Source organism: Ptychodera flava, chromosome 17 (assembly GCF_041260155.1).
Source record: "Ptychodera flava strain L36383 chromosome 17, AS_Pfla_20210202, whole genome shotgun sequence".
NCBI classification, from domain to species: domain Eukaryota; kingdom Metazoa; phylum Hemichordata; class Enteropneusta; family Ptychoderidae; genus Ptychodera; species Ptychodera flava.
Genome location: NC_091944.1, coordinates 18,230,878 through 18,290,624, shown reverse-complemented (window position 1 = coordinate 18,290,624; position 59,747 = coordinate 18,230,878). Strand labels below are relative to the sequence as shown.

Here is a 59,747-nt window from a genome sequence, read left to right as displayed (position 1 = left end):
GCGAGTAGAAAAGAAACAAATGCACAAAAAGAGCAGTTTGATCGTCATAGAAAACAAGAGAGATATTTTGAAATTGGTGATATTGTAAGAGTGAAAAACCCTAGAGCTGAGTCAAAACTTGATAAGTGGTTATTAGGCTCTGTAATTGAAGTCAAAGGACCTAGAAATTACATGGTCAAAATTGGGTCCACGACTAAAATGGTTCATGCAGATCATATGGTGAAAACCTATGAGGAAAGTGAACCAGAGTTCAAACAAACGAGTGTACCAATGGCTAGTGAATCAAAGGTGTACGTAAGGGATTTCAGTCCACAGTCAGTAAAAGAAATGCCTAGAGCAAATCCGACTGAAATACCAAATGTAGTAAAACCTAAAGAAAATACTGCAGTTATAGTTAATGGTACCAGTAAATCTGACAAAGTAACACCAAGTCAGGAGACGTCAGTAAAACCAAGTGTAATTACTGAACCAGTTAGAAGATCAAATAGAGTTAGAAAACCAGTAGTGAAATTAGATCTGTAGATTTTGCAATGTAGTTTATTTGTAGAAATCAGGCATGTAACACTTTTCTTTTAAAAGGGGAAGCAGTGTAATATATGCTAATATATTCATGTAGTGACGTATTATTGTAGTGCGCATGTGCAGAATAAAGTATGACTCTCCTCATGCTTGAGACTAGTGAACAACGGCCTCCGTGTCTCTCTATACAATACATAGTACATATACTACAGGTACTGTACATATTGCCGGAAGATATGCGATAGAATTTTGCGTTTCACGTCGTTCAATCATTCAGATGGAAATGCCGCCCTTCTCCAAACTTTGAAAAAAACAGGGTGAAAGACTTTGGAATGCTACACTACAGTTTTCGAGAACTCATGGACCGTGGTTTTATTCAACAATCGAGAGGGCTAGGGTGAGTCGAACTTTTTCCTATGTCCATGTAGCACTTGTGCAAAAATATGCGAATCCACAGGCCTTTGGCGAATCAATAAATGCGTTTTTCACCAAGCTGAAAGGTTGAAAGATGCGTCTGTCACTTTGGGACCAGCTAGATAAATGCAGTCAAACCAGGCTGGGCACAAAAATTTGCCATAATATGACTTTGTTCTGGAAATTACGAAGACAACCGGCCGTGCGGTGGAACTTTGCAACAAAGTTTCAATATCTGAACTGGCATACTTGAATGACACTGACAGACACAGGAAACGATGGCCAATAAAAACGCATTCTCGTAGCATTTTGATAATAATGTATCAATCACAATGACACAGAAATTATGCCTCCTCCTGACAGAAGGGCCATGGCCTATTTGTAGCCCTGCTACACTATGTCTTAGTGCTGAAAAGGCCATGTTGTTGTCAGGTTGTCATGGCGACTTTTAAAATTTGCATACAACTCTGAGGGTTGAACGGGTTGTTAATGGGTCACAAAACTTTTGAGTCCCACTGTCGTCCATTATACCTGTTTCCTTGGGTATTAAAGGTGTGCAAGTATACACATCAAAAGACTAGAAAATTCACTTCATAGGCAGAATCTTGAAAAATAGCCTTTTTTTGTCTGGTTAACGAAAAAAATACCCCTGATCTAAAATATGCATGGGCTACAATCCACTGTCACGGGCTACCAACTTCAGAAAATGGTAGCCCAAGTGGACTACCAGGGAAAAAAGTTAATTTCGAGCCCTGGGCAGTATTAAACATGAAACATTTAACTTGTAATATTTCCCCCTTGTCTTGGCCTGCTTGGTTTAAAAAAATGTTTAAAGGTATACAGGCACCATGTTCAAATTTAGCCGTTGCTACCATGGAAAGGGGAGATCTAGCTAATCATAAAGTTTATGGCCAGGCCAGGTCACACAAAAAATAATGCATCACTACATGGTCATAATTTTACTTTAGTTAAACAATCAGAAATAATTTGTCTTCATTATTCTTCCTGGAATGAGGCAAAGAAATCAAAATAAATTATTATAACATGAATATAAATACGTTGTTCATTATAATATATAAAATAAATAAGCACCAGTGAATTATGTTTTAAATAAAAAAACTGTGCGCTACTGTAACTGCCTGTGATAAATAATGGTACACTGGGTGATAAGGGAAATTGGGTTCATAAAATTAATTGAGATACTAGTAGAATTAATTTTAAGCACATAAAATTAATTTGAAGGCATAAACATAATTCGATGCATAATGAGTTAGTACTGTACTATATAACACTTAGCCTATTTGGGATGACTGCATTAAACAAAATAAAAAATACTTCAAAAATTATTTCTGGTCTATATAAAATTAATTCTAACACACTAAAATTAACGGAAAATATAATTTTGACCAGAATGGCCCCAATATACATTATGTTTACTATTCATCCTAGAATGAAGGCAAAGAAATTACAATTATTATTATAGAACAATTTCTTAGTTGTTACTTAGAAATCCATTAAATAAATAAAAAACAGTGAATTATGTTTTAGCATAGATCCTCTCGAGGGTCTATGGTTTTAAAAAAAAACTGTGGTTCCTAAATGGTTACCAAGGCAACATAAACAAAATGAACATGGAGTTCATGCTGTGATAAATACACTAGGAGAGCATTTGCGTAGTAACTGGGATTACTTTTAATGGAATTTGAAAAAACTTTGAAATTCTAAAATGCAAAAAGGTTACTATGAAAACACAGGGCAGTAAAATGGATATCATTTTTGTCTTCTAACCCAAAATAACCCTTTGGTATAATATTTCTGTTGATTACTGGATTTTTACACTGGATATTTGGTCTTTCTAACCCAAAATATCACTTTGATATACACATTCTGTTGATTACTGGATTTTAGGTGAAATCTTTGAAGAAACTGGTAATTTTTACTCCTGAATGGTTGCCATGGAAACATCTCACATTAAAATGAGTGTGATATTTTTTGGTGTGCAAACCAGAAAAACCCTTATGATCAATATTTACATCAATCGATCGTTCCTTAATAGGATTAGGGAAAAAGTAACATTTTCAATCCCAAAATAGTTACCATGGCAACTCGAAACATTAAAATAATTCTGGTTTTTGTGTTCTCTGACCCGAACTCCCCCACTAGATAATTTTCATATAAAATCAAAGTAACTTTTCATGGGATATTAGAAAAACTGAAATTTTCAACCCCTAAAATGGTTACCATGGAAACATGGGGCAGTGAAATCGATATCATATTTGGTCTTTTTGACCCAAAATACCCTTATGGTGAAAATTTCACGGAAATTGAACCTATTATTATTCGCGTTATTATTTCTATATAATACTTATATTAATTATTATTACAAGTTTAGGGGCTATAAGTATTATATAGAAATCTAATAACAGTTCATTGAAGCTGTGTGGGAATTCTGAAAAAGAGGTGTTGTATATTTTAATTTTGTCAATAGGGGTGACTTCCAATTGTTTTACGTGCAGCGCAGAATTATGCATCATACTGTACGGAGAGAGGGGGATATCATTAAGCCAAGGGGTAATTAAAAGCTTGTCGGAAAAGTGACACCAAGCAGTTTACGCGATACCAGCAGGCCTAGACTTTTAACTTTTGTGCGAACTTTACGGATACACGTTCAATCGGTTCAATTTAATTTTGTTTTTAGTTTTCTTCCATCAAAAGTCACGACTATGAAAAAGATTTCCAATATAAATTAAAAATCTCTCTCTCTCTCTCTCTCTCTCTCCTCTCTCTCTCTCTCTCTCTGCAGTGAAATTGCTATGCTGCGACCACCGAACGAATATTTTCCATACAGTAGGGGTAATATTAAAAGTTCATTTTATAAATCTAACTTAATTGCTTAAGTTAGGTCTCAGAACCCCCCACCCCCAACCCCAACTCTAATAACTGACCTAAAATTGAAAAACATCTCAGACACGTATCCTGTACTAATTCTTTCATAAACGTACCAATGTACAATGGATTCATTCTGATGTATAATTTAAAACTTATTCAGACTTACTTCGTAAGCATCATATTGGCATTGCAGAATAAACATTTTTTCTGCATTTCGCATGTTTCGCCCTGGCAGTGTAGTCTGGCAGAAACCCTGCGATTCGCGTTCTTCTCTGTCGGAACACGCGCGCGCCCTTCAGAGACGCGACGCGAATCCCAGAGCATGCGCAATTGAGAGTGCGTGGCGTGACAGTAGAACGTCTCCGATCTCGCGCTATCGTGTCGTTGTGAGATTTAAAAAGGATGGAATGTTGACAGAAACTGGAATTACTGCAGAGAATACTTTTCAGGATATCACATGTGAGTGTCTAAGGTACCAAGTAGGACGTTTAGGAAATCCTTTCAGAAGTTCACGCCGCCTGTGGCCATTTTGTGGAGTATAAGCTTACGTAACTCAGCAGCGTATACAGTATTTCTACTGACAGTACTGTACATATTGCCGGAACATATGCGATAGAATTTTGCGTTTCACGTCGTTCAATCATTCAGATGGAAATGCCGCCCTTCTCTAAACTTTGAAAAAAACAGGGTGACAGACTTTGGAATGCTAACTCTGTATAACAATGACGTAATTTAATGAGAAGATATTTGTATTCGAGCACGGCTACACTACAGTTTTTGATTCGAGAACTCTCATCATGGACCGTGGTTGTATTCAACAATCGAGAGGGCTAGGGTGAGTCGAACTTTTTCCTATGTCCATGTAGCACTTGTGCAAAAATATGCGAATCCACAGGCCTTTGGCGAATCAATAAATGCGTTTTTCACCAAGCTGAAAGGTTGAAAGATGCGTCCGTCACTTTGGGACGAGCTAGATAAATGCAGTCAAACCCAGCTGGGCACAGAAATTTGCCATAATATGACTTTGTTCTGGAAATTACGAAGACAACCGGCCGTGCGGTGGAACTTTGCAACAAAGTTTCAATATCTGAACTGGCATACTTGAATGACAGACACAGGAAACGATGGCCAATAAAAACGCATTCTCGTCGCATTTTGATAATAATGTATCAATCACAATGACACAGAAATTATGCCTCCTCCCGACAGAAGGGCCATGGCCTATTTTTAGCCCTGCTACACTGTCTTAGTGCTGAAAAGGCCATGTTGTTGTCAGGTCGTCATGGCGACTTTTAAAATTGATACAACTCTGAGGGTTAAACGGGTTGATAATAGGAAAAAAACTTTTGAGTCCCACTGTCGTCCATTATACCTGTTTCCTTGGGTATTAAAGGTGTGCAAGTATACACATCAAAAGACTAGAAAATTCACTTCATAGGCAGAATCTTGTAAAATAGCCTTTTCTTCTCTGGTTAACGAAAAAAAATAATCATTAATTAATTATTAATATTATAAATTAAATTAATTAATTTGAGATACTAGTAGAATTAATTTTAGCACATAAATTAATTTGAAGGCATAAACATAATTCGATGCATAATGAGTTAGTACTGTACTATATAACACTTATTTGGGATGACTGCATGAAACAAAATTAAAAATACTTCAAAAATTATTTCTGGTCTATATAAAATTAATTCTAACACACTTAAATTAACGGAAAACATAATTTTGACCAGAATGGCCCCAATATACATTATGTTTACTATTCATCCAAGAATGAAGGCAAAGAAATTACAATTATTTTTATTATAGAACAAATTTCTAAGTTGTTACTTAGACATCCATAAAATAAATAAAAAACAGTGAATTATGTTTTTAGCATAGACCCTCTCGAGGGTCTATGGTTTTCAATAAAAAACTGTGGTTACCAAAATTTTTTACCAAGGCAACATAAAACAAAAAATAACATGGAGTTCATGCTGTAATAAATACTCTTAAGAGAGCATTTGCATAGTAACTGGGATTACTTTTAATGGAAGTTGGAAAAAAATTGAAATTTTAAAATGCAAATAGGTTACTATGGAAACAGGGCAGTAAAAATGGATATCATATTTTGTCTTTCTAACCCAAAATAACCCTTTGGTATAATATTTCTGTTGATTACTGGATTATTACACTGGATATTTGTTCTTTCTAACCCAAAATATCCCTTTGATATATCACGTTCTATTGATTACTGGATTTTAGGTGAAATCTTTAAAAACTGGTAATTTTTACTCCTGAATGGTTGCCATGGAAACATCTCACATTACAATGAGTGTGATATTTTTGGTGTGCTAACCAGACAAACCCTTATGATCAAATTTTTACATCAATCAATCGTTCTTTAATAGGAATTAAGGAAAAAGTAACATTTTCAATCCCAAAATAGTTACCATGGCAACTCGAAACATTAAAATAAGTCTGTTTTTGTGTTCTCTGACCCGAACTCCCCCACTAGATAATTTTCATATCAATCAAAGTAACTTTTCATGGGATATTAGAAAAACTGAAATTTTCAACCCCTAAAATGGTTACCATGGAAACATGGGGCAGTGAAATCGATATCATATTTGGTCTTTTCGACCCAAAATACCCTTATGGTGAAAATTTCACGGAAATTGAACCTATTATTATTCGCGTTATTATTTCTATATAATACTTATATTAATTATTATTATTATTATTACAAGTTTAGGGGCTATAAGTATTATATAGAAATCTAAAAACAGTTCATTGAAGCTGTGGGACTTCTGAAAAAAAAAAGTGTTGTTACTCCTGAATGGTTGCCATGGAAATATCTCACATTAAAATGAGTGATTTTTTTGGTGTGCTAACCAGAAAACCCCTTATTATCAATTTTTTACATCAATTAATAATTCTTTAATAGGAATTAGGGAAAAAGTAACATTTTCAATCCCAAAATAGTTACTACGGCAACTCGAAACATTAAAATAAGTCTGGCATTTGTGTTCTCTGACCCGAACTTCCCCACTAGATAATTTTCATATCAATCATGGGATATTAGATAAACTGAAATTTTCAACACCTAAAATGGTTACCATGGAAACATGGGGCAGTAAAATCGATATCATATTTGGTCTTTTAGACCCAAAATACCCTTATGGTGAAATTTTCACGGAAATTGAACCTATAATTATTCGTGTTATTATTTCTATATAATACTTTATTAATTATTATTATTATTATTAGACAAATGTCGGTTGATAATTCGAATGAAAAACAAGAAGATATTAATAAGCAGATATAAACAGAAAATGCTCACGTGTTTCATTATATGTTGCAGTTGTGTGTAAATTTAAACTTTTGCCACATGTTTGCAACTTAATTGAAACTGTTACGATCAACATCATGAACAATATTCACAACAGATTAATTCTTAAGGTCATAACTTACATAATTAACTGAAATAAAAAATATGACATTTCTTTTACTACTGTCATTGTATCACCACTTTATATAGCAAGTGTAATTTCCTTTGGTCAAGTCCGTCAAGCTATATATTCCAAACTGTATAAGCTTATTAGCTATGCAAATTATAAATTAGCTGACATGAAAATGCAAAATGACTTTCAATATTGTTTTAAACCTGGTATCATCAATATACATAGCGTAATTCGCCAACTTTGATCAAGTAAATCAAGGTATATATCCCTAATTAGGAACATTCATTAAATATGCAAATTGGGAAACGGCTGGAGTAAAAATGCTAAATGACTTTGAATAATGTTGTATGGAATTTTCTTCAATGTACATAGCAAGTTTCATAAACTTTGGTCAAGTCAATTCAGATATATATCCCTAAAAATTATGAGTTGGCTGAAGTAAGGTGCTTGATGACTTTTAATAATGTTAAATCATAGTATCTTCAAAACACATACAAAGTGTCGTTAATTTGATCAAGTCAATTCAGATATATCACTAATTAAAAAGGGTTTATAAATATGCAAATTAGCAATTATCTTTCATGTCACTCCTTTATACCTTTTACAGCATATATCCTGGTGTGATCAACATTTGTACAAAATCTCAACAAATTATGTGTAGTCGTGCTCAATGTATATCCGTTTTTCTAAAATCTTTAATTATGCAAATGAGCAAAAAGTATTCAAGCCACACCCACCAAAAACTAACCAGTTCTTGCCATTTGCAAACTGAACCTACCAAATTGATTCTGATCTGATAAGCCATTTCTGAGATATCGGGCCAACAGACAAACAGACAGACATACAGGCAGACAGACACACCGGCGGACAAACAAACAGACAGACAGACATCGCTGCAACATTAGCTCACGTGTGTGAACACTTGAGCTAAAATGGGAGATGTGATACTATTATGGAAATATTATTTGAAGAAAATTATGGTCTGTCTAATTCACCCCATAGCAACCGACCATACTCGAAGTACTTTGTGGCATTGTACGAATTATGGTCACTCTGATCGGCTGGTCGATGATCTTAAAGTGCTACTTAGATGTCTTTTGAGTGGCTAGGGTATGATATCAGGGGAACCATAATAAATGTAGCGACACATTTCGCCCACTGTATTGTTCAGCCCTTTTATGTTTTCTCGAGTGAACTCAAAATCCTTAGAACCGTTATTGTAAAATTCCCGAAACCAGACATGAATGGTGAAGTGTTCCGATATCCAGTCGTATTTCTCAAGGAATAACTTCCGCCATGCTGTATAGGGTGGCCGAACCATGCTATCAGGTTCTATGTGTAACAGATCCAAGTGTTTTACCGCCACCTTGTGCTGACCGTGAACAGACGTACAGGCCCAGCATTTACTGTTATACGATTTGTAGCTTTCGTAGTATAGTTTGAGAAATTTCGACGAATTGTTCGCCAGTATGATACCATTATTCAAGATGGTCCCGGCGGGTCGACCAACAACGTAGTCATAGTAACGGAGTGGTTCCAATGGCGCTAAAACGAAAATATCAGTGTCGAAATAAATCCCGCCATGCTCTATCAAAACTTGTAGTCTCGCCACATCGGCTGCGTGTTCCGGCCATTTTTGGTTTAGCTTTCTGCCGAAGACAACCGTAGGTGGCCTCCTTGGTACAACTTGCAATATCTGTATGAGTTCTACAGCTTCATCCCACCATTCCCCAGTGGGTTCGCAGTCTGTATGGAAAAATATTTTGTCAGCTTTCATGATCCTGTCAACACTCAACATGCTGACAAGGTTTTCAAATTTGAAGAGGTGGCAAGAAAACCAAATAAAATGTGCGATATTTGGCACTACAAGGTGATCGTGCGGCTCCAAGAATCCAAATCGACTTCCTTGTTTTGTAGATGCTCCAACCACAGCATGTGTCTCAAAATTTAATGGTTCTCTGTAGGAGACGTTCACTTTTCCACCAAGGTCCTTGTCAACATACCTTTGTTCTAAGATTGCGGACTTTTCCATGTGTTCGTCCAACACCAAGTCGATTTTTCTTGTCTCTGAGCGAGACACACTTAACGGGACTGTCGCCTCTACTACTGATGTGTTTACTATTTCTTCCAAATGTTTCAGATTTGATGGTGTAATTGATTTTACACTGTTGTTCCTCTCTTCAACGTCTAGGTGAAAGACAGTCATCCCGGCAGATTTGAACTATATAGAGAGAAAGCACATGAGAGTTACTGCATATAATTAAGTTTTAATCTTCCATCGACTGTCAAGTTTGAAAAGCTTGGATTTAAGCATGCATATCGTTAATTTTTGTAAATTAAAATTGTTCAAAATTGTTTAGCCTAGCATCTTATTTATCCCTTTCCAGCGCTGTTAGGTGATATTGTATGTGCCTGAAGTCGTACGGCGGAAGGGCCAATCCCTTGCAGAGAGAGTGGTGCTTCCCCAGTGCAGCCTTTGCTTGTCAATGAGAGTTGTTGTCCTGTGCGACAATTATGATCATGTAAAAGTAGGGAATTATCTATAACTTTTGAAAGGTAAATTATGAGAGGTCATCATTCAGAGTTTGCAATTAGTGTAGACACTGTCAGAGCCCCTGGCTGGCTACGCACTATTTTTGGGGCGGCCTGGCTCAGTCGGGGCTCGGTACGAGCTAACTCACTGAGCTCGGATACATCAACCACGTCGTGTAGCCAGTGAGGGCGCTGTTAGAGAGTCTGTAAATGTGATAACTTGGACCTCAGAGAAGACAAGGTACAAAAACAGACTCTTCAGAACGTTTTCTTCATTCGATTTTTCTTTAATCTGATACTTGGTTTATAATTAACAAAGGTTGAAGTTGCCACTGTCTCATTGCAAAACAACGTCATTTACATATTTCTATATGTCTTTATTTATACCTTTTTTAGCATACCCGAGCACACGTCTTTTCCATATGTATACATGAAGGAAAGACTGAAAGAAAGAATGAATGAATAAACAAATGAATGAAAGTAAAAATTTTTAGACAAATACGTGTATTCTCTTAGTGATGGAAAAATAATCGCAATCATACCAATCCATAATCCAATAACACTAGGTCAGAATTTGTAAGACAATAGTTGTAAACAAAGACACAAAACAGCACAGAACAGACAGTAAATAGAGGGTACACAAACAAAGTCAAATTCATGAAAGAAAGATATATGGACCTCTGGCCAAAAGACCAGATTCTGGATGGAGTTGTACAAATTATCGTCACTCTGATCGGCTGGTCGATGGTCTTAAAGTGCTACCTGGATGTATTGTGAGTGGCTAGGGAATGATATCAGGGGCACCATAATAAATGTAACGACACATTTCTCCAACTGTAGTGTTCAGCCTTTTAATGTTTTCCCTTGTGAATTTAAAATCCCTATAACTGCTTTTGTAAAATTCCCGAAACCAGACGTGGATAGTAAAGTGTTCTGATCTCCAATCGTAGTTCTCAAGGAATAACTCCCGCCATGCTGTAAACGACGGTCGAATCATGCTATCAGGTTCTATGTGCAACAGATCGAAGTACTTGGTGGCGAGTTTATGATGACTACGCACCGATGTGCAACTCCAGCACCTGCTGCTGTACTCTTTGTAACTTTCATAATACAGTTTAAGAAATGTTGATGATTTCCTCGCAAGGATGACGCCATTGCTCAAAATGTCATTTGACTGCAGACCGACAACGTATTCATAGTAACGGAGTGGTTCCAAAGGCGCTAAAACGAAGACGTCGGTGTCAAAATAAACACCGCCATGCTCCATTAAAATTTGCAATCTCGCTACATCAGCTGCGTGTTCTGGCCATTCTGGATTGAGTGTTCTGCCGAACACTACCGTAGGTGGCGGCCTCCGTACAACTTGCAATGTCTGTATGAGTTCTACAGCTTCATCCCACCATTCCCCAGTGGGTTCGCAGTCTGTATGTAAAAATATTCTGTCAGCTTTCATGATCCTGTGAACACTCAACATGCTGACAAGGTTTTCAAATTTGAAAGGGTGACACGTGAACCAGATAAAATGTGCAATATTTGGCACGACGAACTGATCCTTAGGTTTCAAGAATCCGAACCGATTTCCTTGTTTCTCAGATGCTCCTTTCACTGTATGTTCCTCAAATGACACCCTTCCTGGAGATGAGTTATTTGTCTTGTCTATGGGAGCGATGTAATTATCCGCTCCTCTTTGCTTCAATATTTCGTGCTTTTCCACATTTTCGTTCAACCTGACGTCAACTTCGCTGGTTTGTGAATTTTCGGTGTCTTCTACATACTGTGCATTTGATTTAACACGGCTTTTCCTCCACTCGCCGTCTATGTTAAAGCCATTCCTCTCATGGGTAGAAGTGAACTGTCATGGAAAAGAAAGAGCACATACTTTTAAAGTCATATAAGTTTTAATCCTTTTTTGACGCTTTTAATGACAGGAGATATATAAATTTTGTTCAGTGAAGGTCGATTAATCTGTTTCGTCTGACAATATTCGATATGATGACATACTTTACGATGACTGTTACCATGAATCTGCACGACCTGGACCAGGAATACGTTCTCAAACTTTAGATATGTGTGACCGTAATAACAGCTCTGATAAATAGTTCTTATAATAGAATATTGACCGTTTCATATGAAACTAACATTTCACTTATTATGAATGCCATGGCCACAATATTTTAATCAGTTTTTAATATTTAACGGAAAACACTGTGCCGAATTTCACTTTGGTTTGATTAACAGCTCTAAGGATATCGATGGCGACCTATAGGCTCTTTCAGAAACTTTGGTATTGTATTAAGTCCTGGGCATGAACGTTGGATGTACAGCATACAAACAACAATAAATGATTACGAGCAAATCACTTCGTTCTTATCTAGAACCAACATAACGGACTTTGGCGTTCCAGACAAATATTCTGTGTATTATTCAAACAATAATACGCGTAATTCAATAAACCGGCTAGTAAGGGATTTGAGACAGCTTGAAGCACAGACCCCTATAAACAAAATGAAAAACACCGTTCTTTATATTGACTATTGATTGTATCTGTTGTGCTTTGAGCAACTGTAACGGACGTAACGCAATGAAGGTATATTTACCTGTGGTCTGCCGACCTTTGGCGTCGAAAACATTGACATCTGCGGTAGCAGATAAAGCGTAGTCATGGCTGAAAAATGCACCAAGAGAACGAACATGCACACATTCAGTCGCATTAACCATGTCCTTTCCGTCATCGATTTAGTGATCATGACGACGTTGAAAGAACCTGTAGCAGCTGTCATAAAGGCAGTGGTATATTCTCCCTCAGTCGGTCGTTCGCTCTATATGACGAGGAAGAAGAATTCGGGATGACAGAAAATGCCAGCAACAGACCGCTTCGTATCTATTTCTGCTCTGATATTTGTCGAGTCGACCTGCGCATCAGAGGTATGTATACTCTAAATATTAACCACGCAGGCGTCAGACGATAACATTAGGACTTGTAATCAAAGAAATATTTCGCCTGTTCTTCCCTTCCCCTTCAATGCCATGGCAAAAAAGTCTCTTTCATTTTAAAAGGACAAGTTATTACGCCAGTATGTAACAAGCGATGCTATTTCCGATAGTGTCAGCCATGACATATTGTTTTCGTTTTTACAATAATCATGTATTCTAGGCTTGCATGTCAGTGATTGGTGAACAAATAATACCCGACGAAATCTGTCATATTATCATATCTCTTGATCAGCCTCGTCAATAATGTCAGGACATGCTAGTTTACGTCATGTCAAAATAATTCGCAATGACATCCAATTTGCCCTGACAGACGCATGAATAAGGGAATAAATATCTTTTTTCGACGGTTGCTATACACCCATCCAACTTTGTCGATCCACAATGTAATACTACAGCCGATTTTGAACCAAATTGCGGCAAATTTTCAGCATGGCAACACACTTTTTCACTTTCATGAATGTCTTTTGTACATTTTGGTGCGCAATAAACTTTGGAGTTAATCTTTGTCCTCTCAGACTGGGTCGATAACTTCCGAACCTTTCGGAGTGATCATTATCCCAAACCGAGGGTGCTCGCGACGAGCAGACATGCATCAATATAATTCCGCACTATGGCAGGTGAGTGAGTCCAAAGCCATTGTTGGAACAGTCGGCAGTTTCAGAAACTTTCTTGGAAGGAATTTGTGAACAGTACTTTCTCCTCGGCGAGGGCATAGTCTTTGATGACCACAGAGTGGCGTCACCAGTCCTGCTTTGACATTATTGATAGTCATTAAGCATTTTTACTTCATCCAGCTCCTAATTTGCATATTTAATGAAGTTTTGAAATTAGGGATATATATTTGAATTTATATGACCAAAATTGATGAAGCTTGCTTTGTACATTAAAGATACTAGGTATTATGTAGGCTAACATTGAAAGGCATTAAGCATTTTTGCTTCAGCCAATTCCTAATTTGTGTATTTAATGAACTTTCCTAATTAGGGATATATACTTTGATTTATTTGATCAAAGTGGGCATAACATGCTATGTACATTGATGATTATACCAGGTTATACCAATATTGGAAGGCATTTCGCACTTAAGTTTTCATGTCAGCTAATTTACAGTTTGCATATATAATGAGCTTTCAAAGTTTGGAATATATAGTTTGAAGGTTGAAGGACTTGACCAAAGGCAATTACACTTGCTATATAAAGTGGTGATACAATGACAGCAGTCAAAGAAATTAATTATTTTTATTTCAGCTAATTACATATTTGAATACTTAATGACCGATAGAGTTAATCTGTCGTGAATATTGTTCATTATGTTGATCATAATACTTTCAATGAAGTTGCAAATATGTGGCAAAGGTTCAAATTTACACATAACTGCAATATATAATGAAACACGTGAGCATTTACAGTTCATATCTGGTTAAATAAAATAAACACTTACGTCGACGCTTTAAGGTAGCTTGATACGCATTGTTATGTTGTCCACTGATTGACGCAGTGGACTTAAGTACATGGTGCACATTAAATCCTCTACGACACGTCGAAGTTCTAGCATTTTGAAGTGCCGATTGAGAATTTTTACACAGACGAACTAAAAATCAATGGAATCAGAAAATGGCGAAGATAATCTAAATGTAGCCTATTTAATCAGAAAAAATGTTTTATCTATTTACGTCCCTTCATCATGGTCACGGGGTCAATCGTTCAATAGCGGAGAAAGGATCACCGCAAACTCCAGCAGTAAATTTTAAAGTTATTTTTCAGTTAAATAAGGTATTCTCTAAAGTTCACAGTTGTACCATTGTATTCTTGTGCATGCGTCACAGTTCAATACGCCAAATCGCTCTATTGCATAGACTGCAGCTTGGACGACCGTGAAACGGACTGACCTCGTGCAATATGAAACCATGACGACGCGTATGACAATGCATGACACTGTTTTATCTTTTGTCTGTATATTGTTTTAGACGCTTTTAGACAAAAAGTATATTTCTTATTCCTACTTGCTTTAATATAATAAATTGCAACAACATAAGGGAAAACTATTTCTCTATAGTGTATGAAAGCATCCGCCAAGTAGAATTCAATAATTGAATTCCATTACAAAAGCTTCCATGAGGTCCAAACTACAGTTTATATTCAGCCATGCACGGTGAAATTCTTCACTATGGCAAGCCAGACGTTGAAATATTCTAAAAACCTATTTTCTTTTTGTAAAAAACATTTTCCTTTTGTAAAAACCTATTCTCTTTTTGTAACAACCGTAAAATTGAGTAAAATAAACACGGACTTGCGAAGAAAGAACGTAAACTCAACTTGAAGAAGGTAAACGTGTTTTTGGAGAAGAAATACGTAACTTTAACCAATGCAAACAAAGGTTTTAGTAAATTTAACAAAGTTAGGTTAGCAAACATGAATTGAAATTATGCAAAAGATAATAGGTTTTTACAGAAAAAATAAAGTAGATTCTTACTAAAAGAAAATGTTTTTTACAAAATAAAAATAGGTTTTCACAAAAAGAAAATGATTTTTTGTAAAACAGAAAATAGGTTTTTCAAGAACATTGCATATTTTGGTAATTTTTTTTTCTATAAATGTTTGAACTTCTCTGGTTGCAAGCATACTTAAGGTTGTGCAAAGTTGATCAGTATTTCAGAATGTTTCAAGAAGTTAAACAACACAAATCGCTTTTCAAACCAAACAAAAATTTATAAAAAAAAAAAGCTGAAGATAGGGTGACTTAATCCCGATAAATGTCCGTTTTATTACTACATATACGTTTCGAGGAGAAGCCATTTACTATATTTTATACTTCAATTAAAATAGGATGGTGAGCTAACAGTTTGATTTCCATAAAAAAATCACGAGTACTGATTTTCGCGAAGGAATTAACCGGGTTTTGATTTTGCCCAGGTTTTATGTATCTACGATAAGGTCAGAGTCATTTTCAGAAAATTACATGAGCGAAAACCGTCAAATAAGTCCTGTACAGATGCCACAAGCAGATAATAGCACATATGAAATGTTTACAGGGATTGCACAGTGAGTTTTGAAATAACAATAGGCTATATATAGTTTATGTCAATATGTTTAATGTATACCTCAGCTCATTACCTACATGTCATACACTTTGAACCATATTGAGTTAATATTTGCCAGAATTTGGAGAGCCACTACCAAGCCCGTTATATCTAAGTTCTGGACGAAGACAACACAGTAGCCCTATTCTTGGTGTCGTTTTCAGTCGCTGTGCCAGACTAAAAGCCTTTCTGTTACCCAAGTTTAAACGCGGAATATTTAACCACGCGCAGTTGGTATATTTGTCGAAAACACGGACTTTACAACGGACATTGAAGCTCACTGCATGCAGATCTCAGCCGGAAAGGTACTGAAATTTTATAAAAAGATACCACGGTTATCAAATTTCGTCTACGATCCTACTGTCTGTACATTGTCGCTAAACAATATGCTCGAATAGTGATAAATTCATTTACTTGCTATGCGTACACCTGTTGTGTTCACTGTGTCTCAAATAGAAGCCATGCGTAACATATGTACACAATGGCGATATGGTCTCTGTTCAAATCATTTTTGGCCCCAGTTTTTTCGCTATCTAACCATGGCTGAGGATCTTGCTTTATCGCCCAGTGTCTTGTAACTTTTAGCATGAGTTTTACTACAAAGTCATACATGTTGTTCGGTCTTTGCACAACTTGAAACACTTCTCATAATAGTGGTTGCTAGCTCACCTTTGGCATCCGAAAGTCACGACGGTCCAACATCCTGTATGTCAGGAACAGAACCAAAACAAGAACCAACGAGATACCCCACAGCCATGCTCGAGCTCTTGGGCCCACCAACATATTTATAGCATAACAATTTGAGGCAATATCATCTGTGTAATATCAGTCATGAGATTTTAAATCATCTAACTTCTTCTGCCCACTGACAACTTGATAGCCGGCACGCATGCGCTGGTCGGTGTCAATCACCAGAATTATTAGCCCTCATTTCCGTGTAATAAGAATGCCTTTCCGTTTGTTGTCCAACTCCAATATTCCGACCACATGATATCACAAAGTGATATCACAAGGCGACCACGTTGCAGACGTTGCGTAAGTTGATAATCTATGGTTAAGGATTCTTTTTGGTCGTCACAGTAGACAGCCGGATAGCTGTCGAAAATTATCGTCATGCAAAAACTGGGATAATATTTAACTTCACAGACGAAGACAGGTTAATTGTGCGAGTCAATAGTTCATGGTTCGCTGTAAATGTATTAACAGGATCTTCACAGAAAACCGAGATAAAAAACCCCAGTCTGGTTCAAGAATTTTCTGCATCTGCCATGTTTTCTCGGATACTTGTTAGAAGATCCAACAGAATTGTAATAATATTCAGTTAAATATATTTGAGTTTTCAAAATATTGAAGAAATAAGGTGCAATTGATTGCTTACGAAACTATGGTTTTATTTATGAGCTATTCAACAATAAACTCGAGCATGTTTGTTTTCGTTACCTACATACAAATACGTACGTATGTGTGTATGCATGTTGGCAGGTCTAGGTAGGTAGGTAGTTACTGACAATTCAAATTAAAAATGGCCGCCATCCCCGTATTAAACGGGGTAGGTTAAAGTTTTTAAGCATTCCGATTTATTCACAGAAATAATCCGATGAAAACTTAAATTTAGTCGATGAGTTTCAAAATGAGCCCCTACAATGGTCGATGACCCTAAAAACAATATACACGTTTCAGAGTAGGAATATTTGTACCCTATGGAGCATTCTATACCTAGCCCAGTACAATGCAGATATGAAAACCGAAACAGTACTTTGTTACAAATTATGACTTACATGCCCATTGCCTCGGTTTATGATTAAGAGGAAATGTGAAGTTTCATATCCACATCTATGTTAAAAATAGCTGCACTAATAGGATGAGGCCAAGCAAACCTCTCCGTGAAAACTAGATTGTAAATTATGTAAATAACCTTCCATCGGAGAATTCACAATCTTCTCACAATATCTACGATAGAATTATTCGTTCTTCTTTTAGAGGGCGCTCTGTCAAGGCATTAGCATTCGCAACAGTGATAGACAGTCCGACCTGATTACAAATTTGCAAAAGAATGTTTTCAGAACAAAGTCTCTTTTATACTGGCATCTCGATGGAAACCCTCAGCTTTAACTTTTGGCATTATTTTCATGATTTCATATTTAAATTAAAATTAGTTCATAGAAATGTTCTTGTTCCCAGATGTTTATTCAAATATGATTATCCACTGAGTGGGACTGCATGGGGAGGTTTCAGTAAGACAAGTAATAAACGGGTGCCGTACCAAAATATGGCCGTCTCCATACAACATCATGAAAAGCAGCGTAAATGGTGCATGCATGTACATACTAATATTTGAATCTAATCAAATACAACATGGTGCAACCCAATGAAAGGACGGGAAAGGGATTCACTCCACTTTGACAAAAATTCTCCGCTTTTCACATGGCCTGGCAAGATTTTGAAAATGGTGGGAAATTTAAAAGGAACAAAACCTTTTTAATTTCTGGCCTATTCTGCCACAAGCAAATTATGTTGAGGCATAGTTAATTACTATATCGTCCAATTTGTAGATTGCAATGAATATCTGATGAAATTGGAGGTACCTTGAGGTTAGACAAATTTCTCAGAGTTGCAGCTCATGGGCCTTTAAGTTTACAGATAGTGGTAGTCAGCTGAGGTATTACATTTCGTCCAGGTCAAGGGCTTTATCTGAATGTTGAAGAGGTATGTATTAATTTAATCTGAACTTGATTAAGGTGATATGTACCTCCAAACATAAGGTTTTAACCCTTGGTCAAACTTTCCTCGAGACAAATTTAAACCGTTATCTTTCATGATTGAGAAAAAAGTTCATCTCACAAAGTTTGGGATTACAGCATTAAATCATCTAACCTTGATCGATATTTGAAATTCAAATTAGCCTCTATACGCCTGTAAATCTGTGGGGAAAAATACCTTTACCGATTTTCAAAAAAAAAAAAGTAACAGGGTGCAAACTTTTATTTATTCCTTATCTTCAAAGCAAGTCGGAGTCTATAGGCCTACAAGCAGTACACCAAAAACGCATCGCAAAATTTGAGTGTTCAGAAAAACTGTCGCCGTGGCATATTTTATGTTTAAGTCTGTTCTGTGTAAATATTGTTTTCTCAAAAGTTCTAGACCAGATCGAGAACTTAAATGGTCCCCGCCAGCGACGACAATCTATAGTTTGTTGGCACAAGAGCTAGAAAACTGAGAGAGCTCTAAGGATGACACGACCGTCTACGCTTGGAAATAAATAAACTGTCTTATGTGAATTCATTTCAGTTGATCAAGCATCAGTGATAGGTTTGTCCATTTCAGTATCAACGTAAAAATGTTCTGCCTGCGTTAAGGTCGCTGATTGCACTATCATGTGTCCAGACTCATCACTATTTTCATGTCACGACATGCAGATAATACCCAATGTATTTTTATTGAAAGACAGACTTTGATCCCTATGTACCCCTCCCAGACTCTCCGTAATAATCCATCAATTCTATAAAATTAAAATATGTACAGAGATTCATATTACCAACCCCGCAAATCCTAAATCAATTTGACCCGGACTGTAAATGGACGGTCTTCGTATTGCCTCGTATAACTGTTGGTCAGTCAAGAACTCGCTAAAAACTGTTAGAGATCTGTGTGAATCACGTGATATTTGTTTGTAGCAAGAGCATTGAAAGGTGAACAAGCGACAATATTTCTTTTTTATCCACCATTCACAAAGATTTTGATTTTTTTACGGTGAGTCACCTATACTAGTGAAAAAATATTGATTTGTCGACCATATGGGGGTGTTGGTATTCTATGGCGTAAGTCCATTGGTCACGCTGTCAAAGCAAGACCTTTTCACGACAATAGAATCCTTGGAATCGAAATCGATTATATAAGAGTAAACTTTAATTCTTTGTGTAAATTTACCAACATGTAATAGAGAAAACTACGATAACTTTACTGATTGCTTAGCAAAAATTCATTCGATTGTTCAAGCTAGTGATCGCTACTGTAATATGATTAGTGGTGATTGGAATTCAGATCACAATTCCTTATTTGGTTCGTCGTTACAAAATTTCTGTAATGAATGTGATTACTGTTTTTCCGACAAGCTCTTTTTGTCTGATAATTCCTTTGCATATGTCAGTGTGTCGATGATATTCGTTCCTGGATGAAAATGAATATGTTGGTCCTAAATGATGACAAGACAGAAGTCATACAGTTTTCGTCGAAGTTAAAAACTCATGCTGAACAACTGACTAGCTTGAAAATCGGTGGATCAGACATAGTTCCATCCTCTTCCGTAAGAAATCTTGGTGTTAATTTGCAAAATGATGGCTCTATGTCTGATTATGTTAGTCATATTTTCAAAAGTGGGTTCTTTTCCCTATACAGGATTGGCAAGATTCGCAAACTGCTTGATAAAGCCTGCACAGAGAGACTGATACATGCATTTGTGACATCACGACTAGACTATTGTAACAATCTATTGAATGGAATACCTAAGAGTCAGTTAAGTCGTTTACAATCTCTTCAGAATGCCGCCGCTCGTCTTGTATGCTGTAAACGTAAATCGGACCACATCACTCCAGTACTGAATGACTTACATTGGTTACCAGTTGATGCCAGAATTAAATTTAAAACTCTGCTGATAACTTTCAAGATAATCAATCATATGGCACCACTGTACTTATCAGAAATAATTAGTCCATATGTACCTACAAGAAATCTTCGTTCAGCGGAAAAGCTGCTTTTAGTCAGACCCACTGGTATTTTCAATAAGACTTACGGTCAGAGAGCATTTTCAGTGTGTGCACCCTCTCTCTGGAATTCACTTCCATTAGATATTAGAAATTCAAAGACCATTGTCAATTTTAAATCCGCACTCAAAACTTACCTTTTTAAACAACATTTTTATTAAACTTTTCCGGGTTTGTGTGTGTGTGTGTTTTGCTTTGTTTTTACATCTACCTTTAACAACTGTACTTTTTAAATCAAATCTGTGTATTGTTATGGAAAGCGCACTGAGAGGCAGTGTAGTGCGCTCTTTTACAAGAAATAAATTACTATTATTATTATTATTATTATTAGTGATATGCATGGCTCCACGTCATCAGTAGATCATTGTATATCATGCGTATAGCAGTCACTAATGTATTAAGTCTATGGAAATTTTGTACGACATCTTATCAGGTCGTGTGACTCTAGTAGCTCAGACATCCCCCATTGCAAACCAGGGTTGAATTTAAACTGGTCTAGCGTCTGCAACAAACAATCGTGTAAAGCAAACACATGGAATCTTGTCACGAACGCTTATATATATATATATATATATATATATATATATATATATATATATATATATATATATATATATATATATATATATATATATATATATATATATATAATATATATCTATATCTATATCTATATCTCTCTCTCTCTCTCTCTCTCTCTCTCTCTCTCTCTATATATATATATATATATATATATATATATATATATATATATATATATCTCTATATATATATATATATATCATTTGAGTATTATGCTGTCTAATTCCAAAACAGGTTGTAACATTGGAGGATTTTTCGTCAATCAGCTAATGTATGCTGATGATATGTCAGATTAGTCATTCTGTCAAGAGGACTCAGAAGTTGGTAAATATTTGTAGCGACTGTGATGGTGATACTCACTATAAAAAGACCAACTGTAAGTGTGTAACATGTGACGCTTCTATGATTCGTCGCATTCCTTCTGTGTATCACGATGGAGTTAAATTAGCATTTGTTACAAAGAAGATACATTTGGCTTTTATTCTCGGCAATCATTTTCGTGATGATGACGATATCGAGCGAAAGATGAGATGTTTTACATCAGCTAATATGAGAAAATTTTCTAGATGTACTTTTGAAGTTAAGAGTCTTCTTTTCAAAACATATTGTTGTCAATTATATGGTGGTCAATTTGGATGAAATATTCTGTTAAAATCATGAGGAAATTGAAAGTTGCTTATAATAATGCTGCTCGTCCTTTATTTGGATATGAAAAACGTAGTAGTGCGAGCTCTATTCAGCTATTTTGTATCTAACAGAATCAATAACTTTGATGCCTTGGTAAGAAGGCAAATTTATGGTTTAAAACAAATAGAAGCAGTAATGATATTGTACGATGTGTGTATGACTCATTAAATTTAAACTCTGAAACGATGAAGATATGGAATAAGCTTCTTTTTGTATAAGTAAAGCAAACTATGTATACTTATCACCAGATTTTCTGTCGCTGTTATATGGAAAATGAGTCTGAAATAAAGTCTATAATAGTTATGTAGCAACTGTGCAATATTGATACAGTTTAAATTTGCCTGAGACGGAAAGTGCTTATAATCTTTGTTGTTACCATGGAAAAGCGCCTCGAATTTATTGATCTTTTCCAATTTCTATAATCATATTCTGCAAACTGATGTACGGTAACTTCCAAGGTCCACTCCGATCGTCAGTGCCGTAGACATTCATCCACGATGCAAGGGTTGCCGGGTAAAATTGAAATAACAATAATTTCTGTGTAGGTTACGTAGAGCTGAGTGTTGCCAGGCAAATCATTTTAATTCTGTCATGTTTTAATCTACTATCTTCTTCTAGTATTCTGTTGAAAGCACCGAAACGCACGCTAATGTTTGAGTGCATCTTGCGCGTGAAAGGGGCCATATACAGACGGTCAACGACAACGTCGTGGCCACAGTATTGAAAATAAAGATCAGCGCTGCACCCAACACAACGTATTTTGCTCAAAAATCACTTTTTTTACAAATATCCATTCAATTTTAATTAACTTGTTAACCCACGATTAAAATATTGTTTAGGTTCACCTTTTAGCTTGTCAAGCAGTCGTAAGTTGCGTGATAAAGTGTTAATTTATGCAAATGGAATTTTCACATTATGTTCTTTAAATGCTATATAAAAACGACTATTTGTTTGGCAATAAAGTTCTTACATTTTGAATAAGAGGCATTTTAATTTTGCTAATCATGTTTATAATCACTTTTGAGTGTCAGTCTTTCAACCCATGCCAGTTTAGAATGAGGATAGATAATGTAATAATATTAGATAATAGATAATACATAATAACATAGTCGTTTAGTCTACATATACTTTTCTTTCAAGTGAAATATCATATTTCAGAAAGTAGTGTCAAGTTTTTGACTTAAATTAATTTTTATCATTATTACCAAAATTGAGGTTTTTTACCCCAAATATACACCCCCTTCATCTTTTGAGCAAACCATTGCTATCATTCTAAACTTTAGATTCTCTGGGGTTTTTTTGAGATACAAAAGTATATAGGGCGTTTCCCTTTGAAAAAAACTGTTGGCAACGTGCAGCTCCATGGCAGATTTGTCCCTTTTGCCCCGAACCAATACTTCAATGCGACTTTAAGTATTTGCATTTAGCATTTAAAAAACGAACATACGCCATGTTCAAGAGTTATCGCCAACCAAATTCACTAATTGTGATCAATTTATTTCAAAGTCTAACCAATAAAGGTACTGCATTGCTTCATCTTTCTTGCGAAATAGTCACTTGTGACGCGTCACGGCCATTTCACTGCAAGACGCGCTCGTAGTTAGGGGAATTCCGAGTTGAGGTACCAGTCTGGATTGTAATGTTTTCAGTAACGTGAAGCTAGCACACCAAGATATAGCACAACTTTAGATCTTTATCTATAGATGGCAAGCGTAACACACCCGGTCTACAATTCTGATCTGTAATGTCTCTGGTGTAAATTTGCTACCAAGTTAAATACGCTTCTAAAACTTGCATAACTATAAAATTACCATCATCATACAATGGTCATGATCACGTGGAAATTTCCCGCCAGTCTTTAATTGCTTCTTTAGATTAAACAAGATCACACCATGGAATATCCCGTTTTTGATTTTTCACATTGAAATCTTAACCAATAATTAATTAAAAGTATCACACTATCTCCTATCTTTTTTCGTACACGCCTTGGCCACGTGGGGACGCTTCCAGATTTGTGTCATAAGTTTCTATTATAAGGTACCATATTTCTCTGTTGTTTATTTTGAGTCGTCTGTTTGTAAACTTTGTGTGGTATCACTGGTTGACGAGCTATTTTGACGCTTCCTTAGTATTTTATCACTAGTGTCTTGAACTGCAGTTCCACTTCCTTTATCTAATGGTTTGATCGGTACCTCACCGTTTTCTGATAGTGTCTTAATGTATTTCTATTCTGTGTTCCGGAAGGGAAACCTCGTTTCAGAAAAGTATGCGATAACATTACACTAGTCCTATTAAACTTTATTATTTACTAGGGGTATTGACAAATAAATGCTCATACATGCAAGTTCAAGTTTATTATATTTATGGTTGAATTTTATTACATTTATGGTTAATTTGTGTATTACATTTGTGGTTGCGGGTTGTTACATTAATGGTTGACTGTTTTATTACATTTGTGGTTGATTTTATTACAATTGTGGTTAATATTACATTTCTGGAGATCATTACATTTATGGAGGTTACAACGTTAAGCATAAGACTTGGTTTTACTGCGATCAATTACTTTGTTCCACCTGTGCACAAAACACTTCTTAAAATAGTGGTTACTCGCTTACCTTTGGCATCCGAAAGTCACGACGGTCCACCATCCCGTAGTTCAGGAACAGAACCAAAACAAGAACCAACGAGATACCCCACAGCCATGCTCGAGCTCTCGGTCCTACCAACATATTTATAGAATATCAATTTGAGGCAACGTCATCTGTGTAATATTTAAGAATGCCTTTCCATGTGTGTTTTTAACTCCAATATTCCGACCACTTGATATCACAAAATGAGACGCACAAGGCAATCACGTTGCAGATGTTGCTTAAGCTTAAGCTGATAATCTATGGTTAAGGATTCTTATTGGCCGTCGCAGTAGACGGCGGATAGTTGTCGAAAGACCTTCAAACATTGGGATAATATTTAACTTCTTAGGCAAGTTAATCGTGCGAGTTAATAGTTCAGGGTTCGATGTGAATGTGTTCAATAACAAATTCGAGCACGTTTGTTTTCAGCCTACGGTGACGGACATATACACATGCGTACATATGTGTATGCATGTTGGTAGGTAGTTGCGGATTTATGTTTCATTATATACATATGCATAGTGAAACAAATTAGCTGATACATTTTAAATTAAAAATGGCTGCCATATCCCCCTTCGAATTTTCACAGAAATAAGCCGATGAAAACTGAAATTCAGTACAATGAGTTTCAAAATGAGCCCCTGCAATGGTCGACACCCCCCCCCCCAAAAAAAAAAAAAAATTGGCGACGCTATACCATAATACATAATATTTGTTCCTATCATTAGCTAATCAACGGCCAGCCCGCCATCAGTAAAAATTGTATATCCTGGCAACCTCCACATGTGTCTGTGGATACGTACGTTATATCATGTTGAACTCTATATTGCTTTAACCTCCTTCGCTGCACCATTCACACAACTTTTTCGTGTACTATCGTAGATCCATGAAAACACCTTGCGTCTGTTTTGGAGGGTGACTCACAGGCTCGAGTCGTTAAAGACGTATATTGTTGCCCTTATGGCCAGTTTAATATGTGTTTTATATCACACCTCATCCGCAGTCATGCTTATTAAGAACGTTCAATACACAAAACTTGTCGCATGAGCTTACGTTGGAGTGATTCGGCAAGAAAAGTTGTTCTGCAAAACGTTCAATGCACCTTTGATTATCGTTTTTGTCCATTTCGAGTCCTGGTTGGAAACCAAACTAAGCCGTTCTTCTTTAGAAAGTAGGATAAACCGAGAAATTTCTCGACTATCGTTCCGCTCGGCCGCAGACGACATCTATATTTACATTCCAGTACGCGCCTGCGCAAATGTCGTTTTTGAAGTCGGCGGGCATCATTTTTCGGAACTGATGCCTGGTAGGCAACACTTCCGACAAATGGTGCCTGATGACGTCGTTTACGTGGATCAGCACAAAAAGAAGGCATCACACGTGACTATCAATAGACGAATTAGAACACAGACTGCGGATTAGGTGTGCTATAATCCGACCCTATTACAAGGTTACAAAAGAATGTTTTCAGAACAAAGTCTCTTTTATACTGTCATCTCTATGGAAAGCCTCAGCTGACTTGAGTTTACAGAGAGTAGTAGTCAGCTGAGGTTATATATATTTCGTCGAGGTCATTGGCTTTATCTGAATGTTGAAGAGGTATTACTTTAATCTGAACTTCATGAAGATGATATGTAACTCCACAGAAAGTTTTAACCCTTGGTCAAACTTTCCTCGAGATAAACTTAAACCATTGTCTTTCATGATCGAGAAAAAAAGTTCACCTCACAAACTTTGGGATCACAGTAATAAATCATTTAAACATGATAGATATTTGTATAGCCTCTTTACGCTTAAAAAATAAATTTACCGATTTTCAAAAAAAAGTAATAGGGTGAAAACTTTATTTATTCCTTGTTTTAAAGCGAGCCTACACAAGCAGTACACCAAAAAACGCATCGTAAAAATTTGACTGATCTAAAACACTGTCGACAAGACATTTTATGTTAAACTCTGTTCAGTGTAAATATTGGTTTCTTAAAAGTGCTAGACCAGATCGAGAACTCTACATGATCCCCGCCAGCGACGACAATCTACAGTTTTTGGCACAGGTGCTAAAAGTTGAGCTCTAGGGCTGACACGATCGTCTACGTCTACGCTTGGAAATAAGCCGTCTTATGTGAAGTCATTTCAGTTGATCAAGCATCAATGATGCAATTTTATTGTCAGAAACTGTACTGACCTTCTGCATTAATAGATCAAATCATAGACCCTCGAGAAAAAAGTTTTTCTCGACTCGAAGGGTCTATGATCAAATCTATGAAATAGTAATATTTACAGAAATTCATATTATATAGTTGTGAAATATGCTTACGGTTTAAATATGCCGCGACTGAAAATTCCTATAATCCTTGTTGTTACCATCGACAACCGCCTACCGTAGATTTATTTTTTAAGCCCCTGTACGGTTGTGCGGACAATACAGCTTCGAAGGTCCGTCTCCGATTATTAGTTACGTAGACATTAATCCACGATGCTAGGGTTACTAGGTAAAATTAAAGTTGAAATAACAATAATTTCTGTTTAGATTACTCAGAGCTGAATGCTGCCATGAATATTGTGTCAATTTTTGTCATGTGTTAATCTTGCTTCATTAATCCGTTGAAAGCACCACAGCGTATCGTAACATTTAAGCACAACTTGCGGGTGATGGCGCCATCTACGGACGCTCTCTCACTCGTACAATGACAACGTAATGAACAGAGAGGCCGAACTTCAAGTTCAATGGCAGACTTGTTCCCATAGCCCTAACCAATGTTTCCATAGACTGAGGTTAGTTTTACATTTTAACTTTTCAAAAACGAACATATGCCATGTTCAAGAATTATCCCCCGGCCACCCCCCAAAATTCATCAATCGTGAAAAATTCATTTAAAGGTCTAACCAATAAAGGTACCGTATTGCGTCATCTTTTTTTGCGAAAATCCATTTGTGACGTGTCTTAGCCATTTCTATCCAAGCCAAGTCCATCATTATTTTAACTCGACGGTCAACTTTTTCTCCACAAATGCTTCACATCATCTGATTTCCCTAATCCACGAGTGCATTCAATTTTCCACCGGCAATGTAATAAAAGAAGTAGCGGATTTGGAGGATCCGGGGTTCAAGGTAAATATTTCATCAGCACAGAGAGAATCTCCGGGTGCTCAAGTTCATTCGAGTCACCCCCAGGTGATTCAGAGGCGTCCTCATAATTTTCAACAAGTTCGGATCCATCTCACAGATATCGGCCATCTCGTCTTGTTCCTCGAGGGTGTACTGCATTTCATCGATCATGTCCCGGTGAGCCTCGCAGCTCTGTTCCAAGCGGAGTCGCTGTATCTCTCGATGGATCTGCACCAGTTGCCGGGCGAGGCTTTGGTCCTGAGATCTCATGTCGATCTATATTTGTTCCAACAAGTTTGAAAAGGAACCGAAAAACAAGATCAATATATTATACAGTTACCAGTAATATAAATTACATAAATGCGCACCTCTATGACGTCTGTATTGATTTTGACCCCTGGTTTTTAAAGTTTCGGTTCCTTGTTCGTCATATTCATGTTAAAGTGAAGGCTCGTGTATCGGATTTTACGAACATATGCAGTAGTATTCTTGGTAAAGTGTAAAATTCACACGAAAAGCTCATTGGCAGCACAAAAGGTCAAACCAACCATCACGGTCGATTAAAAAAATTCGGAACTTGTTGGACTATTGTCTCTTTCAAAATGTAACAGATGAAATTTTGCGGCTTTAAGGTAGTAAGCGCCTCAACGTGAAATACTTAAACTTTTGCTCAAACTTTCCTCAAGGAATATTTCAACCCTTTTCTTTCATATTCAATAATAAAAATCGGGGTCACCGCGCAAATTTGGGTAGTAGAAACACAAATTACCCAAGATTTACAGATATTTGAAATTTAAAATGGCCGCCATCCCTGAGTTAACTTTATAGAGAAAAATAAAAGTTTAGATTTTTTTGAAAAACAAAGACCGCGAAAAGTTTTCTAACACCAAGACCTTTAAAATGAACCCCACAAGTGATATATCAGAAAAGAATGGCAAAAGTTTGAGAGTCTGAATATCTGTCCCCGAGGCGTATTCTACCTTAACTTTTTTCATGATATATTTTCCACCATTTATTTCATTACAATTTCTGGTTTCTTTCTGAACAGGACGAAATGCTTAGTATTCTATTGAGGCACACCCTGTATGTTTGTCAAGTGTAATGTTGTTCTGTCAATGTTACAGCTTAACATCGTATATTGTACATAATGCACTATCTAGAACAAACATACAGCAGCGAAAGTTTTCATGTCAACTGTTGCAATTATTGTCCCTTTCAGGCCGAAGGCATCCATTCATTGAATCACAGCCTGGAGGAATTGTGATTGAATTATCGGTGTGAGTACGGGTCCCCAGGACTTTAAAGTGGTCAGACAATCAAGTTACATGTAAAGTGCAACAGGGGCCATTTGATGATCGTTTTGCGCGTACTAGTATTTGCTCTTTTGCGGACTGAATGTACATAAACAAAGGCATTTACCAGTTCTCGTCGTAGCCATTCGATGGCGCTCTCTATGTCCTCCTTCCTCTCGGCGTGTGACTTCGGGGAGACTGTGGCAACATCTGGGGTATAGTAAGCCAACGAAGGTTTCTCAAGTTTTGCCCTCCATTCAATGTAGGACGGTCGTCTGGTTTTAAGCTTTAGCCGCGTGGTCATTGACTTCAGTATTGCCAGGTCGTCCACTTCATCGCTGTCGTCGCCGTTTGTCGTCACATCACAGATTTGCTGTGACTCTTCCATTTTTGTTTCAGACGATTTTAAAATGTTAAAGGAGAGTCCGGGAATAATCAGTGCAGACGTAGCTTCTTCCCTTGATACAGGAGAGCTCAGTTTTCGTTTACCGGGCTCTGATGTTGGTTTGAAGAGGAGACAGTCATTCTCCTGAAGTTAGGTCATGACGCATATAATCGATCGCGGAGAAACGCTCTTTCCGATTATGATGGCGCCCTGAAATAAAAAGGAAAGACAATACTTCACATAAAATCATTTTATTTAGCCTTTATTTTCAAGTGGTCTCTGGACAAGTTAAGCTCACCTTTATCGGTCTGGTAAAGACAGAATTGAAAAGCCTCTCACAGAGCGATCTGTCGTTGATGAATCTTAAAGTGTGACGTAACTTCCTGAACATTGAACTATCATGCAAGGAAGAAATGATATCGATGATATCATTTCTAAGATACAAGGCAGACGGGCTTACGACGCTACAAACAGATAGACAGACAGAGAGACAGACAGAGAGACAGACAGACAGACGGACAAATAGACAGACATGCCGCATCCAGGTACCACTTGAAAGAAAGACAGACTGGGTATGAAACACAGCTTGAAGGCAAAATTGTTTTCCTTTTCGCCACCAAACTGTCTTGCTTTGCTTGCACCGCGATCATTAAACGGTTATGTGTCTCGTCAAATTGTCCTGTGTCTTGTAATATGTGCTTATAGATTTTCCCTTCAAAATTGAAGAAGACATTTATTTTTTGTGTAGGCGTTGTGACTTATCGATAACACCTGAGTCAGATATCTGACGCGTTTCATTTGAAAGAACCAACGTGAGTAACCTTCCATGCGTTTCGCCTCCACACACATCCGGGATATCTCTTGTAAATATCGAGGGCTCACCTTGCAGAACATGTGACTTCAGTTACTATGTTTGCTGGAAATTGACGCAGTGTTTGCCGGCTGATTGATGTGTGCGATTCTTAAGCAATTTATTGATTGTGCTGGTGAGTTAGATGCTCTGAACATGTTGCTTCGTCTCGATGATGTCACATGCAAGAGGGCGCTTTCACACATGCAAGCCTTCAAAACAGTGTTGAATCATATAATTTAAAGCGTGGTCGTTCGACTCGTCTTCTTATGGAATTATGGTACAAATTGCGACTTTCGAACAAAGAGATTCAACAAAACTCTCCGAGAAGGGAATTGCCACAAATAAAATGACCCTAACCATTTCATTGAGTATTTCACCAGCAAAGTTTGGTGCAATCATCCTATACATAGCGTTTTCGAGAACATGCTGGCCCCCATTGAAGAGGAGACTGGCCTGTTAGACGAGGCACGAAACAAGTGGAACGATTTTATCACCAGTTTTTATTTATCCCTTTTGTGACCCACATAGCGTAGAAAACACGTCCCGTTTAGCTTGTAACGATTCTGGTTTCAAAGAAAAAGACGTTATCATGGTCAAATGGCACCTTTTCATTTGCTGGCCAAGAGATTCAAGCAACGATTCGAATGGGCCTTCTCGTTTCGTTTTCGGAAGACTTTCGGATGATTGATATCGCTGTTCATGTCCACGTCCTAGCGCGACAGACCACCTTGCATGTCACGCAGTTGAACAGAAGTAAGGGATGGGCCGTTATATCTTGGGAGGGGTGGTCAGAGCGCGAATATGCGGATTTTTCGCGTTATGAGATTTGGCACACTTCAAGACTTGTCAGAGCTTAAAAACTAACCCCCCCCCCCCCCGGAATTCCACACAATCAGTTATCTGTTATGAGAATATTTATTTCGAAATCAGCAAAGATACAGATTTTTTCCATTTTTCCTCCACAACTTTTACCTCGCTGAGTTTTCTTTTTCCATTTTTGACCAAACCTCTTCAAAGTTCTAATGGTGGATTCCTACCGAGCACCTTGGCCGATTGTGTGAACGATCCACAGTCAGAGTTGACAATTCTTATGTATATTGTCATCCACTATTCTGCGACCAACTGCTGTCATTTAAGACATTGTATCATTCAAACCACATAGCAAGGCTTGGCTCTCTGACCCGACATTGAACCCTAGGCTAAATGTGACGAAGTTAAGTTTGTTGGTTTCTTTCTTTCAACATGGTCGAAGATTCATCTGTCATCTCGGTTCACATGTATTGTTAGCGAATACTCGTTGACATTGAAGTTGACAATATTCAGACTCCATCTTGCATTACCTTGCATTGCAATTTGACATGAGTTTCGTTTAGCCTTGAATATTTCCCCTGTAAAGAAGTATAAAACAGGAAAAGGCCATTTGATTGCAGGTTAAGGCTTACAACGAGTCTTATTATACACAGTACCGAACTTTCAAATGAGAGTGATCAATTTTCCACCAGCATAAGTGGCGGTGTATTGGCAAATACGGAATATTAAAATCTAACAGGAATTTAGTGGCCTTCTTATCTGGAGCGGACCCCGATCGATTCGTGAGAAAAATGCAGTTATTAAATCATAGCAAGTTGGTAAGGCGCCACTTACTTTCTATAAATAACGTTGTGAACAATGAAAATTTATTGACAGAACGTGCACTGAATGCTGAACGGTGGAAAAGTCACTGGTGTATATCAGAAGATCACTTCTAGAAAGACACCTATGTCATACAGCCGCTCACCTCTATAAACATTTCCAGTTAAATAGTATTTTACGACTCGCTCCCTGCAAATAAACTACATTTTCGTAAGGTTGTAAACAATCGCAGGATAATGAATGGAGAGGTTCGGAACGTGTTCAGCTATCGGCCGAATAATGACAGTTAAGTAAGAATGCCTCTCGTTGAAACGATTTCTACATTTGGAATAACAATCGCGGGCTTCAGAATTAGATTTTTAAAAATCACTCCAAAATTACCCTCGCTCAAATTCTCATGAGTAGATCACGTGATGACTATATCGCGTGCCAGAAATCACTCATTGATAAACTAGCTTCCAAACAAACAAACAACGACTGGCCTCATCCTGGCTGCGGGTGCCGTTCGAAACGAACCACATATTTCCCCCAAATTTTCGGAGGGATATAACCTTTTCATCACCATTTCCCGCTATAGGTAGCCAGCTTTGCTATGCAAAAACAGCCGGGCCGAGCAACTATGCGGGGCCGAGAGGGTGAAGGCTGGCACGTGCGTACAGCTCACCTTGAGACGACGAAAATGTAAACAAGTCATAAACTAAAAGAAACTACAGACGTATTATACTGTTGACAAACAATATGCCCGGGGACTTAACCCTCCGTGACACTATATGCCGTCAGGGTTCATCAAATGCGAAAGTGACATACTGGATCTTTGAACAGAAAATGCGGTTGACGAGCTTAAACAAGAATACAACCTTAATTAAATATATCTTCACTGACGTAGTGTGGTGAATTTAGCTGGTCTTCCATCCAATCAATTGTCGGTTTAATCGGCAGATACAAGTTTAATCTGGAACATATCACTCATACAGCTATATAGTGAAGTGTAGTAATTATATTGTTGACAGTCCAAAAATGAGGTTTTTCTGTTGCATTTTTCACTGCTGACTTGGGCTTTCAAAAACGTGCTCTCAAAAATAGACAATTCACAAACCATTCCTTTGTAAGGGATTTCTTCATGCAATTTGATTGCAAGGACAGTCGCGTTAATTACCCGTGGAAGTTGACTAACTCAATGTTTGACACACGTTTCCCCTTCCTTGCGATGATTGGTGTACTGCAACACTGTATGCAAATATGGGTCCAATGGCAGATGTTCGCTCTTCACTGAATAAATCAAGACTGACCTAAATGCGAAGTGGTCAAATAAATTGTTATATTTCATACGGCTATTGAACATTTCAAAATGCGCTTGCGTCATTATCTGCATGAACGGATCTTGTACCCTGCAGGGTTTTTTTTCAGTGTAGCTACAGTTTCAACATATCTGAGACATTCACAGCGAAAATCAGTTATCGTGAATGTAAAATGACTAGTTCCCGCGCTTTCGTGGATAACAATGAACTGTTGAATCCAAAAGTTCTTCCAATGCGAATACGTTATTTCTTTCAGACAAGCGCATTTAACAGAGTAGCGCTGTCCTTGAATCAAGACGCCGTGAGTCAGAATAAATGATGTGAAAAACGTGACTGTAGATATCATAAACTAGGGATTATAAATTGTCGAAGACGTGCGTTCTATCACGAACTGACGTTACGCAATCGGTCACTCTTTATTACGTGAATAGGTCGGAAATGAAATTATAACGACAAGATAGAAGTAAATAATCAAATCATATGCTGACAGACATGTAGTATACTGGGTCTGAAATTTGATGCTGATATTAAGCTTATTACCTCTAGTGCCCCGTTAATCGATTAATTAATTGTTCATAGTAGCGCTAGGAATGAGTTTGTCTGCCCTTTAATGATCTACCTAAATGACATTGTACGCTGTAAAGTTATTTTGGTCGCATTTCCAGCACTGTATTAAAGGTTATGTCATTTTAAGTCAGCTTATTATCAAAACCTGTCCACCCACATGACATAGACGATACATAGCGTGATATGGCGTTGTGGCGTCACGCTTGTGAAATAACAACATTATATCAAAACTCAAAAATATAAATCAAAGCATTGTTACAAGTCGTGAACTATTATTCGGACCTGCAGAAACGGCGCCATGTGTATTTGATTCGAATATGAATGACTAGAAAGAGTTGAAGAGGCTAAGCTTGGAACCGATGAGCGATACTGGCCTTATAGCGACCCCTCCAGGCCAGTCCTGGAGCTTGCCTTGAATTCCACAAGTCCACACAAGTACCTTAAAAAGTTTGTTGACATATATTTTTCAAACACAAACCACACATTCAAACGCGCATATGCGTCTTTTGCAACTAGGACCCCTACACCTTTTCGTAGTTGAAAAAAACTCGAATTAAACACAATGAAAAAATATCTTAAAGTAACATGGCTATATCTTTAACTTTTTCAGCAACTTGCAGTTTTCTTCACCGAGTCGATTTTCTCCATTCTGCGGCCGTACTCTAAAGTCGTTGATTTGATGTCTTTTGACGCATCCACGTCATTGACAGACAATAAAAGATTTCTTAGTATTTCTGGCCCGAAAGTAATTTCACAATACTGAAAGTTGGAATAATTTAGTAAAGATTGAGAACATGTAGTTATCCCAACTTCTTATCCTGTCGACTTGTGCCAAAATGAATATTGTTGCTATAAGCAAAATTGGAATCCGAACTCCAATTTATTCAGACAGTGTACATAATGTTCCCAATCGAACTGTAAACAATGCTCCAACACAACATGGCTAATTCATTACGACTTGGTTGACAGACTTATACGAATAAGTTAGTAGATTGAAATACCGGGGAAAAATAGGTGTCAATAACTTTTCCATCGAGGCCTGAGGCTGGTCGCAACAGTTGCTCCAGCGGCATGCGTGTTACTATACGAGAGGTTGATAGTACCGTGCACGGTGCAAGGAGTTATTTCCATGTTACTGAGCACACTGATTCAGAGAACGCGCTGTAAGTCATGTCAATGCGCAGAGGCACCCTCCATTTCAAGAATCGATGAATCATTCCGGCAGTCTTTAGGTGTCCCACTTCTAGCCCAGACTTCACTCCATTGTGCGGATAGCAAAATCGTCCTGTGCTAGCCTACGATTTAATCACATATACCTCGCTCTCCGTGACAGATTGAAAAGCTAACTTTAAAAGAAGAACCAAGGTTGAACCAAATCTTTAAATGGCAATACACTTGTTCACCTCGTTTGAACTATGACAATACATTCTAGGCTTGAAATTTATATACGTCTACTTAAACATTACCTTATTGAAAAATATATCTCTATGCCAGAGTGTTGGATCGCCTATAGGTGGTTTCTCGATACGGGGATGTGTTCCGAAGTAGCGCCAGCTTTCACTGCTCGCCGCCGAATAAACCGTGTGATCACTGCTACGTGGAAAACAGCTGTAAGGCGCGATACCAATATCTGAATATTGCTTTCAATGTCATGTTGGGCAGTACCATTTGAGATCAGGGGTGGTCGAATGCCGCGAGGGTTATTCCACTGTTCCGCACATTGACAACCAGGTGCTGTGCGCGAGTTACGGAACAACGATTCGTAGCGCTGTGAAGTCTCAAGTCATTTCTGTTTTTAAATTTCTGCTAAATTTTACTAGGTCCATAGTTTCTTCATGCATTTTCTATCACGTGTAGTGACGTATGATTCACTATTCTTATAATCGGAGTCATTTCGATGAGATGGTATGGTATGTGTTTGAAAATGTCACACTTTCCTGACGAATTTATTAGCGCGATTAAAGACACCCAAGTGTGATTGGTGCATATTTATTTGGTATATATTTATTGAAATCAACCCGCCAAAAATCCCTTCGTTCAGTCAAGTTAGTGTTCCGTTTTACCTGTCGGCGGTGTCACCGAATAGAATGTATACAGTACCGCAATCAGAGTAAAGAATCATATTAACCCTTTGAGCGCCAAAGTCAAATTTTGTTGCCTTTATAAAATATACCTCTGTCATTTTTTTATATGTCTGCCAAAATTTTGATTAAAAACTGTAGCCGATAAAATGTAATGTACATTTGGTCCAAAATTATTCAAATAAGAACAGAAAATTTTATATAAATTGGTAAAATGTTGTACTAAAATTTTGGTGGGAAAAATTACAGCACTCAAAGGTTACTTTCTCTCGAAGCATAAAACCACGCGTATCTTTTTGTCGAGAAGACTTTTCCGTTTACTACACATTCCACCGTATGAGCGTTGACGAGCCTTAATATATTGTTGATCTCATATCTTCGATGGCAGCTGTGAGTGCCTCGGAGATAAAACGATATTGAATGTCGTCTACACCCAAGTGGGTGGATGCCCTTGGCAGTCTGAGTGTTCACATGAAATATTTTTTCGGTGTGATATTCGATGTTTTATTCAAATGCGATGCTGCAAACGAACCAAATGATTGTAAGCACGTTTGCGTCTGTAGTTTAATTTACAAACATCACGAGTGTTCCGATATGAATGTCTCAGTTTCCGGGATCCCCCCCCCCCCCCCCCCCCCATGCACGAACTTTTACACCGCGGCCAGCCGTCTATGTCCATTGTGATTTGGGAATCGGTCAGAATTGCCGACCACGAATGGCATGCAACTATACAGACCATGTCTGATATTGTTGTCAGAAGGACCGAGTGTTGATGACAACTTGAGAATTGATGCATTGCGCAATAGATCTGACGTCCGTTATTTTTCACACATGTCATAAAATTTTGACATAGCTGCCAAAATATGTCAATCATAGCTGTATCAAACTAACACCGGCACCTAACAACCCACTCCATCATCGCTTGTAACGCGCAAATGTTAACGTAAGATAATGGCAAAAGTTCTGCAGCGTCAAGGAATCAAGATCCCTGAGAAATGATTAGTTTTAAAGGGAGAACCATTTTATTTCGGGAGGGTTGCAGGTTTTTTTCGGAAAAAAGTTATTTGCTCGTGAAGAGAAAAATATCTTGCAATGCTTCAGAAAAAAAGATGTTCAAACAGATTTTAATTGCTTCTGCATACGGAATGAATATTGAGATACAGAATGACAGTAGGCAAAGAATTACTGCCATGACCATGTGCTCCATCCCTCCCGAAATGAAATGGTTCTTCCCTAGTAATTGTAAAGTGCTGTCATCTCTTGAGTGCAACAAGGCTGGATTGTAAACTTGTTCTCCGATTAAGGGGATCGAGTTAAGGAGATTTCGTTGATGAATAAACTTTTTTTTAAAAATGTATGGAGCATAGCATGTCTATATTTGGTTTGATCGCTTACACCCGGGTTCAATGCACTGAAGTGATGCAACGCGCCCATCCATGATCGGCAGAAATTTTCGGTTTTTGCCCGTCTGAAGGAGTTCCCGCTTTATTTTGAGCTAGTATCATTTGATATTACCCGTACAGATGTAAAAATATTAAACATTATGCGTCAACTCCCGGAGTTTTGTAGAAGATTCCTTTGAAAATAATTTTGGCGGAATGTTGGTAGAAAGACCGTCACAGATTTGTCGTGTACAGAAGTTAATTATCAAACTGCCACTACTGCCTGTATGCACGAAATCGACTCACTGATCCAGACAAGGGACACAATTGTTTGTATGGAGGCTTGAAACACCGGGAAAGGGTAATTTCTGATGCCTTAAACTCTTGAGATACACTTTTTCTCGGCTGTTTACACCCTTCATATTCTGCCCCGATGTCGTCTTGTTCTCGTTTTCATTGTGCGAGAGTTCAAGGTTGTTTTTTCAAAGACATCCAGCGTCATTAATCTACCCGGCATAACATGACGATTTTTGGACAAAAGATGAATCGTGTACATGCTTAAGTTGCGCTCTTTAACTTTGAAAGCAATCAGGCGTAGCGATTAAACAAGTGTCTTTTTTGATACCGAACACGTTCACCGCTGCAGTTCAGTGGCTCAAGTTGAAGATACGGTAAACAAGAATTCGACATTTTGTGTAAAGAATCTCGATCCCATCGTACACAAGTTTTAATTTTTCAACTTCATGAACTGCGTTTCCAAGCGCCGTTGTCTTTAAAACTTGAGTAACGTATTCAAAATGTTGCAAGCAGTCATGGTCTTCCGGTTTGAAATCACCTCGCGGTTATTTACTCTTTCACCTTGTTGCACTAACCCCAACGAAAAATGCAAGATAAAAATTAAGTCACTATAAACTGTGTACTAACAACTAACCAGCCAATTCCTTACTCGCCACTGCGTCATTACTTGAGTTAGCATCAGCCAGGCTGATATTCCCGCTTCCCAAAAGCAGCTCGGTGGTTGTTCGGTAGTGCATAATTTAAGGTAGTTCGCGCCTTGAAAATGAAAGACTTTGACTTTTACTCAAACGTTCCTCGAAAAAATGTTAAACCATTCATTTTCAAAATCAAGAATAAAAATCTGGATTACCGATATTTGGAATTCAAAATGGCTGCCATCACGATTTTATCTCTATAAGGGGAAATAAAATTCCCGATTTCCACAAACTAAGCCGCTGAAAAGTTTCTTTACTCAATAAACTTCAAAATGAGTCCTCAGAAGTGGTAGGCCAAATGAATATTGTAAAAAGTTTGAAAGTCTGAATATCTGTCCCCGAGGCGCATTCTACCTCAATGCAAATAAAGTTCCCCTGAACCAGTCAATTGCTAATTTGTGAGACAATACCATTTTGTACACTCATTGGCCTCGTCTACGTGCAGTGTCTGTCACTTATCAATAGGAAAATATTCACTAGCGGTCGCAAATCGAATACAGGGACTATCGTGTCCTCCGCTTCTGTCATCACTACAAGAGGGCTTCAACTGCGCGGTATGTTCAGACAGAACGTGCGATTTTGCGATTTAAATAAAGAACGAGAAGCACCAGCCGCGGGCAAACGGTGTACTCCGTGTCCTACGAGGTCGCCGCGCCGTAGTGAGTTTGGCAAGCGATTTCGCTTCGTAAAATGTCAAACAGGCCATTTATTCTAAAAACAGAACGAGGCTCGAATAACATATGTTCAACTCACGAATTTAATTCAACCGTTCCAACGGGAACCTAATGAAGTTTAAACCAAAAATGACTTCCCTTCATAAATTATCAAACGAATCAGTTCGTCAGATATCAGAAACTATTGTTCTAATGTAGATCCTTCCAGAGCTAAGGTGATCATCGCACTTCGATCTGATAGATAAGATAAATGACATTGGAATACATACCATTGGCATGCATTAATTGCAGATCTGTACCCACACTGGTGATACCATCATTCTGCAGAGCGACAAAATATGAATGTCTTCATCGTATGATATGGCTAACTCACAGTTCATGTTCAGTTGTTTAGACTCCCGAGGAGGTTAAATTTAATCCTGGCTGTGGTAGAGAAGCGGAGCAGAAATCTACCGCCTAGAATTTAATGTCTTGATTAAGTTTGTGGCTTTTCAACGTTCGGCGGAGCTTTCAACAGCGAAAGACGTGATGACTCAGCTGGGCTAGTATCCTCAGCACGTGCCAAATTGTTGTATGTAAAAGGAAACACCGACTACAACGTTTTATGAAAGTTCAATCACCACGAGCTCTAGATTACCCTGAAGCAAATTCCCTTCCACCCTAGTATACATTGATATATCGTATTTGCTCTAGCTTCACCGTTAAGACACACACGCCGTAAAAAAATCGTGGTACATGCACACGCCGTAATCGTGCAGTCCCGGTGAAAAACAAACTCTGGGCAGACGCCGCTGTCGTTTATTAAAGTGGCACGGCCTGTGGGTGAAGTTTCATTCATTTTCTTAAAAAGGCCTGTGCAGCGACCCTTGCAGACTGAAAAAGACCGTTGTAAAAGAGTCCTTTGGCTTGAGAGGCGCGTCTATTCAACGCATGAATAAATCGAAGTGGGGAAAAAAGCCGCACCATCTCAAGATAAAGACATTTCTTTTCAGACGGGGAAACGGAGCGTTATTTCAAATCACATGGACAGAGAGCGCCAGCAAAGACTCCAAGTTGTAAAGTGCAAGCAATTCACCAGTAAACAGTTGCAGAATGGAGAGAAATGTCTTCCTCATGAAGGCACCTTTCTTGAATGCCCTTTGAGAGGTTCGGGGACTTATCATGAAGGAGATAGGTTCATCAGAACGATAGCGGTCTCGGTATGCGGCTGGAAATTGTGAACAATATTTTGAGCAAGAAGTCACTTGGGACCATTCACGCTCTGATGGTTTGGAAACAGTGGGCGATACTCAGGGGTCTTTGGTTCTATGTATAAGATGTGTGAATACAAGTCTGACAGCGAACAAGCTGTAGAAAGGTCCGAGTCGGATTCCTATTCGATGAGAAGAATTACAATACCTTGTTGTTCCTATACGGTTACTTTGCTGAGCTGAGAACATGACAAAAGGCAACTTGTATCATACGCTCGGAGTCGTTGCGTATTCTTGTCATGGGCACAAACTGTCCTCCCACACGCGTTGAACCTGTAGCAAGAACTTTAGCCTTGCTACTCCGATTTATCGTAAAGCTCTGCAGACGATGAATATAAAACCTAACACTGAACCAGGCCAAGGTGAATGGACAAACTTGAAATGGAACAGAAACTTTATGGATGTACGTTTTAGCACCAATTTGGCACCACTGACGACGAGAAAGTCGATTTGGCGCGCAGGTTTTCCGTGGGAAAATCATTCGACTGACATATTTAACAGAGTCAGTTTGTCTGCTAATACTTGCAATTGTAAGCCGTGTAAATGTTTTCCATGGTGATTTTTCCGAGACATAATTGCTGTTGGTGCAAAGTACTTTATGACTTTCAAAGTTGCAGTTAACGTCGCGTTTGTTCGAAGGATACGTACGCTTTGCCAACCATACATTCAGTAATAATTAAGCTGCCCTTCGCTTCTACAAGGACATTATCATACGTCTAATTATTTGTATTCACAGACCTAGGCGGCAGCCTATACGGCATTCCTTCAAAAAGGATAATCGGTAACAATGTCGCTCCCACATAAGGTGAAATGGTTCATTAGAGAAGAAACAGGTTAAAATAACTTTCAAAATTAGCGGAATTGATTGCCAAGACCCCGTTACTTTACGGTGGTGTACTTCACGCAAATGAGCTCCCGGTGGGCACAAAGCCCGCTCCTTAACCAAGCAAGGGACATTTCTTCATAAGCGCCATATTTGTACATAAGACTTTCATATTTTTTGAAGAAACGCTCAAGTTATTGGAGTGTATACCCTTCAGAATAAACATCTCCTTGACAAGAATGGACGAACATTTGATATGAAGAAAGACAGGGAATCGATACGCAGACGACAGGCAAATTTGCTGTACGTGTACCTTGGAGGGGTAATTGGCAACCAGTGCGTCATGTCTCCGTTGCCATGGCAAGTAGTGGAAACCTATTTACAGTCGCTTTGAAATATCCTAGCAGTTATGTAAGATAGCAACCCGAATAGCCGACAGCTGCGACCGTCATCAAATAGCAAACACAGTTCGCCTATGTCATATTCTTTGCACTCAAAATCCTCCCGGACTTTATGTTTACGTGAGAAATGTGCACATGGCTGAGCGTCTGTGCGTCCTATGTCAATATGTCCCAGGCGACGACCCTACCGGCTACGTAACGACTATAAGCCATCACGGCTCGGCGATACGGTACTAGTCTTAAGGGGGCCAGGAGCTGTAACTTTTGATGATTTTTTTTCACCATTTTGTTTTTAATAGCTACTACAGTTTTTTTCAGTTCTACTCCCCGTATATAGCATATTGAGATACAATGAATTCAGCTTGTCAGCTAAACTTGTACATGTGTAGATTGTTATTGTTTGAGAAGTGAATTCTGGTACGGACCAGAATTAACACGATTGGAACTAATTTGGGATAATTGGATCTGTATATTTTCAAATTTCTCAAAAGTGTTAGGTGCCCTATCGCTGACTGTTGCGATATACAAACAACTCATAAAAACAAGTGTGTAACTTAAAAAGAAAAGTAGATGAAGTTTCATTTGCAGATTATATCGACATAAATTCAACATCCAATTACCCCAAATTAGTTCCAATCGTGTTAATTCAAACGTAAACAATAAGCGCACTTTTCAAGTATGTTGACAAGCTAAATTGTGGACGTTTCAACATGCTTTTGGCAGAGGAAGAGAACTTGCAATTAAATTGACATATAAAACAAAAATAGTGAAAAAATCATCAAAATTTACAGCTGGTCGTTTAACATCAAGATGCTGGGGACTTTGCGCTACTTTGAAGTGATGATAAGGAATAGTCAGAAGAAGAGAGGAAGATAACGGCTGCGTCGAAAGCCATGGCAACTCCATCATGGTACCGTACGTTAATTATTCACATGGCTGTACGCGCGAGCGTCGGGAAAATATTCGTTATACTTAAATCTGGCATATGAGAAACGTTTAATATTTTTTAGGAAAGGTTTCGTTGAATAGTGCCCGGTCATAGATCTTGTCGTCGATATGTTTTGTTACCGAGCGAGTTAAATGAATTGGTTTTCGTGCCTTCGTACCGTTGAAGAGTTGGTTAGACTTTAAAGAAAGTAGTTCGGTCAGAACTTTGTGTTTCGTAAGCATTACATAATTAATATTACTCTGGCTGTCATCACGTCGCCATGTTGAATTGAGGAGCAATAAAATCGTTCATTCTCTTCCTTGACAACTGTCCTGCCCATGCATGCCTCCGTTCACGGAGTGGTATGGTGATCGCTGTCGACCTTTGGTATATGGGCTTGGTGTTCATGTTTACAGAGAACGAAAAGACACCATGCCGGTAGATTTTACAGGAATGGCGAAGGACCGTGCAAACACAGGTGGTGTTGACTGTTGAGTATGGCAAATAACTGTATAAGGGGACAGGAATCGCTGGATTTTTTGTCTTTCTCCTTAACATTAGAATGTATCTTTACTTCTAGTTGCTCAAAATAGACCATTGGAGTAAATGATGTTGATTTAATTGAAATATATAATGTTGACTCATTAGAATGTAACTACGTTATTGCATCATAGGTGCTGCCAGTAATGCTCCAGCGTGTATCTCTGATCAGATGCACACGAGGTACTGCCAACATATTCTTCCTCTACTGTTTGTAAGAGGTACACGTAGCATGTTGAAAGACAATAATTTATCTCATTGAATTCTCAAAGAATTTATAATCAAGGACAATGACATCCAAAGATGGCGGCATTCCCCACCGAGTAGGCTATACCTGTGAGATATCTTTGAAATTTCATTTTGGCACTCATTCAAAGTGTACCGAAGTTTGACACAGGTGCAGTGACAAGAGTCACAACGATGTCGGTGTAACCGTGACGCACGTGGTGTTTGTGGGCCGTGTCAATAAAAAATGCATAAATATTTGAATTAAATTGATTCGATGTAAACTGTCGGATTTGATACTCGACGGAACTAACGATTACTGGAATGGTGTAATGCATCACATATCGGTCCCTCAGATTATGATTCTACAGAACGGGTCAACGGAGACGTATGCGTCCAAACATATCCAATGTCATGTGAAATCAGTCTTCTTGACTTCGACCGTTGAAAAATGTGTTCCGGGCAGCGAATGGAAATTACATTACTATTAACGACTTATACGTTATGAGTGGGCAATGAGTCCATACACAGTCATTGCTTCTGTATCCATACGTACACTGTACAAGTGTTTCGTTTGTCAATGGCTGCCCTAACTGCAGGACATTCATCTACCTCTGTCTGTCTGTCTGTCTATCTTTCTGTCTGTGTCTTTCTGTCTGTCTGTCTCTGTCTGTCTCTGTCTGTCTGTCTCTCTCTCTCTCTCTCTCTCTCTCTCTCTCTCTCTCTCTCTCTCTCTCTCTCTCTCTCTCCTGGTTCTGCGGATAAAGACAAAATTAGCAATAAACCTACACCTATTACATACCATGTACACAGCTTTACTAAATTGGCAGCCCACACACGGTATTTAGGTGTGGTCCCAAAACATTCTTAACGGGAAGTTGGTGGACGTTTTAGGCAAGGGGAACCCAATATATGGTGGATTAGGATGACATTTCCCCTTGACGATACGATGTGGGAAGAAAAGGGACTATAGATATCTTGCTCGACTGTGAATAGAGTGGCTGCTAGACCTCTTAATGAAAACATACCTCGCTTTAAGTCAAGAGTCCCACTCGAGACACGATGACCTTCCTATAAAAAGCTTGCATTTGGTTGAAAGTCTGTCAGACGCCAGCGTTCAATCTCAAAAAAATCCCCTCACTGAGAGCGTCATCATCCCAAATTTGAAACGCGTAGTTTGCTATGAACGGGGAGATCAAGACGTCGACTAGGTTCGCGAAACAATAAACTTAATATGCATGGCCTCTAAGTACTTAGGGATGGAAGCTATACATAATAATGATAAACGGAGACGCAATAAACTATTGACCGTGCCTTTAGCGGTACTTAGCAATCCTAGTCACATAATAATAAGCGGAATTTTTCCAAAAATTCCACAAAACATGTTAGCTATAAACATCAGAAAATTTCACTGAAGAAAGTCACGATACCATTTTATCCTTAAGTGAATGAGGCTCTAACACTTCAAAATATTACACTTCTGTTTCTAACGTTACGCTGTACTTTAGCTGATAGACTACGTGTGCCCGGGCGACTTCCTGCATAGATCCGACTTTGTATACAGAGGGGTGAAACACGTCAAGTCTAATTATTAGTCAAGATGAATTGCATGTCCATGTGAGATTTTGATTCGGTATAAGGTGCCTCGGTAGGTCTGAAGTGAAAATGCGTTCGGATATTGTATGTGCTGTCATTGAAGCTCGATGCCTCCATAGGTGCTTTTTGCCTCCAGGCTAAGGCAGCGGGGGGTTTTGTGTAGTATCGTGATAGGTTAGGCGTAAGCCTACAACATAATCTGTGTACCTGCAAATACCAAGACAAAAACGCTATTGCGACACCGGTTTTTTAAAATTTTTGCTTACCTTCCCCCACTCTCGGCGTACACGGAACTGACGGTTGTGGGTTGTACACTCGAGGCAGTGCGTGACAATACCGGACTGACGCCTGTACACAAACTAACGCGAGAACTACAACCCAGCTCTCTAAATCTCTCTGACTATAGTCTCTGGTGTGTGCTCACCTTTCACGATGTAAAGGTGACCTTGGCTGACCTCGTGACGTAGTAAAAGCTACTATTAGAAGCCTGTAGTAGGGTACGTGTACGATTATCTCACCCGCTTATGTCTGTAAATCAATTTGTTTGCGATTGCTGGTGGCCAATAAAACAGCGAATTCAAATCGATTTCTTCTTTGCAGTTGCTGAGGTTCATCCAAAGAAACTTGTTATTTTTTTGTTTTGCACTGCGACAAGGTCAGGCATATTGAATGATCCCGTGTGGTACCAGGAACTCTTTTCAGACGCCAAGAGGAACGGGTAAAATTACCCCGTTTGAAAGACCTTTGTTGTGGGTGGATTTTTAGACTTAGTGGGCGAAATAATCGGCCTGGATTGAAACCCTAGTCTAAATCTGCCCTCGTTCCCCTCTGTCGTGGCAGTGAATGACTTATCTAGACACGCTCAAATGACCAGAACTGTTTTGTGAAGTTTTTTGTCACACCAATAGTTACTTGATCACACAAACTGGCTCCACAGAGAACATCGCGTACTACGTACTAAGTTTTGAGGATCAAAAGGTGAAATAATTCAGATTAGCGTTATGATAAGGAACGAAGGCGATCTTTGCTCAGTTTAAAGATTTTTCCACAAATGTATTCTTTCTAAAAGCGAAAATTCTACGGACGTTTTTGTAGTTTCCACGCACTCTGACATCTATATACCCGTATTTTAGTGTCATTTGTATGCATTGCAAGACCTCTTATTGTTCGACAGCCTATTCTCAGGCTTACACTTTGCACTATAGGGCATGTGCCCAAAACCGAAAGCCCCATCGTAAACTGTGTTCATTGACATTCGCGTTGTCACCTGGTGTCTTCCCCTTTCTTCGTTCCTCCACACGTCCATCGACCTATTAGTATTACACACGAATAATGCCACCCTTTATATTTGTCTCTCTATCCATCCATTTGCCGTGCTACCTACCGTCTATGTGTCTCTTGCTGTCTTTATCTGCTTGTCTGTCTGCCTGTCTAAGTATACATTCGTCTCAGTCTGCCTGTCTGTCTGTCTGTCTGTCTGTCTTTCTGGCTGGCTGACTGCCAATGTGCCTCTTTGAGATGACCGTACCTCATCGCTATTTTATAAACAAAATATTGTCAATATGATAGTCATCAGCGAAACATTCCTCGTTAGGCATAGAAATCACGTATTTTTCTTGGGGTCCACTTGTCATTCACTCGCACGCGCTTCTGAGATAAGACTCGTTTGTCAACATAGAAACAAAAAAGAGAGTGCACCTAAAATGCCAGCATTGCATGACACTACAGCCGTAAAGCCATAGCGGATGCCGAGCGACGTAGAAATCCACCCGCTCTGGTGAGATTACCGGTATGTATTGAATAAAAATCACGCACAAAACAATAGACGGTAACTACTTTGAGACAGAGACCAACACGCATCCTTTTATACAACAAACAACGATTCAATAATTTTAAAAACATTCCAGATAAGATCAGGAGATTGATGCTCGGTCCCAGGTACAACTCTGACCCGTGAATGATTCACCAGGATTCACAATACAGGTGCTCTTTACACCACGGACGTGCTTCTGTTCTCAAATTACCGCCATTGTGTGACAAAAATGACCTGGCATAGCTTTGTGGATTTGGTTTAACTCTTCAGTTCAAGTGACTACATGTTACAATTGTCGACGCACTGCAGATAGCTAGTCCGTTGGGAAATGAACGAATAAGTACAGATTTAATATCCCCCTTTGTGACACAAGTTTACATCACCAAAGTGGCCATACCGGTCAAGATAATAGATTACAAGACACTTCCTACTGCAAAAAATATTCCAATCGATTAATATACATGACGTTGTTTGCATTTCTCGCCATACATCCACGCACCTTTAAGATAATATTTAATGCTATCGATGCACGTACCTATTCGTTGTAATTGTCATTAAGTTATCACTTTGAATGATAATGCATGCGCCACGTGTCCTCTCAGCTACCATCGTTTCATCGGTATCATGATGCAAGCCTGTCGGCATTTTGAACATCTACTTTTATCAAATACAAATTTGCTTTCTTTATAGAGGGTATGTTTGCTTGATTTAAGAGCGATTTTAGAACCGCTTTGCTTTCTGATGTCAGGAAAGACTATTTATTAGTATTCTTCGGGACTCGCTCATCCTTGACTCACGTAGAGATGACTTCATATGTATGCACGGCACATCTGATATTGTAACAGCAAACACGATGTGTCAGAGGCGTTAGAGATGACAAGTCAGTTGCCTGACGTCTACTCATGGATGAACAGCTTCGGGTTTAAACTGGTAAATAAATATCACCATGTGACTGGCTGTTGGGGTCAAATGACGTTTGGAGTACAGTTATTTCACCTATACCGTCAAGAGAGTTGTGTTTAAGCAACGTCTAGTACAAAAAGCAGGATGGGGTGAGTTTCTTATCGGGATCTCAAGTCCTCATACCCGAGGGTTTAACTGGGGCAGCTAACGACACTTTGTACGCTTTCAATGTCTTTTTCACCGAATTAATTTAACACATGCATTTGATCGAGTTACACATTCAGCCCACGCGAGGCGCATTAATCACGTCGCATACTCAGTGTTTCTGGCATTAGAACTGTAAGCATAGACCCCAGAGAAACATCCTGTTTTCTCTACAGTCTATGAACTGAGATTATTACCCAAGTCGTATAGGAAGAGGGTTTTCAAGTATTCGGACGATCCAAAGGCCGGTGGGATTGTCTATACCGCGTTGTTTCATAAAGACTTGATGGTCACGTGGCGGTATCCCCAGAGACCCTGGAGACCCTTATGCTGGTCATAATCTCAGTTTGCCAAAACTCGCTATGGAGACCGTCGACTTGAAACGCCCCACCCTCATGAGAAAGCCTGCAGGTTTTAATGCTCTTTGGATGACGTGACTTTAATGCTATAACCCATGTATCTTTTAAGTAAAAGAATTCTGTGGGGAAACGTCTCGTCATGTGAAAAAACGTGCTAACATATTTTTAACATAATTTGCTTGACAACTAAGCTCACTATGAAATGAGCATGGTAGGTCAATGACACAGACTTATATCAGTGACTTATTATTACTTCTGTGGTTTGACTCACTCCGATTCAATTCCAAGGTTTTTGTATTCCATCCAAAGCAAGGTCACTTTTTAAACAGTTCTATCTCCCGATCCTGGTATAAATACGAATTTTAGTCGTTGTTTTATATTTTAATCATCGAGTTCATTATTTTTAATAAGCTTAAGTCCCAAATAATTAATTCAGAATTATTATTAATATAATTTAGTTTTTTTGCATAACAGCTAAATATAGTATTGTTATTTGGCAAGATTTTGATCCAGAAAGATTATTCCAAGATGTGCGCTAGAAGGCAAAATGTGCAATATTTAACAGGCCCACCGGATGCAGGCCAGTTACGCCAACGCATATAGCTGTCTCGACACGGACAGTAAATACCCGGCGTTGTTTTGTTGCTTTAACAACGTAATAAAAACGTTAATGAAAAGCCAAGAGCCAAACGGAAAAGAAGATGATAGGGACTGAAACCAGACGTCAAATGTATTCAATCAAAACGAACCCAGGGCGTGGTGTTCTATGTTTTGTAGGTTGCTTGTCCTTGGTGAACTCTATTTCTAAAACGTTCAGATATTTCCGAACTTTGATATCCAAAATTAACTGGCGTATTCGGAGGCAGTTGGGCTGCTTTCTCGTTGTAGTATAATTACGTGGACTTGTGTAGAATCCGTTATACTTGAGCAGTTACTGTCGAACTAACTAACTGACGCAAAAGGTTATATATATATATATATATATATATATATATATATATATATATATATATATATATATATATATATATTAACACCATACGCACACACAAACACCCATCACTGTATATGCTGTATATTATAACAAGTCGATCTCTCTCTCTCTCTCTCTCTCTCTCTCTCTCTCTCTCTCTCTCTCTCTCTCTCTCTCTCTGCTTAAAACTTTCCCTGAGGAAAGTTAAAGCAAAAATCGAAAGCCATCTACTTTGAGGAAAGCGTTTTATTCTTGCTCGAGCATTGATATGTCAAATAAACATTCAGGGGTAAGAATAGACAACACCCATTGTATGAACGGATGTAAAGTCTGGTCATTTTAATTTGAACTGTAATGTTAATGTTTAATGTTAAGTTTAATGTTAAAGCAGATGTATACGATACGTGTTATGACTGGCAATATGACTTAATTAGGTATGCGTAACTGTACCTAGTATAACCTGCAAGTTAAGTTTCTCTGATGCGTAAATCTTAAACGATCTCGAATATTGTCACAATAACAATCGTATTTTGACTCTGTTTTCGAGTGACGTGTCTGCTTCACCACCGTGAGGGCTGTTGCCGTTGGATACTGTCGCTAAGTGGCGCGATAGATGCAATGATTATCGAATATGGCATGAACCGGTCTAAGCTTGAGTTTTCGAACTATGTGGTCGCTTATCAGTCTCTGTCAGAGCGCTAAGAAACTGAAGTTGTTGCCATTTGGTGCGACCAAAATTTCTCATCTGTAGTGTATCTGTTCGCACAGGACGTCCACCATTTGGAACCGCTCCAAGATCTGTTTCCCATCCACAGTTATGTAAAAAATCCGCCAAGGAGGCATCGTCTAGAAACCCGCCGTCTGCCGCAATTACTGTTTGGGCTTTATTCATGCAGACTTTAAAAAGTAAGATGTAGCTCTGTGCAGCCTGGACGTTGATGATGATGAGGGTATACATTACGAAAATTAACATCATATCACAGGTCCAGTAGGCAGAATTTGTGATGATTTTTTCCTATTATTATCATAAAAAATAATTATGAATATTAATAAATTATTAATATGAATGTTACAGAATATTAAAACTTTTTTACACACAATGTCGTCTAGTTTGTGTAGATGCCATCTGGAAACTCCATTGTTTTGATAATTATGATTATGAATAAATTATGATTATGATTAATAAAGTCATATTTTACACATTGTAATGTGCTTATGTGAACAACCCTCTGGAAACCCTCATAAAGTTTCACAATCTATGCCAAAATATACAAGTGACACCATTGCCCAGGTTTAGTCTACGGCGAGAGTTACCATTGCCCAGGTTCAGTCTACGGCGAGAGTTACTACACAGTGTATATAATGAGAAGGTAGCCAGCTCCACTCGACAGTAAACTGACATACCTATGAATTACCTCCGTTTTCTTCACTTCTGCATGTTGATTCTCAAAATTTCTCCCGGTGTTGGCAAGTCCATAAATCAGCCATCAAATCTACCTAGTTTTGGCCACTTAGACGGAAAATTTGTGAAGTTTGGGGCTGCGAGAAGGTATATATCGCCTATGAAATGATGCTGCCTTAGCGGAATCGACAGCATCCGGGATCTTTTAGGGCCGTTTGCGAAATTTGAATGTAGCCGCCAAGCAGGGCCGAGGGCGGAGCCATGATTTAACGTTATTAGATATGCTGACATAATTGATCGTACGGCCAATGAACGCTCGTGACCTTTGATTAGACCTCTCATCAGTTGACCCGAATGTACATGTGTCTGATCAACATCAAAACGTGGAATGAGTTTCATTTCTCTAGTGGGACGATGTGTTTTTCGAACTTTATAGCAGTTGTAAGGTTGCTCCAAAGCAGCTTACTTGGTATGCGATCAATGGAGGTGGTAGCTTCAGCGAAACGGGGACAGCATCAACTGAACAAACACCGCAGCAGGCAGCTCAATATAGATTGCTGCGATCGTGTTTGCCAGCATTTTAATATATACACCTTATCCATATTATTTGATGACACCGTCATCACGTACGTCCATTACAAACGTCCAGATGAAATTCCGACGACAGTGAGCACACCGTCATCAACTGTGACCGACTCCTCTGCCCCTCTTCCGCCAAACTCATCAGCGACTAATCCGTAGCAATTAAATGTTTCCACTAGCTGTGATATTTGACCGTGGCGGTGACCTTCGATTTGAACGCGTTCGCCGCTGCGATATCACAGCTAGGTTTCCACGGTATCCACCTATTCCCGAAGAACCTCCGCCATGTGCACACCGTACCCACAAATACCTTGAATAGCAAGGAACACGACAAACACTTCTAGGCTTACAAACGTGCTGACATTTTCTTGCCCGTTCTCGTTTCAAAATTTTAGTGTTTTTTCCATAGACCCTGCTGCATCCGTGTGTAGCGTCAATTGTTTTTCCCGAAGACAGAAAGTCCTCGCTTCAGTTTCTGAGTGTGATAAAACTGCAGAGCTTCGGTTAGGATTTCCAAATCTGCGTAAGGCTGTCCGCAAATTGTTTTTCTATTTGCGTAAAATGTACCAAAAATGCGTACAAAATTAACATGACTACATGTAAGTACCTATATATAACCGCTGTCTACGCGATATCGAAAACCGGTTCAAAAGTCAATGAATAAAGTGTTCAATAAAGAACATCAGTGACAATGTTTTTTCTTTGATATTAGTTTCACAATTTGTTCTATTCTATTTTCTGCCGACGATTTTCATTTCTTACTAGGCCTAATTATTTAGACTACAACTTCCCACTATTGCCTTCGCTCCTTGACCTATCATCGCTGCTCTGAAGTCAAGTTCACTTAGTCTCGGGCCCTCCATGGTTATCACCATCAGATCATTTAGATCAGGCATTGTCACTTAGACAGCTACGTTTCGATTTTGTAATCCTGTTTTGGGTACTGAACCCACGCGCTCACGCGGGACAGATGAGACTGGAATCACGGCTGCAATTATGGCCAATTTTGCAATAATCTGGAATAAGTTTGCAGACCGGCATAAAACTATTATTTTTAAGTTTGCGTAGCATTAACTTAAACTTGATATTCGACTAGGAGATCTTCAGGGTTTACAAGTATGCATTGGGCGCAGCGGAAAAAAAAACCATTTTTTTTTGCAATAACGACGAACTCTATTGAACTTGTTACATTTTTATTGGTACAGACTTGAAGGAAAACGTGATTGACAGGATGTAGGACAAAATATTAATATTACTAAATTAAGAACATTTTTATCTGCAAACAATTTATTTTTATAGTCCTGGATAAACTTCACATTGAAGGGAAACTACGTGTGCTCATGTCTTTGTTACAGAGACTGCGCTTTTTAATGCGTATCGGATTACGCAGACGTCATTTTACTTTGCGTACTTCAAAGTAATAACATGCTTGAAATACGCAGGATTTTGCGTTGACGGAAGCTCTGTAATAAAACTATTGATAATATTATTAAAATTTTACTTTTTCTCAGTATTTTTTGCTAGACATGGATATATTTGTCTAGCATATTCATAAAAAAGTAACAGGTCCTCGTAACGCCAGCACGCGTACGCCTTTTCAATAAAAAAGATATCGATTTCAAGGTACATTGTCTGTGCTTTGTCTGTAAAACACGTCCGTGACTGTGTTTTTAATATTTTGTTGGGCAGCAAAATAGACGACAGTCAACGCTGCCTGTATTTCCATTGTAAATCTCTGAAAATCACAAGTTCATATTGGAAGGTGACTGCGTACGTACGTACGCTGTTTTGAGGTCTCCTCGCCAAGTCGCTGAACTTGACATATTTTCACAATGTCAACAGGGTATCTATCATAAACAAACGCATCTGCAACCCGTCATCCGTTTGTAATCACACATACATAGCTTGGACCGTTGACTTGAGGCACCTCCATCCTTGGACAGACCATGAAGTAATCGTACAGTGTAAGTGTAACTTTCATGTGTAAAAAGGTCACGAGCGTTCATTGGCCGTACGATCAATTATGTCAGCATATCTAATAACGTTAAATCATGGCTCCGCCCTCGGCCCCGCTTGGCGGCTACATTCAAATTTCGCAAACGGCCCTAAAAGATCCCGGATGCTGTCGATTCCGCTAAGGCAGCATCATTTCATTGGCGATATATACCTTCTCGCAGCCCCAAACTTCACAAATTTTCCGTCTAAGTGGCCAAAACTAGGTAGATTTGATGGCTGATTTATGGACTTGCCAACACCGGGAGAAATTTTGAGAATCAACATGCAGAAGTGAAGAAAACGGAGGTAATTCATAGGTATGTCAGTTTACTGTCGAGTGGAGCTGGCTACCTTCTCATTATATACACTGTGTAGTAACTCTCGCCGTAGACTGAACCTGGGCAATGGTAACTCTCGCCGTAGACTAAACCTGGCAATGGTGTCACTTGTATATTTTGGCATAGATTGTGAAACTTTATGAGGGTTTCCAGAGGGTTGTTCACATAAGCACATTACAATGTGTAAAATATGACTTTATTAATCATAATCATAATTTATTCATAATCATAATTATCAAACAATGGAGTTTCCAGATGGCATCTACACAAACTAGACGACATTGTGTGTAAAAAAGTTTTAATATTCTGTAACATTCATATTAATAATTTATTAATATTCATAATTTATTTTTATGATAATAATAGGAAAAAATCATCACAAATTCTGCCTACTGGACCTGTGATCATATAAAAGTATATGTAGATTACTTGAGTCTAATAGTATGCTGTGTTCAAGCCTGGGCTTCTGAATTTGTCGATCCAATTTCTGCATCAAACATCTTTGTTGTTGTGTTACAAAGTTTAAAGTTTAATAACCGACTAATCATGCTAATTGATTGGCTAACCAAACATTCAACCGATCACCGCAACTAAACATCAAACATCATCGATATAACCGTAGGGACCAAGTCTTCGGTCATATCATTTTAATATGTCTGCAATGAAGCCGACAGGCCAAGATAAAACTCTCCAACTTCACAGTTCACCAGTCTTACATAAGGTGAGGGGGTTAGAATGAGTAAGCATACATCAAAATAATTTTATTTTTACTTTTCATTTTTTATCAATATTTTTCCGTCCATGTTTTATATATCATTCCTTGTATTACGGTGTTTATTGAGCAACAGTGACCTGGGTTAAATACCTAGGTGAATTTAATCAGCGTATGCCGTGGTGTCTTGGAATTTCGTCTCGAAATAAAGCATCTTCCGCTCCTTTAAATCTCTAGGACGTTCTACTTTTATGCGTTTCGCTAATTACTTTGTCGCGTTTCAGTTAAATCTGAAAGAGTGGACAATATAATCCCATGGACTCGGTTGAAGCCGGAAACTGCACATTTCTTCGGCGCAGCCTTTCAACACTAATCGTCCTTGTTAGACCAAATCTCAAGAAATGGCCATCACCCAGATTATATGTAAGCCCGCGCAATCAGAAAACAAGATTTAACAGAGCATTTAGTCGCTCTTCCACAGACGATTTATCAAAATAAAAAGCCCCAATGTCGAATAAAACTCGCTTCATCTTCCAAGTGTTCCATTTTTTCATGATAGAAATTAGTCTTTTATTATTGATACCTTAAATGCCAATTGTGTCTCATTCTTCTCTCTGGAAATTATCACTCCTACTCGGGAAATACGCACCGGTTGACCTCCAGCGAGGTCGTGCCGTTAATCGTTATTGACTTACGCAATGGATCATGGGCTTATTGGATGCCGAGAATGCTCGGGCAAGGCGACTTACGGCGGTACGATGCTTTTACCCGTGTCCTAGCGTTCTAATAGAGGGGATTTGCCACGTACTTTAGTATTGTCCAATCAGAAAGCGAGTTTCGGAGAATAGACTACATGGTTTAGTGGTAATTTACAATAATCTTCCTGTCCACTTCATTTCATTTATGTACCATGTTTCTTGCTTTTTTCCTAATTCTGATCACATCAAAAGCAAGTTCTACTTCACCCGGAGTGGACAGCCGTTTGTGGATTTCTTTGTCAGATATATCACTTCGCAGAATATTGTAAGAAAAAGTTGTGCAACGCCTCTGTGAACCATACTGTACAAAATCAGATCTTTCTTTTGGTCAAGTTGGGCGTAACGCTTTAACTGCTTCCTATAGCATACAGATAAAAATTGTCTCTGCAGATAAGTTAATTTGTGAGTTTTTCAAACTGCCTTCTCTAAAACATAATTGTTTAATATTACGCCTCGTTAAAACCCATATCGATGGATTGGTGTAATAATTTTACATCTTTTCCAAACACCGGACCTATCTCACCATTTTTATCTTTTTGACTTTTATATATGAATTATAAGCGCTGTAATGCATAATTCAGTGATCCTTATTCTGCGTTGGGCTCATAATGCGAAACATAACCTGCAAAGATAGCACAAAATGGAAATTAGCGAGATTTTAATCGGTCGGGATATGCGTTTTAGACATCTCCAGTCTTAGTTTTTACGTATATGTACCTAATATATATATATATATATATATATATATATATATATATATATATATATATATATATATATATATATATATATATATATAATTTTTCTCCACATTTGCCCTGCAGAATGGATGCAAAACCATTCACATGTGAAATAATAGCGACTGAAAATTGCTACCCTAATGGTCGAAGAAACATTATTTTTCTTGAGTATGGCTTGAAAGGTGACATAAAGATTACTACACACGCAAGTCATCGATAAATTCTGACTACAATGACGCAATCTTATCAAAATACGATCAAATTTGGGTACATTTTTCTCTTGCAGTCTGGTCGCGTACGCGATACTTCGTATAATTGTCGCTTGTTTTCGCGCCACTCTTACAGTTATCAGTAAGCTGTTGTTAAAGTACTTGAACGCGCGCAAAAAAACGCGGCTAGCGGAGAAGTCAACCAAGGACATCGAAGACTCAACTCGAGGAGGTCGACAGATCAAGTTTTGTTAGGGCTTGACACAAATAAGTCGATTTACCAGGTTCTGATCAAAGTGGATTGGATTTGTCACTTACATGGCGGCCAAATTACTGCAGCGGAGCGAAAGCCTGATTGACTCACAAATCTCACCTTGACGGGTAATCGGTTTTTAGATCAGCAAAAACGGTATTGGTTCATAAATCATCGATCAGTACTTACTGACGCCATCTGGGGTCTAATATCTTAAAAGAGGCACCATATAAAGTTGTTTGTGAAGGAAAGGTGTTTGTGAGAGAACTTTTGACGGGGCGAGCTGGTACTGTTTCATATTATCTGTGGATGGGTGAAGGGCATCAGGCGGGCAATTTTCGCTCATTAGTAGGCGGGAAAATTTCATTCTTTTGCGCAGCGTGCAACATGTAAGCAGCTGATAAAATGCACTTTAATACTGTGTACATCAGTCAACTTCGAAAACCGTCCATTCGTACCTATCCACAGGTTACGAAAAAATTAAACAAGTAGTCATGAGGGGAGACAAATATTAGACAAAATTACATACTTTAAATCACTCTATCGTCGGTTTTATCTCTCCCCATCACAAATTATAAAGCCATACTGCACTGTACAAACAAAAACACACACTTCGCGAAAACAACACTACGACTTGCGTTATTCAGGTCAGATTCCAAACGTGTGTTGTGACGTTACTTATGAAAATAGCGGCCTGGGAGCGCACATATCTGTTGGCACAGGAAATAGTAATGCGGTGCCTGGGCAATTCAAGTTACAGACATGTTTACTTTAAATCTCCAATAGTGGTATCTCCTGAAGTAGTTTTATAATCTTCGTTCTGTTTGTAAAATGCGATTTCTTTACTTTGCCCTCCACAAATTATGCCGAACTACTTTGTACCCAATCTGTTAAGGTAGTATACGCCTCGAAACTGAAAGACTTAAACTTTTGCTCAAACTTTCCTGAATGAAACTTCCAACCATTTTCTTATCAAATCAACAACAAAAAATTGGGGTTCACCATGCAAAGTTTGGAACTAGCGAAACAAATTACCCAACATTTTGTTATATTTGAAATTCAAAATGGCCGCCATTCCTGTGTAAACTCTATAGTGGAAAAATTAAATTTTGTATTTTCGAAAAATTAAGACGGTGCGAGTTTTTATTTCCCCAAGAGCTTTAAAATGAGTCCCCACAAGTGGTAGATCAGTTGGAATTTGTAGAAATTTGAATTTGTACCCGAGGCACTTTCTACCTTAACACGGTCTGCATGCGTGTAATGTCTATTACTGTTGATGTTGACAACTATTTCTCGTCTAGACTAGAATTTGGTCGCCAGAAATAATATATATGTGAGCAGTACGTTGTGTTGGTAAGGCTATTATTCTACATTTCGATATAGTTTAGGAAATTAAAAAGAAGAAGCAGAACATATACATGTTGTGTTGAACAGAAATGATGACAATATTATCCAAAGTCACAGCCATGGTTCCATCAATGGAAAGGATTGGGAAAACTGTATGGAACATTTAGCCCAAAGGCTATGTTCTCAATGCAGAAATACACCTTTGTCTTGGCCATAATCTGTTGCCTTTCACACCTATTTCATTCAACTTCAAGGATGCGCAATCTTAGGCTATTTTAGCAGAAAAGAATTAGCGAACAGGGCCCCAGGGGCAAGAACGAGATACAAATGGTTTTGCAAAAACAGATCGATCATTGTTGAGCACCAAGGATAACGGTGTCCGATTGAGTCGGGTATTAGTATTGGTGGGGTGACTCTTTGGAATATAATCAATATCGACTTCAAGTCTTGTCCCGTCTCAAAGGTGACTTCCCCTGACAGAGAAAGTGAAGGTCTAAGGATTATATTTTGCATTGACTAGATCTGCAGTGGATAAAATGAAATGGAGACCGAGCTATTCAAACTAACTCATGGCTTACGTTGTAACCAGCCTTGAGTTGACCATGATGTGGTCCACCCTTCCATGCACCAAGACTTTTCAGTTCTCCTTGAGCTCATTTTAGGTTGATCTCAAGGAATTTCGAGACTGCAATATTCCATCCCAATTAACCTGAGGTATTTTACTGGAAAGAGCAAGGGTGTTGATGCCTTGCTGTCTTTTCGACAAAACTGGTGAGAAATCAACCAGGATTTCGACGCGTTCCTGGTGCATGTTTGCGGTCAGTACTATCTGGAAACTCGTAGTCAAACGAAAGCTGGGTATTGCTTGTTAAGGGTTCAACACAGAGGCATACAAACACCCGCAACCAAACAAAACTTTCATTGTATTGTAATATTGTTGTCTGTCTGCGCATTCAGGCGATCAATGTTTGCAAGTGAAGGCCGGTCGATTTTTTGACGTATTTTCTTGTTTAACCTTGTACCTTCAACCTGGTCGCGCCTTGTAATGTGAACATTTCTGCTATTCTGTTCATTCAACCCCTAAATGTGTTGTTTGTTTGGCTTTAGGATGAAGAAGGCGGAATTTTGCATGTGTACACTGTTGCTGTAACATCTTTAACTTCTGTCACGTCAGTGCATTTAATTTCTAGGGACGGAGGACTAAAAACACGCATTGCAAACTAAACTCAGTACGTTTGACCTCTCTCCTCCCGTAAACGATGGTTTTGAATGGACAAACCCTAACAACAACAAAACGACGCCGAAATTTTAATTTGAACTACCCCAAATACAACGCTAGAAGCATTAACTATTGACAAATTTTTAATAACAAATGTTTAATAACAAAATCTGAAGGTATATATTTGAATATCACATATACACACGGTTTCTATGTTGTAACCGTAGCATGAATGAGTGCGACTTTTCGTACAGTGAGCTAATCGAAATACTAATCGAGAACGCCTCGCGCGCGGGGATAGACATTCAGACTCGCAACTTTTTACAAATCTTTTTCGGTCTTCCAATTGTGGGCATTTTGAAGCTTGTGGAGCAAGAAAACTTTTTACAGTCTTAGGTTTTCGAAAATCGAAAGTTTTAGTTTTCTGTATTGAGTTAACACAGGCATCATGGCGGCCATTTTGGATGTGAAATATCGATAAGTGTCGGGTGATTTCTCTGATGCCGCAGCTTGCACAATGACCCCTGAATTTAATTCTTGATTTGTTATAACAGAATGGTTGAAGGTTTCACTGATGAAAGTTGAGCAAAGGTTTGTCTTTCACTTTCGAGGCGCGTACTACTTTCATACAGCCAGTCTCGTTCGTTGTGCGCTTGTTTTAATTCTCCATGCGCCCGTAAAAACTTTAAAATGAAGAAAGAAAGAACTTAAAGCTGTAATACAGTACGCATTACTCAAACTGCCACCGTGGTCTCGTCAAGATGGGCTTATAACTATATTCTTCAATGAACGACAATTTCGAACATTTTGTTCAAACGATCTGCTATCAGCTGGGCGTCAGCAATTAACCACTTTCGCTGTCCGTCCCAAGCTGTCAAATTCCAATTTATTGCGATTGTCTACTTTCTTACACCAAATGAGTCAATTGTTCTGAAACAGTTGGAAAATAATTCTTACCTCTCGACTGACGAGATCAGAGATGAAGGAAGCTTTACTGATGAAGATTACGGCTCAGTGGCGTTGATCGGCAAAAGTGTCTCGCCTTGTAACAGAAAGCACTTAGAGGTGACGGTGAAAATCACGCAAGACGCTGTAGATGCATGTCACCGTGGTTCCATATTGTTCAAGCGTGCTCCTGACTCTTACTGATGGTCGAATAGTGGCCACCCGCTTTAACTAAAACCCTGTACATGTATATTTTCAATTCATGAACAAAGCACACATTTATTATTCAACAGAAGACACCAAGGATGTCTTGTTCAGCATGCAGTTAGTTACCCGTCCCATTTATCTGTTCTACGTATTCATTAGGAAACCAGTGGGTCGATAGGCAATCGATATTTCTGCCCTGCAACTCTCATTACCGTATATTCTAGTTTC

At 38.5% G+C, this 59,747-nt stretch overlaps 2 protein-coding genes across 6 annotated transcripts; both read right to left on the bottom strand.

Annotated features, from left to right (window-relative positions):
- Positions 1-6,322: 6,322 nt before the first annotated feature.
- LOC139115670 (uncharacterized) lies at positions 6,323-16,947 on the bottom strand. 3 transcript variants are annotated; one of them, XM_070677963.1, is made up of 3 exons: positions 12,401-12,996; positions 10,191-11,655; positions 6,323-9,492 (listed from the first exon to the last, which is right to left on the bottom strand). In XM_070677963.1, the coding sequence occupies exons 2-3, from the start codon at positions 10,341-10,343 to the stop codon at positions 8,377-8,379; spliced, it is 1,269 nt and encodes a 422-aa protein (XP_070534064.1). In that variant the 5' UTR covers positions 10,344-11,655; positions 12,401-12,996; the 3' UTR covers positions 6,323-8,376. The 3 variants fall into 3 exon arrangements, with proteins under 3 accessions (XP_070534064.1, XP_070534066.1, XP_070534065.1); XM_070677965.1 differs by lacking the exons at positions 10,191-11,655; positions 12,401-12,996 and adding an exon at positions 16,547-16,947; XM_070677964.1 differs by lacking the exon at positions 6,323-9,492 and having other exon boundaries at positions 10,070-11,655.
- Positions 16,948-26,349: 9,402 nt separating this feature from the next.
- On the bottom strand, positions 26,350-59,532 carry LOC139115653 (protein FAM167A-like). 3 transcript variants are annotated; one of them, XM_070677939.1, is made up of 3 exons: positions 59,325-59,532; positions 29,061-29,528; positions 26,350-27,917 (listed from the first exon to the last, which is right to left on the bottom strand). In XM_070677939.1, exons 2-3 carry the CDS (start codon positions 29,319-29,321, stop codon positions 27,657-27,659), a joined length of 522 nt encoding a protein of 173 aa, XP_070534040.1. In that variant the 5' UTR covers positions 29,322-29,528; positions 59,325-59,532; the 3' UTR covers positions 26,350-27,656. The 3 variants fall into 3 exon arrangements, with proteins under 3 accessions (XP_070534040.1, XP_070534042.1, XP_070534041.1); XM_070677941.1 differs by lacking the exon at positions 59,325-59,532 and adding an exon at positions 44,827-44,967; XM_070677940.1 differs by lacking the exon at positions 59,325-59,532 and adding an exon at positions 35,135-35,283.
- Between the last annotated feature and the right edge of the window lie 215 nt (positions 59,533-59,747).

Excerpts from the sequence above, each read along its gene's own strand:
- LOC139115670 (XM_070677963.1), bottom strand. The coding sequence starts at position 10,343 with ATGATTGCGATTATTTTTCCATCACTAAGAGAATACACGTATTTGTCT. Across the intron at positions 9,493-10,190 it reads GCTCGGGTATGCTAAAAAAG|TTCAAATCTGCCGGGATGAC; the intron begins GTATAAATAAAG and ends CTCTCTATATAG.
- LOC139115653 (XM_070677939.1), bottom strand. The coding sequence starts at position 29,321 with ATGGAAGAGTCACAGCAAATCTGTGATGTGACGACAAACGGCGACGAC. Across the intron at positions 27,918-29,060 it reads AATGGCTACGACGAGAACTG|ATCGACATGAGATCTCAGGA; the intron begins GTAAATGCCTTT and ends GAACAAATATAG.